At 43.7% G+C, this 71883-nt stretch overlaps 2 protein-coding genes across 2 annotated transcripts; both read left to right on the top strand.

The window, feature by feature from the left end:
- Positions 1 to 13252: 13252 nt before the first annotated feature.
- Positions 13253 to 24029, top strand: arglu1a (arginine and glutamate rich 1a). Its single transcript, XM_073473373.1, has 4 exons — positions 13253 to 13817; positions 16400 to 16625; positions 19349 to 19432; positions 22336 to 24029. The coding sequence occupies exons 1-4, from the start codon at positions 13486 to 13488 to the stop codon at positions 22498 to 22500; spliced, it is 807 nt and encodes a 268-aa protein (XP_073329474.1). The 5' UTR covers positions 13253 to 13485; the 3' UTR covers positions 22501 to 24029.
- Positions 24030 to 27921: 3892 nt separating this feature from the next.
- Positions 27922 to 57709, top strand: efnb2a (ephrin-B2a). The gene is made up of 6 exons (XM_073474361.1): positions 27922 to 28008; positions 28133 to 28782; positions 40069 to 40352; positions 49254 to 49346; positions 50978 to 51088; positions 53450 to 57709. The coding sequence occupies exons 2-6, from the start codon at positions 28670 to 28672 to the stop codon at positions 53854 to 53856; spliced, it is 1008 nt and encodes a 335-aa protein (XP_073330462.1). The 5' UTR covers positions 27922 to 28008; positions 28133 to 28669; the 3' UTR covers positions 53857 to 57709.
- Positions 57710 to 71883: the final 14174 nt, after the last annotated feature.

Genomic DNA, 71883 nt, shown 5'->3' with positions numbered 1-71883 from the left:
CTTTACAAGACCAGGAGGGGCCACATGCATGACCCGGGGTTTAGAAGGTTTTACTCTCCGAGTCAAAGGTCAGCTAAGTTTAGTTGCGCCCTGGAGAGGGAGCGAGTGTTTCACCAGAGAGTTTGAAAAAGAAGCCACCTCTTGCAGGAGCAGCTAGCTCCATATTGAATGTGAATCAGGGCGGGGGCCCATCCCCTCTATTGTGTGGATAAAAGAATAGGTTGTCTTTCATGTCCTGAATTTTGAAGCCCTGTGGGTCTCCTTGTATCAACCTGACTGATCTCTCTGCTGCTGCTGCAGGGAGGGACTTTGAAAATGAAAATGCTTCGGCTGCATGCTGCTGATATGATAATTAAGATCAAACTGAGATCTGTCCGAGCAAAAGCTCGACAAGCAAACTTTGAGCCACATCTTCATCGTGGACTTTGATTGATTAGCAGTTAAAAACAACACAGGTGAGTCTGAAGGTGAATCTGCCTTCACATGTTTTCAGCCTGCAGAGTGTCGACAGTTCTCAAAGCTTGCAAAAGCTTCCTTTTCCCCATTTGTCCCTGTGCTCCTGCTCCTCTCTCTGCACCCTGAGGGAACTCAATACCAAGCCTGTCTCTCCACCCATGTTTCCCAAACACAGCAGGGTCACATACCTTTATCAAATTATTCTTCAGTTTTGTAACCTGCTGTGGGACGAGGCAGGAATACTGCATGAGGACAGTGTGTGTGTGGTCACTGCTAAACTGTCCAAGTGATTTTCAATTGCTTTCCTGTTATTGTCTCAGTGCTTGGCACTTGCATTGTCCTCTTTCTATCAGAAACCCCACCCATCTGGCTCTCAGGCAGGTTAAAACAAACACTGATGCAAACATTTGACCAGAGTTTGCTCCCACTTCTTTTTATATGATTGTTCCTCCTCTGCTTGCGTCCTTCACTAAATCAATGTCCCACTAATGGATCTGACTTCGTCTTTAGATTCTGCTCAGATATAAAGAAGCTGTGAAGAAAAAATAACATCAGATCTGACTCACAGTTCACGTCATTTTCTCCAGGGGAATCCGAGTTTGTCTAACAGTGACAGTACAGATGTTGTAGTGTAGAAATACTTGTCTGATGATTGGCTCTGACATCCTCTTTAGAGAAAAAAATTATGTTGACGAAGCATTTTTGACCAAATATCTCAGGAACTGCAGGCTGGATTCTCATGAAATGTGATTCAGACCTTCATGTTCATCATCAGGTCAACATTTAGTTTATTTCTGATACTTTGGTTTCAGCCAAAACCCCTGCAAAGTTAATGACATCCCCATCAGTCTCAGCTGTGCTCTGTAGTCAGTGCTGATTAGCAAATGTTAGCATGCTAACACACCAAACAAACATGGAGAATTTACTGACTTGCCAGATTGTTTGTTGCACAGAACCACCTGGAACGGCGCTGTTACAAACAGTTTGGGAAAAGGGCAGGCACTTTAAAAAACCGGCTTCTGGAGACTTGGTTTACACCACATCAGCTGTTTGGAGCCATTTTATGTTTCTGTCAGATGATTTTTTCCGTTTTAAATCAAGTGTCCAGCTACTTCAGTTGTTTAGCAGAACGCTGCAACTCTGTTTTACTGTGAAGCTCCAGAAATGTCTTGTGGACTACGAAGAACGAACCAATGAAAAGTGACGGGGCACTTTTTATTTTCTCTTGGTTCCTCTAACAGCTCACAGGATGGATTTGTCAGATCATTTGTATTCGGATCATTTACAGCTCTGACGAAAGGTGAACGGTCAGGGATGGATGTCAGAATATCCAGTAGACAAATGAGTTTGGGACCCGGCAGCTCCATTCAGGTCCACGCAGAGGTCAACCCAGTGACGGTGGGGTGTCCTCAACAAGTTAACCCGACTGTGAACGGGCTTCCTCCGGCAGACAAGGCCTCCATACATAGCAGGCCGGGCCTCCTACTGTTAGCTGAGGGCCCGTCGGAGCGCTCGGGGAGGCTACTGTTTCTGCCACTGTCAGTGAGATGGATGAGGGGGGAAACACGCAGAGAGGGAGAGTCTATTTAGACCGGGTGACATCTTAGACTGTGTTTGACACGTGAAGAAGAAGAAGTCTCACAACCCCCCGACTTCACTCGCGCTCACACAATGAACATATGGTGTCTCCAAACACTTAAACACACATGTGAAAGAAATTAGATTACCGCTGACGACGACGACCAAATTAGATTTGTCACACTCTCACACGGGAGAGCAGAGTGGGGTTTTCGGGGGATACACATGTATGAACGCACACGTGTGCAGTACAAAGGTTGGAATCCTGCACAAAAGGGCGGAGGGATGACACCATACTGTGCCTCGGACAGCAGGGGTGATGGATATGATGGATCAATCACCCTCTCTGTTTAATCAGGACATCAGTCACCAAACTTGTGATGGGTGAGATGGGAGGGGGAAGTCGGGGTGAGAGGAGAGGGCGGGGGACAGCTCCAGGCTCTTTATGACCACATTTAACCCCTGATGGGAATCTTTATAGATGCTGTATATTTAAATTGGCATCAAGCACATGATGGTCCTGCAGAGAAGAGTCCTGTTAACAAAGGAAGAGGGGAAGAAAAGACTCAAACAGGGTGAGCTGTTTCACGTGATGCAGACATCAGTGGTTATGATGTGATATGTGACAACAGCTGGTAACTAACAGTAGTTTGAACCCCCCTGGTGTTAATCAGCGAGCATATAGATTAAATCATTCACCTTTCCTGCGGTTTAATTAATAAATCAGAGGCTTAATGAGTAATGAAACTGAAGCTCGGCATCAGGGAATTCAGTTTACAGACAAGCTAAAGCGAACCAGAAGAAGTCCTCGTGCAGACGTCAGCGGCGCTGTGAGGCTCCACCTGAACAGACAACAGACACTTTCTTTTGCTTTAAGTTTTAATTATGTAGTAAATGTTGATTACATGCTGTAAAGACACAATCAGTGTTTAGATTGGTTCCCTGTCTGCCACCGGGCGATCTCCAGGAGAATAAAGACTGACTGGTGATCCAGCCTGGCACATTTCTGTCTGCTCACCTCCGTTATAGACTAAATGAATGAATAAACTCAACTACCGTCCTGTGTTTGTAGAAGCTGCTACTCTGAGGAAAATACAATCGATTTGGTTTTACTTTGTGACAGCAGCAACAACAGAGTTTTCTGGTTCCACTTTACGCCGTGAATAATGATGGAAAAGCTTCAGAAACACCTTCCTTTAACTTTTCCACATTCAAATCTGGAGGCTGTGTTCGACAATTTCTGTAACTTTATAAAGCCGACGTCTACCCTGTGGATTTAGGTATTTATGGCCCGTGCTGTGAATGTCTCCAGGAGAGAAGATGTGAGCTGCTATCAACATATTTAATTCATGTGTGTCTACAACAGCTTCTCGCTCACATGTATTACGTTTACCATTTTCACCAACAGTTGCTAATTAGCACAAATCAGAAAGTGCAGCTGAAGCTGATGGGAATGTCACGAGTCTTGCAGATATTTGGTCTTAAACCTAAAATGTTGACTTGTTTGCTGCACTCAAAGACAAGTCAGGAGCTCACTGAAGATATTGGGATTATTTTTAGGTGCATGAAACTTCATGGCGGAGCCCTAACTCAATTTTAAAAAAGATGACCAGATATTTTTGAACGTGATAATGAAAGCTTTCAAGGATTTGTTAAATACTCTGCCGAACATTGCACCTGGATTATTTTGCAACAGTGGCAGTGAATGAAAAGATGAGTTTATTCTGACAACACATATGTTCATATTCGTGTACTTTTAATAGCACCAGCAGTCTGTGAGTGGCTGCTAATGCCCCGGGATAACGAGTGATAAAAAGTAGGCTTCATTATTAAAGATTACCTGCTGAATAGTCGGCGTGTTAATGTCGAAATGCTAAGAAAATAAAGTGAAACAAGGGAGCTGAGGGCAGGAAAGTATTAACTTCTGCGAGCACTATGTGAGGCAGCCTTGTAAGAGTCTCCGTCAGTCCCTGATCACCATCCTGGCTCCCTCTTCAACAACCCAGCCTGACAAACACGCTGTGAAATCAGCCTAACCCCCCCATCCTCCATGCCTTCCACAGGAGAGCACTAATGAAAGCTAACACGATCAGCCAAAAAACAGCCGTCACACCCTCGATCCTTTTCCTCCACACACACACACACACACACACACACACACACACACACACACACACACACACACACACACACACACACACCCTTTATATTGTGAGTCTGGGAGCTGCAGCAGTGAGTGAGACTGTGTCTAAACTAAGTTGGCCAAATCTGAAAATATTGTTTATGTGTGAAAACAATTCTGTAAAGGTTTTTATTCACATTGAAACACTCGAACAAAAGGCTTAAAAAAAGGACGGATGTGATGCAGAGTTTACACACTTTAAGGCACACAGTGTGTTTAGTCTGCTGAGTGGATAAAGCTCGGTTCTGTACATTAAGACCAACAGCAGCACTGCATTTTAATAAAACAGGGACTGTATTGATCAGGGTGTGATGTTTTTGGTGAAGCTGATCACACTGACACACTGAGGTTTATATTCTTTGGTTCCTCTGGTATCTGTCTGGTTTCTGGCTTCTTTTTCCAGCTGGTTCTCCTGATGGCTGCGACAGTAACAACAGTGACATCGGTGTGTTTATTTGCATTAAAAGTTATTTGTAACAAGCGGCAGCAGGGGAGAGGTCGCAGTTTTACATTCACCAAAATGTGATTCCCCTCGTATTAAGGCTGCAATCAAAAACACTTATGCATGTATATATTCTGCTGATGTCCCTTTTTATTCATTGTTGAGTTGACTCTTAACTGTTGTTGACTGCTATCTGCAGGCCAATTTGCACCTCATTACAGCTCAACTGCTCTTTGTTTTGGTTCAGAACGGGGGCTGGTATTCTGTGAGGATTCAGGAAATGACATTACAAGAAGCACTTCACCGTGGAAAAGATGGTCCTCGCATCAAACTGGGCTGTCTCTGCAGTAGAGACACAAATATTAACTGAAATTGGAGCTACGTGACCAGAGGAAACAGAGAAACAAGGGGCTGTGGGTTTCTCTTTTGCACAAAAGGTAGAAAACCTACAACAACCAGAATGCATTGCACCACACCTGCAAAATAAACACTCCTGCTGCAAGCAGAGCGGTGTTTTTTTAGTTTTGGCTTGGAGTCAGTCGTAAAGGAAACGGTAAGAAGTCCAGCTGGTAACAAGTTTAACATTGTTCATTTACATATGATAACACCACTGTAGTGACATTTGTAACTCATCAAAAAACTGACGCTTTGGGCTGTAGTACGGGTCGACCGCCATCTTAAAGTTGGAATGAGGCTCAAAAATAAACTTTTCTTACAAAAAGCACCTTTAAGTGTTTTTTGCATTGGGTTCTGCACATGGCGGCATGAGTAGCAACCTCCACCAACAGATAAGGACCACGGTACGACGGACTTTATGTAGTCCGAGCAGCAAAATTTAGTGCAAAACAACTCCAGAAACCACGAGCTGCACAACGACTCAGTAACTCAACAGTAACAGAATTTTATCAACTCTTTTCTCTTCTAGATTTCAGCAGCTGGACAGCAGGAGTCCACTGCTTTTGTTTTTAGGGAGGAAATCAAACAGGAACTTTAAAAGTTGAGGGGGACGATGACGAGCTTTTGCGAAGTGTAATGAGGGCTAGACCACATATGGCCTCATGCTGCATATTCATAGATAACACTTTTCTCCCGGTGCAGAGAGGTGACACACAAACACATCAGCTCCTGCAGGATCTCATCTAAAAGGCCCGGAGGGCTTGGATCAAGGAGAGGTGGCAAACTCATCTATTCATGCCAAACATCACGGCTGTCGGGGGCTTTGTGAGAATGACAGAGCGGCTTCCTTTCACTTAAAGCTGACGTGGACGAGAGGCACGAACCTGACAAAGCCTGAGGGGCACGACATCTCGTTCACTCTGATCTACTCGTTGTTGCTCTAAAAGATATCAAACTAATAGAGGCAGTCTGAAGCCTTCAGTGTTTGGTGCTTTCATCTCGGTATGAATAATTACCTCCTCCTCTAACCTGAATGTGAATGCACAAACCCCTACCAGTCAAGATGAAGTGATTCCTGAACAGCAGCCAGAAAGTCCATATCTGAGAGGGTGAAGCCGTTCCGGTCTGTGAATAGATAGAAATCAGTGCTGATTAAAAACTGAGTCATGCTGCATTCAGAGGCAGCAAACCGGTCAGCTGAACCCGCCCTTGTGAAATGTTTGCGTAGCGCGTAGAGATGATGAGGGCTCGCTGAGGAAACAAGTGGATGAATCAGAGAGCAGCTCTCTTTGACTGATGGGCTGGACGTTGAGTAAGACCTTGGCTGGAGCTTTCACACAGCGGCGGCTCGTCGCTCACGACGTCACCGTGACCCCAGTCGTCAGGAAGCATCCATTGTTAGAGCGGGCGAGCAAGGAGAGTGAATTGTGCTGTGTGTGTGTGTGTGTTGAGGAGGGGGGGGGGGGGTTGCGTGCTTGTGATGGATGTGTCCCTCTTCCTGTTTGTAGTTTCTCAGGAGTGCTCTTTTTCCCATGCTGTGAATTGTACACACTCTCATACACACACACACTCACACACTCTGGCCGCCGTGCTTTGCAGTGGGAGAAAAACTAGGCGAGAGAAGAAAGCGAGGAGGGGAGATGAAAGAGTCGCAGGAGTAAATCTCATTCCCCTCGGACCGAATGATATGCCAAAGACACACTCAGGAGGGCTGGAGAGTCTTTTAAGTCAAATTCTTTATTCCCTCCTGTTTTGACATAAAAACTACAGCCTCCACAAGCGAGCGTCGGTCACACAGTGCAGCTCATGTTCCCGTCAATCCTTCGCCCTTTCATACGGCTTTTCAGTTGAGCAAACAGCGACCTAACCCTTCTGAGTTCACTCACAGTTTTTAATTTCAGCTGATAATTGCTCTGATACCTAACCTTGGCCCGTTTGAGTTCTGAATGGCAGTGAAGGGAGGGACCTCCGGGGTGCTGCGCCAAGACGAGAAGAGAAGCTCAGTCTCAGATGAAGATAGAGACAAGAGCTTAAGCAGATCAGCTTCCCCGCCGGGCCGATACTTCAAACCCGACCCTTGACCTCTCCGGTTGGCCTGTCACAATCACCTGTCCTCCGCTCTCTCTTCTCGGCCTGCCCTCTCGAGAAAGATGATCCTCGGCGCTGACCACCGCTTGTCACATATGCGTGGTGGTGACAGCCAAGTTCCCTCTGAGTCTTTTGTGGCGGGGGTCATCTCTGAAGCTCCTCTAACACTTAATTACATCTCTTAAGAGGAAGGGGGACATGGCTGACACATGCGAGACGGACTGAGCTCTTCAGCGGCCTTGACACAAACAAATCGTCCGGAGGAAGACATTAGACATGTGGTGGGCGAAGTGAACGAGGAGCTCTTTTAAGGGTTAGTGAGTCTGAATTGAGTGAATCGTTGTGATTGCCGTTCTTGAGTAATGGTCAGTCAGAGGACCAGAGGACATCTGGTCAGTGGTCCGGTGGAGGTTGTCGAGGTCACGCGGTAGCAGATAGAGTGTGACGGATGATGGAGGAAAGTGGCAGAACAAATCAGACAGCAGAAGAAGAAGACAGCCGCCGTCACTTCACTCTCAAAGCAAACACACAAATCAATGAGGAGCTTTACAAAACAAACCATGCAAGTAACATTTTCTTCATGTGAAGATCGGATCAGCTGTTAAGATTCCCAAACAGCAGGATGGACGATATATATGAGTAAAGACAGCTCAGTGGGCAGCTAACAAAGGACGTAGTGACGTGGTTGTAACTTCTTGTGGTTGTAAGATGACTTGTTAAGTTTTAACCTCTTGTCGAACGGCTGTATCTGATGCCTTGTGGCTCAGTCTTTAATCTGCTGAGGTTTGTAGTCAGATGCCAGTTGTGCAACTTGATGCATCCCGACCAGGGCTGCAACAATCAGTCAATTAATCAATTAGTCAATCAATCTATGAACTGTTTAAGTCATTTCTCAATAAAAAAAATGTCAATGATTTTGCAGCTTTTCTCTCTCCTTTATGACAGTACATGAGGAGTCTTTAGCTACGTGTCCACAGGATCTGTAATTCTCACGCTTCCCGTTAATTACACACATTTCTTGGAGCTATTTTTGTGATATAAGACAAGGTTTCCAAACAAGTCGCCATGTTGGTCCGGTTTGAAATCCTGGAGCAGCGGCCCACGGATGGGGTTGGTCCAATCAGGTGAGGCCAGTGTGTTTTTGTGTGGTTGTTGGAGGGTGTAGCCTGTTTGGCTTAAGCGTCCAGTGCCCCTGTGGACATGCACCTTTTGGGTTTTGGACTGTTGGTTGGACAAAAGAAGCAACTTGGAGATGTTACTTTGGGCTCTGGGACATTATGATGAGCAATTTCAACAATTTCAGACATTTTAAGTGACCCGAGGACAGTCAAACCCGATCCAAAAAGACCCAAGAATAGAGGTTATGTATATTATATGTATATATATGCTGTCCAGAAAGTAGTCATGGCTGGAAAGACTTGCAACTGATTGTTCCTCAACTTCTAAATTCACCCTTTCTTCCTCTCCTCAAAAACAAGACCTTACCGAACCAGATCAGACCTGAATGTTCTGTCATTTGGACCCAGCCCGACATGGGTCCCGGGTCACATCTTGGTTTCTAAGGAACTGAGTGGATAAGTGAAGAAGTCAAACATTCAGCCTGAAAGAAATCCCTGTTCTTTCACCGTGTATGAAACCACTGTCAGCACTGATGGATAAACTCTGGTGCCCTGGAGACTTCTGCTGCATTTACATCACACGCTGCTGAAATAAAAACTTGTATCTTCAGTCCGCAGTATAAACGCAGAGCGACTCCAGGAAAGTGTTGAAAAGCTTTTATAAGTCAGCACTGATTGGTGCAGACAGGACATGCTGGATGTTTCCCAGCTATCAGCGGTCAGTGCTGCAGTCCAGCGACACTACACTCCCCCCTCCTCTCCCTCCACATCCTCAATCTCTTCCCTCTCCTAAAAATCTCCACCTCCACCGTCCTCCCCCCTTTGTCTCCTTCTCCTCCTCACCTCTCCCATACCCAGCCCGAGGTGAAAGAACTGTTCTCATTCAGGGCAGTGGAGGGGGAAAGCTTGCTTTCAGGTCCCCCCCTCCTCAATGGCTCTTTATGCCAGGACCCCTGGGCCATCAACATGACAATGTGACAATGTGGCGGGGCTTTTTAAAAGAGATCCTGTGTTTGTTAAGTGTTTTTCCCCCTGAAGAGCAACCACGGGGCAGGGTCAGGAGACCTGAAAAGTGCCCATGAAAGAAGAGGGCCAACTTTGATCACGCAATGTGAAAGGGATGGACTTTTTTGATTAACTTGAGCCCAGGAGATCTGGGATCTGTTTCTTTAGGATCCAGAAGTGTGGTAAATCTGAGTTCTGAGGATAATCTGTAATTCATCACAAAATGATTCAAGCACAAATTGGAAATCATAAGCAACGTTTTAATGTACAACTTAGACATCATTAGAGAGTCTTACAGAAGATGACTTACAGTGTGCTGAAAAATCCTTAAAGGGATTTGGTTTCGGGGGGAAACCGTAATATTTTCCAACCTCATGAATGCCTTTTGAGTCACTGTGTGTAGTTTGAAATTGTGTTGACTGCTGAGATTACTGAGGTTTATCTCATTCATGGACGTCAATGGGATCAGTAGAAGCTCTCGTCTGAAGAACCAGCATATACGACGTCTTTGTAGCCACTGTTCCCTCTGTTGTAGTGGAGGATGCATGTAAACAGGAAGTGGTGTAATCCTGTTTAATAGTTCACGATGAAATGAGTCACAATAAATAACAGAATTACACATTTTACATGAAACTGTTAAACTAAAACTATTTAATTAAAGCTCCTGGGACACTATGTGTGATGTTCATTATACTGCAAGTATTATATGATATACTATGCTATGCTACGCTATGCTATATCCTTTATTATGGTTATTCTATGCAGTATTATACTATGCCATACTATATACTACAATATGCTATGCTATGCTATGCTATGCTATACAATGCTATGCTATAATGAGCTATGCTATGTTCTAGGCTTCCATACTATCATCTGATAATACCTCAATGCTAAATAATTGTGAACTCAACACTGTAGGTGGAAAATTGTAAATGGCATAAAAGCAGTTTTCAGCCTTTTAATGAAGTCAGCTGTTAGCTGGTAATCTTTGAATGTAAGTGAATCAATATGAATAAATGAAGTGATGTAGTTCTCATTCATTCTGACTAGATTTAGTAAGGTGCGTCTTGTATTCAGTAACACTGAGAGCAGGTGAATTATTCTGGTATTCATGAACTATCTCTTGCTGCCTGTCAGTCAGACATGTGACCGAATCAATCATCCTTTTGGTTAAAACGCCTCCCACCAAACGAAGAGGTGGTGCTTCTGTGACATCTACACCTTTAAGCCTTGACTGACGTGTAATCATTACTGACATATCCAAATTGTTTCTCTTGAGATTTCCTCTGCATGGCATCCTTTCAAATGCGGATTAGAGAAATTCGAAACCTGCTCTTTGGACTCTTTGAAACCCTCTCTAACAACCTCATCTTCCCTGCTCGTGTTATTGCCTCTCCTTCAGCATTCACCCCAAACCACCCAGGAGCAAAGCAGACAAACTCTGCAAATTCTTTCATTTACACATCTACTGCTTCTCCAGCTCGACTCCTCTTTTCTCTCCCCCACCGGAGCTGCACTGGAACTCTTTTCCTCTCCACCTCCATGAAACATTTTCTATTATTCATCAAAGGGGGCTTTAAGCACCTCTCCTTTTCCCGAAAAACAAGACATCTCTGGCTCTTTAATGCCTATTCCTCTCATCTCCGGGAACAGAATTTGTGGATCATTAAAATAAAACACAACCACAAGTTACAGAAAATTGACTCTTTGGCTTCGAGCAGAGGAATAAGAAAGAAAGGAGGAAGGGAGGGCAGGCAGGCAGGGGAGGCTGTTCCTGGATGGATGAACTGAGACTTGCCCTCAATTTCTGGCACTAAAATCACATCATTTTTCTCTTTGCTTTAATTCTGAGGAAATCTGCATTTCTGTGGTGGTGCTCTCACTCAGCCTGACAATACAGGCTCATGGATGAATGCCCATGTTACTCGACACAAGGGCCTGTTTCATCTGCGCGAGTAAGAATGTGACTCATCTGACAACCGTTATCAGTTCGCAACAACCGAAATCATTCTTGATCTACAAACGAAGCAGCACGCAGCATGACTCCGTGTGAACAAATCCTTTCTTTCTACTAAAATTAGATTCAGAGTTGCAGAAAGCTGCAGGTAATTAGAAAAAAACTAAATGACATAAAAACCCTGTGAAGTCGGAGCACTTTCATTTTTAGCTTGAGTCGTGTGACCTTTTGAAGCTGAATCACTGGGCTTTTGAATTATGTGTTTTTAAATATAGTAATGCCGGTTTATTTCGAGCGCAGCACTCCAGGGAGAGTTATCACAATGGCCTCATTTTACCAGAGTGGGATGGCAGTCTTTTAGTGCAGGACTGTGTCATTGTCAAGTTGTGTTTTTTTTCTCCTTCTCCCTCGTTGTGTCTGTCGCTCGGTTATCTGATGTTCTTGTCGCTATATTTACAAGCTCTGATAAAAGCATCATTTTAGCCCCTGATAGTGCATGAAAACAACATTTAAAAATGGACACAGGCAAAGTTAAATATAGGTCAAACAGGGACGAGAATTGAAATCAGTATAACGTCGACTCTGCCAGCTGTCAGAAGGCACTTTACACTTCTAAGGTTCATTTTATTGAACAGCTTAGAGGGCGAGGTTAAACACTTCTGCAGGCTTTTTATTCTCTCTCAGGTGGTTTTCATTAAGACATTAGTGTTTCCTGTAAATGTTCATCTCTTCATGTAGGTGAATTCATACAATAAATACACAGATACAGTAAAAAAAATCTGGCTTTGAATGATTATTTTAAGATTTTGTGTCATTGTCACACGTTAAATTTAAGGTATTTTAGCACAGCACGTGGAAAAAACAATGACTTTTTACACACACTCACTCCAAATCTGATGTCATGTATCTCTGTCCAAAATAATAAATAAACTGCATTAAACCCAAGAGGCTCATTTAGATTATTATAAACATGATCTGATGGTGTTTACTTTGCACTGAAGAGGTTTATGTGTGATTAACAACAGCCAAAGTTGAGCAGAAGAGCTGAAACAATGTCAGACAGATCTTTTTACTTATGTAAAAGTATTGATACTACAGTGTGGAAATAATGTGTTATAAGTGAAAGTACTGCATTCAAAATTGACCAAGTATCAGCATCGAAATATACCTAAAGTACCAAAATTTAAAGTACTCATTATGCAGAATGACCCATTTCCGAAGTGTAACTTGCGAATATCAACAAGGGATCAATAAAGTTTTATATTCATCCATAAAAATACATCATAATTCATTCGTTGATCATATTAATTTGTACCTAGAGGTAGCAGATAAATGTGGAGAATTGAGGTTAAGTACAATATTTAGCTCTGAAATGAAGAGGATAATCAAGTAGCATGAAATGGAGATACTCAACTAAAGTACAAGTACCACAAAGTCAGTACTTAAAGTCAGTACTCGAGTAAATAAACTTATTTACTTGCCTCCACTGGTGTAGCATCACAACTAAAGAAAATGTGTTACTGGGAAAATGCTGTGATAATGTAAAATATTAATATAAATAATTGATAGGGTGCTCCTCCTTAACCGACCCCCACAGCAACCTGTAACTTCAGTTCCTACTGCTGCAGTTTGCCTGTATACGTGTAATCTTTGACATGACTTGAATGTGTATGTTGTTGATTTGTGTGCACACATTATCTGTTTGAGAGCTCATATTCTGTACTTCAATAGGATTTATTTATACTCTGCACAAGCTGTGCAGATTTTGGGGCCTATATTTAAAAAAACTGACTTCAGTTGACAACCATGAGTATAACCTTGATTATATATATTTTTTTTAACAAACACACGTTTAATCAGTGTGTGTCTGTGCTTCTACACAGGCACGGACACACACTGTCCATGCAAACATTAATTGATTATTGTTTCCCATCACTCAGCAGAGCAGTGGGTCTGTGTGTGTTTGGCTCTGAGGTGAAAAATCCCGAGGGCTGCCGGGAAATGCCGAGCGCCGCGGTGCCTGCTGGGAAACTACTAAGTCGCGGAGCCGCCATCTTTCTTTACAGCGAGCTAGTAGGGCAAAATAACAACCGGTTTTGGATGGTTATTCCTCCAAAACAGAACCGGTGAAGCAATTCCGCTTGGTCATTTACTGCAAATAACAACTTTAAAGAGGAGTGAGCGGAACCGGAATCCAGATACGGTGCACATAAGACGCAGTAGTTCGGTTTAACCCGCTCGACTAGTGGAGGTGGTCAACATGGGCCGCTCGCGGAGCCGCAGCTCGTCCCGGTCCAAACACTCCAAAAGCAGCAAGCACAGCAAGAAACGGAGCCGGTCTCGGTCGCGATCCAAAGACCGAGAGAGGTCCAAGAAGCGCTCCAAGTCCCGAGAAGCCAAACGGAGCCGCCGCAGAGAATCTCGTTCTCGTTCCCGGTCCACCACAGCCTCGTCCCGCAGAGAGAGAGCAGCCTCGCCGCCGGAGCGCATCGACATCTTCGGCAGGACGCTGAGCAAGAGAAACGCCCTGGACGAGAAGCAGCGGAAGGAGGAGGAGGAACGACGGATAGAAATGGAAAGACAGAGGAAGATGTGAGTATAGTTTATTTAAAGACTCCGCAGCTGTAACGTTACATAACGTTGTCTGTGTTGGAACTGTAGTATTGTGCTAAGCTAAATGCTAGGCTAGCCGCGTTCTGTTGTATGGATGGCGTTAGCTCGCTGTGCTAGCAAGCTAATGCTAACAGGCTAGCCGCCAAAGCATGCTAACGCCAGCTCGGCTCTGCAGGGCCCTGTCTGCACAGAGGAGGTAATTATCCCAGTCAGAGCAGACAGCTGCACCCCAGGGACCAGCTCACCTTCTCCATTAGGCCGAACCTCAAGTTTTCAGTTTGATTTTTAGACCTTAATGGATTTTAATAGAATTTTATATATTATAAATATTTAATGAAATATGTTTCTTTTTGATTTATAACTTGTAAAGACTTCACAGGTGGGGGGTGAGACTGTGATCCATTTGTTGTTTACAGACCTGTAAGCAATGAATGAGTCATCCCTGCAAATCTGTCCATCTGTTGTTTTCTTATCAGTTTTGTCTTGATTACATTTATGAGTGCAGCAGATTTTAAGAGGGGTCACGCAGGTCCTTAATTTAACAAATGAAGCGAGGAAGTGCTGATACCATAGGCCAGTTAGTCAGGCAATGTTTCAATGTTCAGAAAATAACCCATAACAGTCGTCATGTTAAAAAAAAAAATGTGTATGTAATTTATTGAACACCTATGCCAAACATTTGTACAGCTGCAGGTAGCAACAGGTTGGATGCTTGTCTGATTAAAAATGCAATTTTAAGCCCCTTACTCCCTGACCCTAACCCCTTCTTAAGACATTTAGTAGGAACTAAATAAGTAATGTCAGTGCAGTCTGCAAGTAATAGAAATCATGCTAACAGCATCTACGTTCAGCAATGCACTCCTAATGTTTAGATGTTCAAGTGTCTGACGAAGCAGCAGTGGTTGGATCAGCTGCTGCAGCAGAGGAGGTGCTGATAAAAGTGCAACACTGTCACTTCTCTGCATCTTAAAACACTTCAGTGGTTTCCACATGTAAAGACCGCAGCCCGTTTATTGTCTGCTGGCAGCTTCTGTCTGTCGGACAGGGAAGCTGCCATTGTGAAAGTGCGTGTGGTAGCCAGAGGCGCACAGACACCTGAGATGTGAGCTGCATCCAACACCTGGCCTCCTGAGTGGCTCTTTTTTTTTACAGCTTAAATGCCACAGGGCCACTTAACCAAGCATACAAATGTAAATATCACGACACTCGGTAGATAAGGATGGACTCAGGCCCGGGTTGGGTGAGGTCTCTGGTTTCCCAGAGGCTGACGGGATGAAATCAAATCCAGGGAGGGACGTTTGTGTGTTTCCAGTTGTGCCAGAAGCAACAACACACCCCCAACTCTTAATAGCTTCCTGTGAGTGCAGTTTGTGAAGAAAAGAGAACAGGTTAAAAGCATTTTTAAAAGGTAAACAGGATGACAGGTGACATCCACCTGCTGTGTTGGACAGACTCGGTCATCCCTACAGAGAAAGAAGGCTGATCTAGTGAGTCAGATATCCACACAGCTCTGCAGTATGCAGTCAGCCTGTGATTCAGCTGTAACGTCAGTGGTTTTACATACAACGTGCATGAATGAGTTTGTAAAACATTTTGGGAACTTGTGATGACGTGTTGAAGGTTGGATCTAAATTTGAAGCACCTGTCCCCTGCAGCTCTCCATGTGATCTCTTGTGATCTCCTAACTCTGACCCATTTAATGACTGCCTCGTCACCTGGTCTCCCTTTTCAACATTTGAGATTGACTCGCTCACATAGTACCTCTGATAAATGCCCAGCTCCATACTATACTCAGGGTATATATACTATAAGACAGAAAATCATGGTTTGTGTGAGTCCCCAGTGGATTTCAGCAAGTTTTATCATAAAGCTTTTTGAGTGTTTTGAATATTTACTATCTATTTACTATTTCTTTGACTTCTAATACCTGTTTACATACCAGCTGATAGACGATTAAAACCGTTCTGCCCACTCTTACAGTCTGCAGTAGCTGTATCATAACACAGGAACAGACCTACTACTGTATATCCTGGGTAGCACAGCAAATGACACCAGAAACACTTAGGCTCTTTACTGTTATACGAAAGAAAGAAGAATGTTAGTAACTAAGGGGCTGCTGACAGCTTAATATACTAAACTTTCCAAAAAATTGCACTTTTTCTGTTAAGTTTCCTTCATGACCACACATATTGAACCAATCAGTTTGTCTTGAGGTCATATTTGGCCCGGTCTCTTGTCCTCCAGGGCCCCACTATGTGCTCTATGCACTCTATGCACTCAATGGGGAGTGACCACAGTGACCCGCAATATTACGGGCCTGTGGTCGACCCTGCTGTGAGCCTGCGTATGAAGACAACACTGTTTTAACCAAACCAGTGGAAATCAAATATCTTAACTGCAGCGACACCACATGTAATTAGACTGGCTGTGACAGAAAACACTGACAGAGCTGCATATTATAAATGAAGCATTTTTTAGAGTTTTTGTTGGTCTGTAAGCTATGAGAGAGACCGGCTTTATGATATCCTTCCATCTCTTCGTGTCTTCTGTCTTTCCGCCAGCCGGCAGCAGGAGATCGAGGAGAAGCTCATCGAGGAGGAGACGGCACGGCGAGTAGAGGAGCTGGTGGCCAAGCGAGTGGAGGAGGAGCTGGAGAAGCGAAAGGACGAGATCGAGCGGGAGGTGCTGCGACGCGTCGAGGAGGCGAAGCGCATCATGGAGCGGCAGCTGCTTGAGGAGCTGGAGAGGCAGCGGCAGGCTGAGTTGGCAGCGCAAAAGGCCAGAGAGGTAACGCTCGGTCGTTTGGAACGCAGCCCCCTTCCCTACATACCTCCCCCGCCCCTTACCCCCCTGTCCCCACCTCCCTCCCAGTCACCTGCTCTTACGGGACATGGTGGAGGTGGGGTGACTCCCACCTCTCCTTATTTGTTTTTTAGAGTGTAATCTCGCCATCGTACAAGTTTCACTGCACCTGGAAGTCGCCATGCTGCAGTCGCATTGAATGCTAATGAGCATTACCTTTAATCTGTGTGCACGCAACACACACAATATAACATATAGAGCACCAGGCGCCATGAGAGTCTCTTGACTCGAGTGCTAAATATTGAGACAGTTTGTGCAGGAATCAATGTGCATATGAAGTTAATGAACCATAAACAACATGTGCACACGTGCACCTGAAAAATGTGGCTCCACAGTTTATTATCTTTAATTTTTCCAGCAGCCACTGAACAGGTTTTGCACTAAGAAACTAAAAGTGGCTTTAAGGTGGACGATTGTCTGTTTGATAGCGTCTCCGGGGGATTCCCCCACCTGTCAGTGAAACTTTTGCCATGGCCCGGTTACAGAAATTGACTGACTGCATTCTTTTTCATATTTCTTTTCCTGGATCGGCTTGATCTGTTGCTTTCATATATGTAAGCATCTCTGTTGATGTCTGTAATAAAGAGCTCTCTCTTTCTTTTTTTTCTTTAAGATGACACTTTTTTGTTTTTACATTCACCATCTCTGTACATCACCAGCCATTTTTAAATGTTTCAAACTCAAACAAAAAGTATTATAGTCGTGTCATGTAATCGGGTTAGCCAGGCTTTACTTTGAGTTCTGATGAGAAGCCCGACCCTTTCACCACCTTTACTGTGCTGTAAAGTTAGTGCAGGCCTCTTTTCCTCCTTTCTCTCCTTTTTTGCGTTTTTAGACAGTGAAGTTAGACAGCTGTCTGATACACCCTGAGCCCCCCCTCGTCATTAAGAAAAGTCGGCTTGTTTACACTACAGTAACAGAGTATTGTGAATGAGAGGGCCAGCTAAAGCCTAGTGACCCTGACTAGTACAGGCAGCAGCCAGTGGCTCGGTACTAATAGGGTGAGAAATGTAGTCGGAGCGCGCCTCCTTTACCTACTTGGACTTATTTGGTCGGCCCGATCTGTCTTTACTCTGCTCTCTCTAAATCTCCCTACTGTCAACCACAGACACTGTTTACCAACAGGACGGATAGGACTAACAGGCTCTTCTGTAGCTAAAGGTCAAGGTCAGCCTTCCAGTATTCAGCTGAGTAAGCTTCAGCTAGACGCCTACAGTGTCGTCGACAAGGCAGCCGTCCAGTCTTTGCTCTGTTACTCTGACATTTGAAATCACATCTGATGTGTAGAAATGTTAATCACACTGTTTAATCCACAGACAGTTTGTCCTGTACAGGTTTTCTTTACCCCCCCTCCCCTTACCTTCTCTTGTTTTGACAATCTTCTACTCTGGGATTCATAATGATGGATTTCCTGTTTCCTGTTTGACCCGGTCTAACCTCTATCTGTTACCATTTTTTTTTTCTAATATTCATTTTATGCAGAGCTTTTTCTCCCTAGAGAAACAAATGTACTGTGTTCTGTACTCATGACTTGCTTCTCCTATAGGGTTGCTGCTAAGTTTTGACATTGTTTTTTTTTGTAAATACATTTGTGTTGTTTTTATTTTGGAAACACAACTCACCACCTTCCTAACTAGCACTTGACCTGAGCTGGCCTGCAGCCTTTCAGCTCACCTGAGACTTGTGTCCTGTTCTGTAAGTGTACCGTGGTCCGGTCCTCCTCGATCACACGCAGACACCACTTTGTACTGTGCTCTCCTTCACTCTGCTACCGTCTCAATGGGGACTAAAGAGAAGGATAAACTTTAAAAAAACAAAACAAAATGTGAGCTGTGGCTGCAGGCGCAGGTTAAGCAATACAGAGATCAGAGTTATAAAGAGGAATGCCGCGGGCGCAGTATGGCAGAATCCCCCCATACCTACCTACCCACCCACCCACCCACCCCAGGAGCGCTTCTCTGTCTCTGCAGGGGCCACACAGTCCGGACGAGACAGTAAATATTCAACCGTTTAATGCCGAATGCTTTCACCAGTTGTGTAGGTACACAGGCAAGGAAAATGCGTAGGTATACGTGCATTGGTGAGCCAAAACTATTCCCTCCTTTATTTGTATCCTTTTTTCTCTTGCTTATAATGATGTTAAAAAAACAGCAATTGTATTTTCTTCTAGATTGTATTGTCTCTCATTTATATCTGTCTTCTATTGATGAGTGTGATGAGTGGGTTTCCCCCTTTTTTTAAATTCTTGTGTTTAAATTTGAATGTCTGTCACAATAATGCAGTGAGGTGTGGCTTTTAGTTTTTAATTTCTCTAGGAGGGTAATAACTGCAGTAGAGGGAGGGAACAAAAAGAAATAGCGGGTTCATTTTTCCCCCACAGTTTCTTTAAGGCTTTTTGCACCCCCCCCCCCTCCTTTGTACTTTTATAAAACAATTCAGGCTGACTGCAAAGAATGCCACAGTGTGGTCATGTGCGAGAGGCTAAACAAACTTCTCTGTGGTGTAATGAGTTAGTGGTGTGTGTATGTGTACTGGTGAGTGTATGCGTGTGACGATTAGAGTGCAAGCTTGTGTATGTATGAAACATAAAGTGCTTTTGTGGCTGCAGCCTGTTCGTGCGCTAACATGGAGCCGTGTCACCCGTCTAGGAGGAAGAAAAATCTAAGCGGGAGGAGCTGGAAAAAATCCTGGAGGAGAATAACCGCAAGATCGCCGAGGCTCAGGCCAAGCTGGTACGCCCTGCTCTGAACCAGCTAAGCTGCTGCTTTTTCTGCCTCTTTCTGGATACATTTCTCTCAATTCTGTCAAATTCATAACCCTCAATTTAATCGCTTTTCGCACGCAGCCCTGATCCCATATAAAAACCACTTACACTCTTCATCCTATTCTAACGCAACACCCTGAAAACCTGCCATGTTTGTGTAACATAACACGAAGGATCACGCTCTTTTCTTCCTTTTGCATCATATTTATATCTAACAAAATAAGTTTTGTCATTAATACCTTTTCTTTTATGAACGGAGTGCATAAAAGAAAACCAGTGGTGGCAAGTAATCAAGTACTGTACTTGAGTATTTCCATTTTCTGCTACTCTGTACTTCTACTCCACGACAATTCAGAGTGAAATGTACTTTTTACTTTAATATAAGTTATGAGCTATGAGTCACTTTGCAGATTCAGACTAAAAATGCAAAAAAAAATCAACAAGTATTGGGTTTTATTATGAGCTAAGCTGAGACTTTATACTCTGCTGGGCAGCTTGTGAACGTCCTCGCAGGATCAATAAATCAGTTAAATGAGCTCCACCTTCACCAGCTGCAACATTAAAGTGAGCCATTAATGCATCAACAATTATAAACCTATGATGAAATATATAAAAAATTAAAATGGATCAGAATTATGATTACTTCTGCTTTTGGTCGTTAAAGTACATTTTGCTGCTAACACTTTTCTACAGTTTTTGAATGCATGACTTCTTGCAGCAGAGTTTCTACAGCTAAACTTCCTTTCTGCTGTTTTTTGGACACGTTTCTCTCAATTCTGTCAAATTCATAAACTTTCAGTTTAATTGCTTTTAACATTCTGCTGTGATCTCATTTAAAATAACTACAAATACTCATCCTCTTTTAACACACCACCCTGAAAACCTGCCATTGTTCTTTAACATTATAACACAGGGATCAGCTTCTTTCCTTTTTTATTTTTGCATCATATTTTTTATCTCGCATGATGTTTTTTATTGGCAAAATCATATCCCACCATAAATAATGTCTCTAATATGAACTAAGTGCGAAGGAAACCAGTGGGGGCAAGTAACTAAGTACATTTACTTCAGCACTTTACTTACGTACAATTTTGAGGTACTTGTATTTGAGTATTTGCTTTTTCTGCTCTTTTATACCTCGACTGATTTCATAGAATAGAATATGCCTTTATTGTCACTACACACACGCACAATGAAAATGAGACTGGCTTTCTCTTCAGGTCAGTAGAAACAAATAGTGCAAAGTAAGAAAAGGAAAGTACACCAAATAAAATATATAGTGAAAATATACTATATACAGTAAAAAAAGAAACAGAATAAAAATATTTAAATATATACTGAATACAGTAAAATCAAAAGACATTAAATTGTGTATATATAGCTTAAGGTACGAGTCACTTAATTAATATTTAAATTAAATACATAATTTAATGTCTTTTTGATTTTAAGGTTCCAATTTGACTTAATTTTAAATTAAAAATGTTATTAAAATTTTTATATTATATATAAGTCTTGATTTGTAGAGACCAAGAGATTTTTTGTTCTTCCCCCTGTTATAAACTGTTATTTACATTTTCAGAATTTTCTCAGAAATTGTAGGCTGAAGAGTGAAATAACCAGTGGTGGATAGACATTACTGAAATATTACTGAATTACAAATAAAAGTACTGGTATTAAAATAATACTTAAGCAAAAGTATTCTTCCCAAATGCTGCTCAGCGTTTTAGTTACTTTTTAACTGTTGATGTTTAAACAGCGTTCAATCAAAAGACTTTGTGTCTTTTCTTATTTTTTTCAGCTGTATGTCAGGACTTTCATCGGCCTGTTTATGATCGAATAACGATCAAAAATGCAGATAAATGGTTTAGATATTAAATCATATTGTACTCTGATTAATTATGGTTTTTAAAGTAACTACGGATGTAATGCATACTTAATAAGAGTAAAATTACGGACTTGAAAAAAATATAAGTACCCACAAAAATGATTTAATCCCAATAACTTGAGTAGTTTTTTGTAGTTACTTCTGTTCCTGGATATAACTGCCATCATTTTTTAAGTACCACACTGAGGTTATATATCAGATTAAATACTCTGGACCGCCGGTCACACTTCTGAGGTCGCAGATCAAAATTAAGAGCTCATGTCGATCAATTTTTGATGTGAAAAACAAAATCGTGACACACGTAGTTAAGTGCAGATGTTCTCGAGCTACCCAGCACAGTGAATAAAGTAGCAAAAATGAGTGACACATGAATGCATCATTAATTAGGATCCTGTGATTTAAGAGGTGTATGATCCTCAATTGGGTCAGAATCATGACTACTTTGACTTTTAATATATTTTATTTCAAATAAAAACTGAAAGCTTCAGTAAAAGATCTGAGTACTGGGAAAAACCCGACGCACATCTTGTCTGTTTTATGTGCTTTTAATGACATTTATGTCTTTCATTACAAGTATCTGTCCCCCACTGATTGAGACCTCAAGGCCTTCACCACAACACGACTGAATAACATAATAGTCCTTTGGCAAGAGCCTCGTCTATTGAGTGGCTTTGAGTTGATGGTTATCAGCCGTGGTTAACAATCCAGTGGCTTTTTTTCCCCCCCTGTTGGCTAAATAACCTCAAGTTTGTCTAATTTGTAAAGCAGTGTTTATTTGATTTAGTCTTGATTTAGACAAGCTGAGGCTTTATCAAACAGCTGCACACCAAAAAGAAAAGCAGCCTCTGTAATGCCGGATCTTAAAGAGGGATAAAGAAAATACCAGCAGTTTGTGGGCAAGTTGGCTTGAAGGGTATTGTTTTCTGTCCTTGTCTGACCTCATTGTTTCTGCTGTGTGTGTGTCTGTGTGTGTCTGTGTGTTGCAGGCTGAGGAACAGTTGCGTATTGTGGAGGAGCAGAGAAAGATTCACGAGGAGCGCATGAAGCTGGAGCAGGACCGTCAGAAACAGCAGAAGGAGGAGCAGAAAATCATCCTCGGCAAGGGCAAGTCCAGGCCCAAGCTCTCCTTCTCCCTCAAGGCCACCGAATGAGACTGCTCCCCCTTCGTCCAACATGTCGCGCCCTGCCTTCATCCCCCCCCCATCCAGCTCTCCCTCCTCATCATTCGACTCCACTCCTCTTCCTCCTCCTCTGTGGAACGCTCGCTTCGTTTTGGAAGTGCTGAAGGAAGGCCGAGGAGAGGGCCGCAGCCCGGTGTGTTGACTCGTCCCCGTGAAGGCCCGTGTTGCTCCTCCCCGGCCTTGAAGAGGAGGCAGCTCTTCGCCCATGAAGGACCTGACTGCTCCCTCCATCCTTCCTCACCCCTCCCCCCCACACACACACACCGCACAGATGACTCTTGTTTGTGCTGTTTTTTTTTTTCTCTCTCGGTTTTTATTTACATTTTTAGGGAACTTGAACTTTTGATGTAGATTGCTATAACATGTCCCTCGCCCTGCAAGTCTTAACTCTGGTGTAACAGCGAGCAAACTGTGCGCCTGTGCTCTTCTTCTCACATGTCTTCACAGCCAGCAAACAATAGAGCTCCAGTCCCCGATATAGAAGAAGTATGTGTGACTTTGTCTAGTTCAGCTTTACTGTAAAAAAGCTCATGCGCAGCCTGGGAGTCGGCCTGTGGTTTTTTCCCGTTCTCATTTTTCGTTGAACATGAGGTTCCTAAAATGGCTGCCGCTCGTGGTAACAAATCACAGCGCTGCCTTTTTTAAAAAGCACAGTTAAACTTCCCGTCCAGCTGACAGGTTTGTGTCTTCCACCTCCCCTCGCTTCCTTTTCACCATATAAATCCACGGCGTCTTTTTCTTTCTGCTCCAGCTGTCTGCCATGTATATAATTTTTTTTTTCTAAAAGGACACAGCAGCATGTTGAGAGGAAAACGTAAAGCTCGTGTTAGATTTCTGAAGTCGCAGGTGAACTCGGCCTCGACTCCCAAGCTGCTCATGACTTGAACCACAAACCCTACGACAGGATATGTGTCTCGTCCACGATAAGGAGCCCTGTGGGTAACGAGGAGAGAGACAGAGAGAGAGAGGACATTTCCTGTGTGATGTAATGTTATTAGCCTTGCTGTGATGTCCCGACTCCCCCCCTCTCCCCTCCTCCTCCCCCAAAAGTTAGGATTGTGTCATGAAATTGAACCACGGTTAGGAAACAAAGATCCACAGTCATGGTAAATCCTGGAGTTTTGTGTAATCAGACTCTGACCTGTACGAAAACGCCCGACCACAGTGCGTGCTCTGTCCCTCAGTTTTGTTGTAGTAAATTAACTTGCAAGGCGCCTCACTTGGTAAGTCTTGAGTCGTAGAGGATGGACAAGTTCAGGTAAGATAAGGTTTGAGGTCGGCGGCCATGTGTGTGTGTGCGTGTGTGTGTGCGAGCGAGTCGGTGTGTGTGAGAGAGCGACTGAGTGAGCGAGTGTGTGTGTGTGTGTGTCGGTGAGTGACAGGCTGACCTCAGGTGGGTATAATGACTTTCTGTTTTGTCGTGGGATTTTGAATTTGTCATGTAATTTCCCCCCCCAATTGTCAAGGGACTGAACAGTTCAATAAATCCATTGAATGCCTCCTGATGTGTGTGACGCTGTTGATCCGCTCTTTATTTTACAGCGAGAGGTGAGAAATTAAAAACCAATAAAACAATTAACTAAACTTTGAGGAAATAACAGTTTTAATGTTACGGTGTCGCTCCCTGACAGCGTTCATCCGCCGCTCCTGCCCTGAAAACAGCCTCCTGGGGCCAAAACTTTCTGTTACAACCGCGGATGGAATGTAACTTAGTACATTTACTCAAGTACTCTACTTAAGTACACTTTTGAGGTACTTGTACAGGTTCTTCTTTTTGCTTTTACGTCACATTTATGTCTTTTAAATTATTTATTTTTTATAAATAATGTCTCTTATATGAACTCAGTGCAAAAAGAAAACCAGTGGTCACAAGTAACTTAAGTACATTTACTAGTAACTAGTAGTAGTGATCATTTAAATTTATTTTATTGGCAATTTAATATAAAAAATCAAAAACACTTCAGATAATCAGACAAATGCTGAATATTGGATCAAGTAATCAACAGTAAAAAGTTAATTTATTACCAGAAAATAACTTGATACTAAAATTCATAATTTACTTTATTACTTTTACTCGAGTACTATTCGTATGGGTGACTTTCACTTTTGCCAAAATAATCTTTTAGCACGTATTTGTACTTTTACTCAAGTATGATTTTTGGATACTTTATACAACCCTGGCTCGAGCTCCCAGTGGACTGCTAGCTGCGCTGCTAACTGAGCTAACAGGCTAACCACAGCTATTATTGTGTAGGTATGCTTCTCCTCTTAGAGGTCAGAGTATGAGCTCGAACAGTGGATTGCATATTGAAGATCTGAGTGTGTGAGGGGAGGTTTGCGCTGACCCACAGCTGCGAGCTGATAACTCAGTGATCAAACTGAAGTCATCTGAAGCAGCAGCCGTCTGACCCGCTCAATGACAGAGTTTAATGGCACTACTGGCACAGTCTCGTGTTTTTGCGCACCACGATCCATTCTTTACCCTTGAGCCGTGCCGGGACCCCATACATCAACGTCAAGTTAACCAAATCCCTGTAATAACAGCGCCTAATTAGTTGGCAGCTCCGGTTTGAGAGAGTTTCGTGCAGCCGTGTTGGTTTTTGTTTCCAGCCTGTGACAGAGACTGAGATCACCGCAGACCGAGCGTGAGAGCGCAGCGGGGCCCGGCCGCGCCTCCGGATCCAGGGCGATGACAAACAGCCTCAGCAGGTACAGAAGTGCACTTGGAAACGGGCTGATTTAACCGGCTGCAGAACACGTGAATCCAGCTGCGGATGACTACTTTTAAAAGGTGCAGGTGAAGCAGAGATGGATGAAGATGATGTGTGATGATGTATTAAACTCATGTCACCAGTTTAGAGGATCATATCTGTGAGGTCACTGTTGAGCTTCCCGGTGATGAGGAGCTGGAAGTCCCCCTCCTCTCCACGGTTACGCACAGACCCCGACGCGCTCCGGTGCGCTCCTGAACAAACAAAAAATCCCCAGCAGCACCGGCGGCCTGTGAGCTGCTGCCTGCCAGCCCCGCACAGCTGAGCCGAGCCGAGCCGAGCCGAGTCATTAAAACAAGAAGGAGTTTCTGCAGAGTTCAGCTGCCTCTGGAAACTTGTTTTTATTTTTAGTTCCCTCAGAGAGAAAACGCACCGAGAAGTGTCAGAGAATTCTTCTGCTGATGGCTTAAACTACTTTTTAAATTTAATTTAATTCATTTTAAATGCAAAGTGAGCTTCTCAGACACGTGAAGAGTTTATTTGAATTAAATAATCTGTCTGTCATCAGGAGGATATTCAATTAATCCACTTTATCTTTCAACGGAGGAACAACAATAGTTACAGTCCTGTCCTCCAAACTGCTTTCCTGTTTGCAAGTGTCAACAGCACAGATTCACAGTTAAGTGTGTGTGTGTGTGTGAGAGAGAGAGAGAGTGTGTGTGTGTGTGTGTGTCCCAGCTCTTGTGAGTCGGCCTGATCTTCAGGAAAGACGCTCCGCAGCTGCTTCTTCTGGCCGACGGGGTTAAAACAGGAGCTCGTTTTTAGCCGCGCGGAGGAAGGAAGAGATTTAAAAATAAAGAAAGTCAAAACTTCCTGTGTGGCTGTCAAACACGAGCTTCATCACACAAAATACACGTGAAAAATGTCAAATAAAACAAAACAATAAAGGTCATAATAAATCTGGAGCTAAAACTTTAATTAAAGGAATTTATTTGCGTCATTTTTAATCCAGAAACAACTTTTATAAATGTCAGAATGGCACAAAAAAGGAGAGATAATTAAAAAATACATTGTGAGCTTGTTTAAGATACTTTTAGATTATTTTTACAGATAAGCCAACAAAGCAGAGATAATTTAAACTCTCTCTGGAACAGTTAATAAACACATTGTGCAGAAATATATAGAAACATTTGAGGGATTTCTTCTGTTAAATATTTAGAGAAAGCTCCGCCGGGCCCCGCGCTCATCACGTCAGCCTCGTTAATCTAATACATCAAATTAAATCTAAAGTTCACGCACAGCTGCCGCAATAAACATCCAGAGTGCGGTGCGGCTGAGAGCCCCGCGCGTACCACCATCCTCTCTGTGTGTTTATTCCCGGGGCCAGGAGAGGACAGGAGAGGGATCGGACTCCTCAATTATCCGCCCGGTGTTAACATCAGCCAGACGATCAGCAGAGAGCAAACAGCCCCGCAAACAGCCCCGCAAACAGCCCCGCAATCCACAGCGAGAAGAAACGAGCTGATCGAATTAAGTCGTTGAAAAGTGCCAAAAGTTCACACGTTACTTTAGTCTGAGCTGTAATCTATCGGAGGTGTGTGTGTGTGTGTGCGTGTGTGTGTGCTCGTTAAATTAGAGGCTGTTCACTAAAAGTTTAAGTGTTTTGCAGAAAGTGTGAATGTGTCGATTCAATTAAAGCTCTGAAGGAACTTTAATGTTTGTTACAATAATGTTGTAACAGTTCCGGATGCGATGAAAAGGCGCAACACACACACGTAATACTGCGGATAATAGTCATGAAGTCACTTTATTTGTAAAAGGAATAATTCAGTAATAAAAAAAAACTCCTTTAACTCCTTAAAAGTTCAAAACATTTTCTTTTTAATCGTCCTCTTTATTTCGGAAACACTTTCTGTTTTAAACGCTTTAATCTTCTGTTTCATTTGTCCTAAATTAAAACAGTTTATTTCATTATTTTAAGTTTTATTAAAATGTGAAATAAAACATTATTCGATTGTTTCTTTCCTTCCTCACGTCTCCAGAGCGTTTTTTCCGCTAGTGGGCGCTCGTGCCTTTCGAAAAAACTCGAGCTGCAACACAGTGCACTCAATGGAGACACATACGCACGTACATGTGTGTGTGTGTGTGTGTGTGCGTGTGTATGTGTGTGTGTGTGAGCCTTATGGGAGCTCGTTGTTTTCATTATGGAGCCATAAACACGCGAGAAGTGCGCGTTATTTGTTGTTTTACGCATCAGAGTAAAAACAGTAGATATTTACATGGAGTCTGGTGCGTGCCGTTAACCTGCTGACATCTTTTTTATTGATTACAGGGGGAGTGTTGCACCTTTTATTATTTGTGTGTTATATGTGTGTGATGTGATCTTATTACGTCATAATTAGACATTAATGACAAATCCTCGGGTTCGGCTTTTATTCCTCCACCTGCCTTGTTTGTCAGAAGTACATTCGGCTGTGATTCCTCCCCGTTTCTGCTCTCCACTAGTCACCGAACTGAACCAGTTGCCTTTCCCCTTGACTGACAGCACAGCTCCTATTGACTTCCCCGCCGTGGGGACCAATCAGCGGCAGCGGGGGGCGGGGCCTCGCTAAAACCAGCTCCACCAAATATTCCCAGTCGCGCTCCCTTGCAGTTACTCTCCATCCAGGTTTCGGAGCAGCGCTGAGGCATCACCCCTGCGTACTCTGCGGGCGTTTGGGACGGATCTTTGCAGGAGCCGCAGCGCGTTGTTTTCTGGGGACCTCTAGTATGAGAACTTCCATTCCAGCTCCTTTGATTTCTTTCATTCTCATATTTGATCATTTTCTTAATTTTGACCATCCGACCTCATTGCTTCGCCCTTCTCATTTTTCTGCTGCTGTCACCCACAGTTTGTTGCTCACCACCACCACCACCACCACCTCCACCAGCACCTCCACCACCAGCAGCAGCAGCAGCAGCTCCAGCTGAAAAGGGGAATAATCTCAACCATTCCACCAGCCAGCCATCTCTGTCCGCCTCTGTGCTGCTGCTGCTCTTCTGGATCTTGGCTGCACTGCTGGACTATAACGCAGAGGATTTATATTTGTATTGATTTCCATCTGCCGCCCGGTCCACAGCGGACAACACCACTTTCTTTTTTTCTCTCTGAGGGATGTATTACAGCGCTCTGAAGGGGAGAATATAAACGCACTGCCCGCTGAATGAACTGCTGCCGTGCGCCTTTGGTTTTTGGAGCAGGAGATGCTCCTCTACGTCTGATCTTGGGTTTGTTGTCCGTGCGCATCCCCTCTGGATCGGGATATAAGCTGAAGAGATTGCCGCCGTCAGCCCTTCCTGGAGCGCTTGTCGTCTGATTTGTTTTTTGTGGACACATTTGGCGATTTTGAGAAGGATTGTGCACCCACCCGGAGGCGCGCAGGCTCACCATGGGGGACTCGATGTGGAGATATTATTTCGGAGTTTTGTTTATTGCCTTCAAAGTGGACTTGTGCCGGGCGCTCATCCTGGAGTCCATCTACTGGAACACAACAAATACCAAGTAAGTGGAACACAAGCCGCGCTGATTATCGGCCCCCGTAGCGCCCTATACGCTCTCCCGTGCGGGGAGACGATTTCATGCCAGACTCCGTTGAAAAATCAGGCAATTTAAGGTTGACTCGCTCGCCGCTCGTGGCTTAAACGCGTAAAATAAAACCAGTCATCATTGTGTAGTTTTCCTGAAACACCTCTTCATTTCAGCACACATTTACAGGAACAAAGAGCTCTCAGAGTCGCGTGATTTAAAAATTTGAATTTTATCCTCGCTTTTTATTCCCGCAGACATCACACAGCGTGCTGATCTGCAGGACCCGCGTCTCTAAAGTCAGATATTGTGAAAATAAACGCAGATTAGCGGGTCATGTGTGCGCCGAGTTTCCCCGTAACGATTAATACAAAAAAAAAAAAACCCTAATGGATCTCCACCCGCTCTGCGCCTTAACTCGCACAATTTTTGAACAGAGTTTGGTGTTTTATTGGTGTTAAAAGATAAAGACATCATCCAAAATGTCAGGATGTAAAGGAGCTGTGTGTCGCTCTGCTCGTGTCTTCACTGCCCAGCTGATTAATTTGCTGTTTGTCTTCTTGTCGCCGTTGGGGAATATTTACGCGCAGTGGATAGCGAGGCCCCGCTCGGCCGCCCGTGCGTTATGGTGCCACTCAACACACACACACACACACACACATACACACACACAGCTCAACACTTCATATGTTGCATCTGTTATTTGTTGTTGACGCGCACATTAATGTGGAGTCAGTCAGACATGTGGCTCATTCTGGGTGTCATTTTGTAGGTAACTTTACGCTTCGCCTCCTCGCTCAGTAATAACTTGGACTGTTGTGATTCATTTCAGACTGTAACAGGTCCGATCCGGTAAAAATAGCAGAGCTTTGAAGCTGCATCGAGCTCATTACGCGGGGCCTTGCAGATGTGTTTTTCCACGGGATCAAATATTGGATGATATTTTTACCCTCCGTGATGAAAATAATGAAGCCTCGTTGTTCTCAACACGACGAGGCGGAGGGCTGCGTGGAGCTGCCGGGACGCTCCGCCGGGGCCCTCTGCTGCTCTGACGCGGCTCCCAACACTTTGTGTGCAGAGAATTAAATAATGAAGTGAACAATGAGAGGAATTTTTTAGGGCGGATTATGCTGGAAAACGTGTTGGAGGAGATGAAAACTTAGAATAAAACCGTCGTGCGCCTCCACCCCGCTGCTCTGCGCCCGTGCACTGCATCTGACAGAAGCCTGGATGTCACATTGAATTCTGATTTCTGAATTTCATGATGTCTCATACAGTTGTGTGTATGTTTATAGAAGATAGTGAGTTATCTTTGACCACAGTTGGGTGATTATGAGGAAACAGGCCTGTTTGCGTCTCATCCACCCAGCTGAGATCACCCCCACCCTCCATGTGCCTCCTAAATATTCCAACAGGCCAAGAAAGGCGGTTAAACTCCTTTTTCTGCAAATAAAAAGGTGTCTTTCTCCTCCTCTACACCCCTGGTCTCAGCCCGGCGGGGGGCGCCCCTCTTTGTGGCGCTTTCGTCACGGCCAAACTCCAACTCGCTCAATAATTCAGCTTTTGGCTCCAGCTCAGCCAGAAAGCCCCTCCGTCCCTCTCTTGTCTCCTGTTTTTCCACAGTCAAACACACACAATGGAGACGCTCTGACGGTCTAACAGGTGCCTGTTGTTGCGTGGTGGAGAGCTGAGGCTTGTGTTGTGCGTAACCGTGCGCGCTCTCGGGCCTTGTTCGTCTGTTTCAGACAGGATTTTGCTGCGTTGTCTGCGGGACAGAGAGCTGTGATGGTCTGTACGCAGCAGCCTCGGCCTTCCAGCCTCCTGACTGCCTCGGCCATCTGTGTCCCGCCGCGTCTCGATGCTCCTAATGACGCATTAATGTATGTTTGTACCCATTTTGACGATGGATCGGCAGCGAAACAGCGTTTTTAAAGCTTAAAATCGGTCGAGGTTGCACTTTGTATGCATGCATTGCAGCCCAAATGGTTCTGTGCTGCGATGCAGTGAGTCGTTATGTTTAGGTCAGTGCGTATATGGTGCCATTTGACGACAGAAACACCCCAGAATGGTTTCAGCAGCGATGATTTGCCTGAATGTGATGCTGCAGAGGAGGTTTTATTTTGAAGGACAAAGCAAATATAAGCCCTGTCACTGAGCATACTGCAGCCTGTGTTCTGGGAAAAGCCTCCTCTTCTATAAAGGGCTCACCCAACAAGTTATTTTGTGCTGTCCTGTCCTCACAGAGTCAGAACCTCCATTTTGGAGCTGCAGCCCTCTTAAATTAGTGTGTCATTTCACTTGGCGCGTCACTTTTGATTTTGAAAAAAGGAGGAAAAAAAACAAACAAAGGATAAAGTGCGTCCAGCCTCGGAGCAAGTACAGGCCGCAGGCTGCCACGGATGCGGCGGGCATTCCGCAGAATTAGCGGGTGCATGTGCGCATTCTTTACCTCCTGTCTGGGTTGAAGAGTTCAGAGGTAAAAGGCCACAGAGTGATATCATTGTGTGAGTGGAGCCTCTTTTCTCTTTAGGTAAATACCCTCACTGTGAGCAGGACAATCACTGTGGGTCTGTAGTTCAAGTTCTGTGGCTGGAAACAACTAAAATATTTTCTTTAATCGATTAATCGGTTGAAATTTCCAAACTTTAGGAACTTCAGGGTGGAAAATGTGCCACTGAGTTTTTTTCCACACGGCTCCCGTCCTGATAAATAACTTCCCCGTGAGCGTCGGCTGAATAAACTTTTTATTATCCGCCTTTTCACAGCTTGTTGAAAGTCCTCATGCCAGTGTGTCAGTTATTCCTCCTCGGTTACAGAGGAGCCCAAAGCGTGAATATCTTTATTCAGCAGGTCAGCAATATGCTCGACAGCCCGAGTTGTCCCTGCCTCTGCGTCTCGCTTTGAGTTTGTGTTAGTCCTCCTCTTTGACTATTCAAGGGAAGATGAATGTTAGAAATGTGAAGGCTGCGGGCCAGTCTAATGCCTTTGTGTGTGTGTAGGCCGGGGGAGAGCATAAAGAAACAGCTAGCCTCTCTCTCTCTCTCTCTCGCTCGCTCGCTCTGTGCTGAGTGTGTGTGTGCACCTATCAGAAGAAATCCCTCCACAAAGATCACGGCTGTGTCGATTAAACCTCATTGTTGTTTGCGCTCTACTACTTTACTGCCCTTATGCACAAAACCACCGAAGAAGAAAAAAAACAAGAGTGTGACCCCACCACCACACACACACACACACACACACACACACACACACACACACACACACACACACACACACACACACACACATCACACACACCTCCTTCTTCTGGTAATCCATTTTGTAGTTGGGAGGGAGAAACAAAAGCGAGGCCTGCTTTACATGGTTTATGTAAAAGGAGCGCTCCCTCTCCTCCAATGCAGTTCATTAAGAGATTACATAGAAGCCCAAAGACCCTTTGTGACCGGGCAGTGACGGGGGCACCTCTGTGGGTCCTTTTGTGAATGCAGGGGGGGTTAGAGAGAGAGAGAGGAGGAGGAGGAGGAGGAGGAGGAGGGCTTAGAGATGCAGGTCCATCATGAATGACTGACGAGGCCTTGTGCTGAATGTCGTAACGATGCCCTCCCTCTTCCTCCGACCCGTCCCTCCTTCCAAAAACCCCCGCGGAGCCTCTAATTTTGCCCTTTTTTCCTTCTCCTCTGGAGCTCAGAGAGAAAAAGATCAGTTGTTTTAATTTAGCTACATCGACTGGCGGCGAGGGCGAGAGAGTAGAGGGGGAAAAATGGAAGGAGAGAAAGTGAAACGCTGCCGTGTTCGACGGCGAGTTCACACCGGCGGGGTGATGGAGGGTTGACGTGGCCTTTTTTCTTTAATGATTAGAAAAGTTGATGATTTAAGATTGTGGAATAAAAAAGGAACAAGGAGGGAAAAGAATGGGAGGAAAAAAGTGAGACAGAGAGGGAGAGAAGAAGAAAGAGTCGGGGCCCCAAGGGGCAACGAGGGTAATTATGTCTAGGCCCGCTCAGATCCCATAGGCCTGGATTACTGGATGAAAGGTAGGGCCGAAGGCTCGCAGAGCAGACTCAAGCAGAGCGAGGCTGAGGGGGGATTGGGTGACAGCGGACGTGGAGACCTCTGTCCCCTCGGCCGACAGAGGGCGAAAGCCGGGGTCGCTGCGAAGAATCGCGGCCGGCTTAACCCTCACCGTGCCTCGGCTTGGCCTCTTTGTCTGCCGCCTTTAATGAATCCTCACATTGCAGCTGGGATTCAGAGTCAAACAGTTGCTCTCGGTCTGCAGTAAATATTCAGCCTCCCCTCGCTCCACTTTGTTTTCTCATAACTTCAGGGCCACAGGAAAGAGAGCGCAGGGGAGGATTAGGGCCGAGGCCGGGGCGGCCACCGCGGCTCGTGTTTTGTCACTCACAAATCCAACAATCCAGCGGTTTTAAATAGAGAGAGAGGAATGAAGGGGTGAGAGGGAGATGTGCACTGAGAGGAGGATGCAGGGACGACACAGAGAGAGAAGGCAGGAGGCTTCAGAGACACGTGAGCTGTTGTTTTACTGGCGACAGATGCGGCGGTCATAACCTCTCAGGAAGTAGGTCTGCACCTCCTCCTCCCTTTTTCCTTTTGCTCCTTTTGCCCCAAACATTTCCTTTCTCCTCCCCACACACACACACACACTAAAAGAGACACCAAACCTAAAGGTGAAGACAGTGGTGAGAAGACAAAGTAGAAAAGCAGATGTCTCGCCCACCTGTCCGCCTGAATCGGCAGAGTTCGTCACATACGTGGAAGAAACACTTCATTTCACTTTCTCTCTTCTTAGAAAAACTTCTCACAGCTTCATATTTCACTAAAAACAGATAAAAACTTATATTTTTCGTCATCAAACAGCAGAGACGAGCGCTGAAGAGCAATCACAGGCAGACGTCGCTCTAGAATCATTTTTCCAAGAAAAGCAGCGAGGGCTTTCGAAAATTGCGGCCTTCTGATTTCAACATACAATTATGAAAAACTTCTCCGTCTTATAAAAGCTTTTTTTCTGTAATCTAACTTCAGACAGAGACGAGGAGCTCGTGAGGAGAGTTCAGACACCTGCGTCTGTCCTCACCTTCACAACAAATGTCAGAGACGAGAGGTCCGAGGCTCGGCCCGGGTTTTGGGTCTAGTTTGTTTGTGGAGGGGTTGTAGAGGGACGAACAGCGACGAGAGGAGGGAGAAGAGGAGTGCTGCCGTCCGTCCGCCTGTCTCTCATCACCTCCTCCTCTCGTGGACGAGTGTCGGTCTCATTGTGAGGAAGGACAAATGTTGCGTGACATGACAGAAAACTGTCGACAGCAGAAGAGTCGAGCTGCAACTGACGCTGAGTCTCATTATTTCCTCAAGCAGCTGATTCATTGTTGAGTCTGGATCAAAGTTAAAGGAGCGTTATGTAGTTCTGTAAAAGAAACTCAACCTCAGAAAGTTAATGTTAATGTTAAAGGAAAAAATATGTATTTATTTCCTTAACTGAATAAAACAGTCATGAATACAATCATGTCCAAAATCTTTATCCCAAAACTACAAAGTGCACCTTTAAATGTCCAAAAACCAAAAAATACTCAATTTAAAATCATACAAACGAGAGCAAAACAACAAATCCTCACATTCGAGAAGCTAAAACCAGCAAATGTTTTCCATAAATCCTTTATTAAACTTCGATTAATCGTTTATTTAACTTCAATTAATCGATTAATCGTTTATTTAACTTCAATTAATCGATGCAACAATGAAACTAACATGAAGTCTTGAAGCGTTCCTGCTCGGCTCCTTCACACTGCTGGAGTTTCCTCAGAGTCTTAAAGTCACATGATTGTTTTTATCTTTAAATTCTCGTGTTTTTGGCACATCCTCTGTTTTCTTTACGTGGATGTGAAGAGAAAAAACTCACCGTGCTTCAGATAATCACTCACAGCTGCAGCTGCTGATTCACGTCAGGTCGAGTACGTACAGCAGATATTTCACTTTAAGTGGTTTCTCAAACAAAATCATTATTTTTTTAATGTTAATGTTAGTTTTTAAAAACCTGGACCGCTTCAGAAGAAGTGAGACACTGTGTTCTTTATGATTTCTCACATTTGTGTCGTCAGCTGTGAGTTATCTTTACGACCTTTGTCAGTTTATATATTTTATATTCCTGTAACTTCAGGAGCAGTTAGAGTTCTCCATGAAGGATTATCTTCAGGGTATTTTCTCATTTAATCGATTAGTTGTTTGGTCTTAAAACAGAACATATTCACATTTAACCAGCTGGAATCACAGAAGTTTGACTTGTTTCTGACAGAAACCGATTAATCGATGATCAGACAGTCGATGATTCACAGATCGTCTTCCTGGTCATTCCTCCACAGTCGGTCACGTCTTGGTTTAACGGCCTTCATCGCTCCACACGTGAGAAAACGCTCTCGGGAATATTTATAGTGGGTCTGAAGAGGAGGGTTTTCAGTTTGCTGTGAAGCAGGAGGGGGGGTGAAGGGCCAAGTGTGCCTTAAAGCAGGGTGGGGGGCCCCTGTGGAGGGTTGGGGGTCAAATTCATTTACAATCATGAGATGGCGGGGGCGAGCTCGTATTTGTTTTCCGCCCCTCCCCTCCTTCATTCATCCTTCTATCTGTGCAGCAGCTGAGTCGGGGGCTCCTCGGGCTCTTCGGGCCGGGCCTGGTGACCTCCTGTACTTGGTGTTCTGTTGTAATGGCCGCCGCCAAGGCCGGGTGTCTGCTGCCTGTCGCTCTGGAGGGATGAATGGATGAATGAATGAGCGTCCAGCTTGTCTTCTCCGTCTTCATCTCCTTCTATTGTGTTTCACCCACAGCAGCTCATATTCGGCCTCTAATCAGCCTCGTCGGCAGCCGATCTGTAAAAACCCACGTTTAAAACACGTTTCTTCTTCTTTGTCAGCAGTTATTGAACACTTTCATGATGTCGCACTTTGCTGTAAATCAGCTGGTTAAAACACCGCAGTGTCTCAGAGAGGACGGTGTGTGTTAGTCCTGTTTGTTTGCCCCCGGCTGAGGCAGATCTGTGTGGAAGAACAGGAAGCAGCATTATGACAGTCATCAGTGTGTGTGTGTGTGTGTGTGTGTGTGTGTGTGTGTGTGTGATGTTATCTCTTCATATCTCCTGCTAGTTGCCCACTCCCTGCACAGATAGCATTCATGCTAGCAGGGCTGGAGCTGTGACGCCCTGTTTGATAGCTTTGTCAGGATAAAGTGTTGATTGAGTTTGTCATCGATGTTCAAACATGTGTGCAGCAGGATTTCTTTGTCCGTCACATGTGAGGATGTGACAGGAGCTATTCAGACACGTGGAAATGTTTTATGAGCTTTCTTTTCAAAGGGCGAGAAGAGAATAGTTGATATCCGTCTCATGTGTGTGAGTCAAATATGCAGCTAGATTCAGGGTGTGTTCGGTCTAACAGACAGGTAGCAGTGAAGTGCTGCAGGCCGACACTTAAACTGTTAATCCGCGTTGTTTCTTATTTGTTTAACCTGAACACAAGTAGAAATGTAGAAACAGCTGTTGGAGCTGCATCAGTCAAAAAGAGTCAACTTCTCTGATGTCAGTTTGTTGAATGTGGATATTTTCTCTCCTCTGTGACACTAAACTGAATAATCTTTGTGTCGTGGACAAAACGAGACATTTGAGGACGTCATGTCGGAGCTTTGGGAAACACTGACCGACATTTTTCAACATTTTCTGACATTTTATAGACAATCGACTGAAAATAATCAGAAGCTGCAGCTGCAGAGTCCAATCAGCTGCTTCAGCTTCAAAGTGCTCGTTCAAAAAGACGTTTCTGCTCGATAAATAACTTAAATTATTAATAAATGATCGATTCATTTCTGATAATCGGAATTGGCATTAGTTGGTTCCTTTTTCTCCTTTTGTGCTCTTTTCCCTCAGAAACCTGCAGCCAACCAGACGCGAAGAGTTTCAACTGTAAACACAAATGTCTTTAAGGCCACACTGAGCTTGTTTCTTACAAACGACTAATCGATTAATCGAGAAAATATTCCTTGACATTGGAAGTAATCATCAGCTTTAGCGTGTGAAGTTCAGCTCGATTCATTAATACGTCTGTGATTGTTAACGAGTAAACAAACAAGATGCAGCACGACGTTTTTTCAGGTTCAGGCAGATTTTTTAAACTCCTGACTGGCTGTTTCCTCATGACTCATGTCTTTTATGCTAACCAGGCTAAACCTGTCCTGACGTTAGCTTCACACCTGGAGAATCATAGTTACAGTCGTCGACTCTGATTCAGACCCGACGAGTCGAGTCTGCAGCACCGATCAGCTGCTGTGATGTCAGAATTACTTCTAGATGAAGCTCTTTAGATAAATAATGACCACCACGAGCTGCACACACACACACACACACACACACACACACACACACACACACACACACACACACACACACACAGACACACAATGATGTGTACGCACACATACGCAGATTTAAAATAAGCACGTGCATGCATGCTTTCACTCCTGTATAAACACACATGCCTATTTGCACGCATGAATGGATGCTTCCAACCATGCTCACACACACACACACACACACACACACATGCACACACACACACACTGAAGGTTAATGCATACACATACAACTCCACAGTGTTTGTGTCGAGGAGAGGCCCCCCCTCGGCCTTTTCTATGGACCCTTCCTCTCTCTCTCTCTCTCTCTCTCTCTCTCTCTCTCTCTCTCTCTCTCGCTCGATCTCCCTGCTCTACTTCCCCCCTCTCTTCCCCCCTCCTCCACGCACACACACACACACACACGTGCACACACACTCATGCACGATAAGATGAGGCCAGATGGCGCTGCGATGCATAGACATACATCCGCCTTTCCTGTCCCCGTCTCCGTGTGTCCGTCACTGGACACACTGTACCACCGCTGAGTGTGTCTCCAGGGGGCAGAAGGAAATACTCGCTCGGCCTAGTTAGCCGCCACCGCGTGTGCATGTGTGTGTGTTTGTGTGTGTGTGTGTGTGTGCATCAGTATGCTCGCTTGTGCACGTGCTCGGTGCCGGAAGCAAAGGAGATGATGCACGCTGCTTGAGAGGGAAGGAGAAATAATGTATGTGTCTGTACGTTTGAGAGACGAAGTGTGTGTGACAGAGATAGAAGAAGAAGCAGAAGCAGAAGAAGAAGAAGAAGCAGAAGAAGACGAGGGAGGGTTTCTCTTTCTGTGAGAGCTGCCAGCCTCCATGTTTATATATATAAAACTGATTATGCGTTGAATTTCTTTCCCCACCGCTATTTCATTTAGAGCTCTTTGTTAATTATGAATCGACTGTGCCTTGCCACCGGTCCCCTGTGTGAAGGCTCCCCTGCCGCCCTGCGGTGGCTGTCTTTGTAGTCAGGAAAAAAAAAAACCCACAGTCAAAGCTCGACGCTGGAGTTGAGTTCAGCAGAGTGTGTGTGGTGTTTCAGTCTCATTGCTCTGGTAATGAGACGATCACAGGCTCGTCTGTACTGTCCTCCAGGAGGAGAGGTCAGAGGTCACGTGGAGACACTGAGCCTGAAGACATTTGTGTTTATGATACAGACGAGTGATGCAGGTTCAGAGGAGGCGACTAGTGATCAGTCGACTAACTGAAGTTCATTGACAGTTTTGATCATTTAGGCTGTTAATCAAGAAAAATTGTAAATCAATATGCTGCTTTTCTGCGATTATTAATCGATTAATCGCCGACTATCTTTGATAATCAGTTCGTTATTTCAAGAAGTCAGAAGTCTCTGATGTCAGTGTGTTACATCACATACAGGAAACTAAAGGAGACATTCGAGGACATTTTATTGATTAATCAACTTCGAGAAAATGATCAACAGATTAATGTGCAATGAAAGTAATCATTAGTTAGCTCTAGCATGGGAACTTAACTCATAACGGCACTTCATTTTTACATTTGTGTACAGGTAAACAAACAAGACACAACGTGTTGTTTACTCCGCTGTAGAGATGTTGACAGGTGCTTTCAGGATTCAGAACAACCATTTTAATTAACGAAGAAAATAATCAAGAGATGAACTGTCAGTGAAAGTAATCGTTAGTTGCTGCCCTGGATTGTAAAATGAGGTGAAAACAGTGGTGAAAAATACTGAAAGTCCAAGATGATGTCATCAAATGTCCTTTTCGTTTTGTTTGACCAGCTGTCCAAAAAAATATTTAGTTAAAAGAAAAGCAGCAGATCCTCACAGCTGACAGGTGGAACCAGGTGATATTTGGTATTTTTACTTAAAAGTGACTTAAATCTAAATTAGTTTCCGACTTATTGTCCGTTAGTCGACTAATCGCTCGATCGGCTTCTTGTTTCCGCTCCAGTTCACGTCAGTAGAGACATATTTCTTTCATCCTTCACACACGATCAACATGTTGAAGCTAATCGGTCCCACTAGATCTTCATTAGTCTGTGTCGATGCGTTCCCGTCTTATTTACTCGCACCAGCGTTTCACAGCGTGCCATAAAAAAGCCTCCCGGGCCTCGACGGTTAACATTTCAAATTGTATTCAGGCGTGGGGCAAATTGGTTTAGCAGATAAATACAAGGTTTCACCTCCAACTGCAGCTCCTACTGTGTGTGTGTGTGTGTGTGTGTGTGTGTGTGTGTGTGTGTGCAGTCACAGTACTGCTGCAGGGCCTCTCAGTACTTGGAGACTAAATGGCAACATTATTTTACTTTTGGGAGGATTTTAGGGGGATTCAGCTTCACTCCCAGTCAAACTGCTGCAGGCTCCTCTGTGGATGTGTGAGTGTCTCTAATGTTTCTCCTGTTGTTGTGATTTTGCTCCACCAAGCGAGGTTTTCATTGTTTTTTAAACATTTTTTTAATTTTCTGTTATGTATGCCATCGCCGTGCTGTCGCTTCCCCCTCGCATCCGGGGAAAAGTGCTCCGGTTAATTATTCTTTCCTTCCCGTCGCTGCGACGATGCTGAAGAAAAAAGCTCTGTGATTTCATCTTCAGATATGGGGGTCACTTTGTACCCAACACACACACACACACACACACAATCCGCCATTATCCTCCGTCATCTAAAATTAATGGACACAATCAGTAATTACCACATCAATTATTAACTGACTTCTCCTTTTTTTTTGGGGGAGATACGAAGAGGCTCGATGGCAAACACTCCAGTCTGAAATGCATAATGAATGACTCCTCATCAGTTTTTCTGCAGCTGACTAATATCCATCTCTTCTTCCTCTCTCCTGCGTCTCCTTCCTCCAGATTCGTGCCCGGCCAAGGCGTGGTATTGTACCCCCAGATCGGGGATAAGTTGGACATTGTGTGCCCCCGCGTGGACGGCGGGGTGTCCGATGGCGTGGAGTATTACAAGGTGTACATGGTGCCCAGGGAGCAGCTGGAGAGCTGCACCATCACCAAGGCCGACACGCCGCTCCTCAACTGTGTCAAGCCCGACCAGGACGTCAAGTTCACCCTCAAGTTTCAGGAGTTCAGCCCGAATCTGTGGGGCCTGGAGTTCTTCAGGGGGAGAGACTACTACATCATCTGTAAGTACACGGCGCTCCCCGATGGGGTCGTAAATTAAGCATTGAACGGTTTTAAACAGCTGTAAACAGTTCGGCGAGGTTTGAGAAAGCAGCTGGTGGTGACATACCTCAGATTTCTGAGTGAGGTTTATTGTGTGGTCGTGAATTTTTCTTATTCAGAAACTGCCTGAACGGAGATGATGGATTGCTCTTCTGAGATTAGACTCCATTTTGTACAGTTCATACACCTTCACTAGATGTTACAGATGGATGTTCTGCAACCCGAGCACCAGTTAGATTTAGGTATGAAACACGACCAGTTGGTCAGGGTTTGGAAAATATCAGGTTATGGATTAAAAAAATAGTTTTGGTCGCCACAAACACGGCTGGAAATTGTCCTGAGGTCTTGTTAAAAGCACGGCTGCAGATGGCTCAGCTTCCCACCAAAACTATCTGTTTTATTTTGCCACAGACACAGAAAAAGTCGAGTTTCTATCCAGTAGTTTCTTGCCTACAGTTGTTGAAACACAGTCCTGATCTGCAGCCACTGGCTTGGCATCCTTTTTCACCTGTAACTCCACCATCACCTCCACCTCCAGACATCAAAGTTAGCTGTGACAAACACATATGAACGTCTCAGTCGAGGGGAAAGTCGACGTTGCTTCGTCGTCAGATAACTCTGAGCGTTCCTTGAACATCACAGATCGAGGCACACATCTAAATATGGACTTCTCCCCGGGGATCCTACAGAAAGACGCACATGAGTAAACATTTTAGGTCCGTTTGAAGTTGTGCTAAAAGTCCATTCAAAGGAGTCTGGAGTTTTTCCCCTGTGGGATTTGCTTCTTGTATAAATGAAGCCTGCAGCCAGAAATGAGATGATGAGGAGCTTGAAGTCGAACCGTTCGAAGTTGCAGGAAAAAGTTTGCTCGGAGTGGTTCTGATGTTTAAAGACCTCTGAAACCCGTTCATCCGACACCAGGACAAGCTACTTTTATTAAAGCATATAAAACCGTCCTGGTCTGAGACCGTGTACTGTTCACAGTCAGAAATGACTCAGCACCCAGCCTCGCGGTGCAGGTGTGGCCACTCCGCTTTGCTGATTGCCTGTGATGTACCAACGCCATCCTGGGAGGAAGTTCTGATGGGGTTTAGTGACGGCCCCCTGGTTTGAAACATGGGAGGTGGACTGAACCATCTGTGTGGCGCTGATGGGGGGTGCGCTGCAGATAGGACCATCTGTGAGGCTCTGCCACCGCCATCTGTGAGCTGTCACAGCAGTGGAGGGCCATATTTCTGACTGAGTCGAAAAGAAGGGGAAGAAAGGAGACGGGCTGGAAACACAGCTTCTCATCCAAACGCTCAAAGATGGTAGAGGAAGTCGAATGTTTGCAAAAAGCAAATATTCGAGGTAACGACGGCGCTGTTCTGTGTTTAAATCCCACATTAAACCGCCTGCAGTCGACGACGACTCCAGCGAATTAAAATTTACCTCTGAGCTCTGCAGCACTCGACGTCCTGCAGAGAGATCTGTCAAGCAGCTGTTTCAGGAAAAAAAAAAACAGGTTCACCGGCACAATATGTTCATTCAGTCCTGCTTAAGTTGGTTTAAACCTCCGAACAGGCACCAGTGGCTGCTCTGTCACTAATGTGTCATAGCTGCAGGATATTTGCATGGCGGGGCACGTCGTGCTGAGTTACAGTCGAACAGGTACTCTGTGGACTCGCAGGTTGAAATATGTTGCAGGTTAAAACAATGACTCACACGAGGACACTACAGTTTGTAGGCAAATAACGTGTAGACTTACCCACAATACACCTGAACCAACACACCATCAGATGTGGTTTGTGTGAGCGACTACAAAGGCTTCTGGCTGAAGAGACGCAGACACCATCAGCCTCCCCTCGCCTCCTCCACCCAAACGCTGCAGTTAATTATTGATGAGCCGATGCTGGTGTTTACTTTCCCCCCCCCGCTTCTCCCGGTGCTCCTGCAGATGAATGTGGTGGAGCAGAATCAGAGGAGAAGACCGCGTTAAGTTCAGGTTAATGAAGGGATAAGAAAAGAGTCAGGAAGATGCATGTGTGTGAAGGAAAACACGCTGATCATGCAAACGTGCACACAGCTGCACACATACAACATCTGATATATACCGTCCTCACGCTCTTCATCAGCCTGCAGAGTCGACAAGAGTGGTGGGAAAGTTCAGTCCCTAACTTTAAAAAAGAGAGGTTGGAAAATCCAATTTTGCAGTTCTTGCAAATTCCTTTTTCCACCAACATCACCCTCCTCCTCCTCCTCGTCCTCCTCCTCGTCCTCCTCTCGGCTGCCGCCACCCCGCCTCCCTTTCCCAGCTACAAAAAATGCTAATGTGTAGCCTAAAGAGGGGAGAGAGGGAGCTGTTTCTCCATCGGAGTGTGTCTCGTTTTGCTGTTAATTGCCTCTTCTTGGCTAGCTCCGGCCCCCGAGTTCTGCAGCTTTAACAGCCCACTGCAGTTGCATTGTGGCGCCGTGTTGTGTACTTAGTGTCGTTCTCTTCTTTTTTTATTTCCAATCGGCCGCTTGGAGAAGCTCCAGACCTTGCATGGGTAAACACCGAGAGCGGAGCACAAACAAACACCAAAACAAGAGAGACACACTGAGAGGAATGTGCAGAGGTGTGCGTGGGTGGAGACGTGGATGTTTTATACCTTGCAGTGTTGCAGCGAGCCGACGTGAGAAGCCTCGCTCGTAGGCGTAACTGTATGGGAATTAATGGATAGGTTGCATTTACACCCGGGGCTCGCCGTGCCCTTAAACCTGAAAGCATCTCCATCTTGTTCGAGTGTGTGTGTGTGTGTGTGTGTGTGCGAGTGTGTGTGTGTGAGTGTGTCCGCCCCCCGCCTCTCCTCTCCTTCCCCTCCAGCAGCGCTGTCCAAGATCCGTCGGAGTGTGACACCGCCTCAGAAAGTTCACCGTGAGGATTTCATTAGTCTTTTGGAGTGAGCACTCGATACGTAATTAATTAACCAGCGTTTAATCCTCCATTTCTTCTCACAATTGCCAAGGCCCCCACATCAATGCTACGGATCTCAACCAATTGGATTAGCACTGCCTTGTGTTGAGTATTGTGCCAAGGCTAGACCTAGATTAGATGGGTTTCTGCTCGACGCCCCCTCCCGACTCTGAAACCACCTCTATAGATTGAAACCACTGTGACATCGGGCCTCGTCCTGTACGGGCCGGTCAGATCTGTTCCCTCTGCACCAATGGAAAAAAAAAGGATATGTGTGTAAAGCTTTGCATGTGTAGAAGAGGCTGCTTTATATATCTGCAGATTTTTTCCCCGTATCCGTGCACGTGTGTGTGTGTGTGTGTGTGTGTGTGTCAAAGTGGCCGCGCACAATGCTGCTCCAGTTGCGAGCAGATGAGTCTGATGTGATTGTTTGCGGCAGCATGGCCTGCAGCCGAGAAACCAAGTGAGCTAGATGATTACATGAGCTAAAGAGGGAGAGAGAGACGAATAAGGAGGGAAAGGGGGCAGAGCGAGTGACGAAAGCGAAAGAGAGCTAACGAGGGGAGGGCGAGGTAAAAGGAAAGAGGAGCTAAAGAGAGGAGGAGGAGGAGGAGGAGGGTGGAGAGAGGCTAAAGAGGAATGAGGGCACAGAGAGAGAGAGAGATGAGCTAAAGAGGGCAGAAGAAGGACACGACTGAATTTACAGTCGCAGCAGACGAGCACGAGGAAATTTCATCAAGACTTTAATCACCTTTCTGCTTCAGTCACAACAGAAAACAGTCCCGTTATCTTCTGCTCCTGTGATTGTCGTGTGGCGCTAACGTGGAAAACTCCTCGTTTAATGTGATATGAATTTAAAATGTGCTTTCAGGTGTTTGATTGAACCATCAGCTCCTTATAAAGCCCCACAGATCAGGGATTTCTGGAGGCTAAAACCAATTTTAGGGCATAAAAACAACCTGGTAATGATTTTGCAGAATATGCAGCATTTGTATTTTTTTGCAATAATCCTACATAAACTCGATAAAGTCATAGAGTTTATTGTCCAAAATGATAGAAACAGAAAACACCACTGGGAATACAACAACTATAAATCAGCCCAAACACTGATTTCTGCATTATGTTCTGTAAAAACTAAAGAAAAACAAGGTTTCTGCAAAATATTGTTGAAATCTCGTCGTGCTCTCGCTCTTTACTCACTCTTACATGTCCAGGTTCATATTGATGGATTGTCGGTGGCCTCATTATTATCACATTAAAATGAAAACGCCTGTCAGGATTAGTAATAATAGTGAATGCAGCTGTGTGTCTGCGTGGGAAATTGTAAAAGCAGTGGATTTTCTGCACCTCCTCTCAGTCAAACTGAGCGTTTTTGCACCAAAAATGATAATTAAAGCACTTATCACTGCGGCTATAATTAAGTGTTAATCATGAAACTTTAATTTAAGTGGATTTAATTAATGGGTTTTTTGATGAGGAGTGGGTACGTGGTGGTGACCCGGCCTTGATTCTGAGGGGTCACCCGAAAACGCAAAGGCGCCACCTGTCACGGGCGATTAGGGCGGCCGGTGCTGACGGGTATTAACCAGCCTGTAACCTCTCCGCTGCGCTGATGGCTTCACGCTCCACAGCAACCAGACGGACGGCAATTACGCTCAGCGTTTCGCTCATAGCTGCTTTTGTCTTCTTCTTCTACTGTCTTTTCTGGGACACATCCATCCGTTCAGTCCCTCATTTCTCTCTGTATAGTTTCTGTCCCGTCCTATGTGTCTTCCTGAGATGCCTCTTCGGTCGCTGCCATGCTCTGTTCCACTATTTATGAGCGGCCCTTCATTGTGTTTCATTGTGTATTAATTATACCCGCAGATTTTTTTTGGCAAACGTAACGAAGCAGCTTTCAAAGAGGAGTTTTTAGAGCTTAACAAGACTTTTCATGCTCGACCACAGACACTTCACTTCTGTGACCCTGACAAGTCATTTGTACAAATGATCAAATCTTAAATGTGGGATTAATCAGAAGTGAAACATCTCACAGCTCACGAGAAGCTTCATCGAAACTACAAGAACACATGCTAATCTAAACCTAGCGCTGCGTGTTAGCACAGGCATCTGAACTCTTGCAGGTTTTTCTTGCTGGTTGCAGGAGAAAACAGCAAATGAAGTTATAAGAGCTCATCAGAAGTTTTAACAAATCGCAAGATGCTATTAACACTGCTTGAAATTCTTGAATTAGCTCTACGTGCTAGCACAGGTATCTCGGCTGATATTGGACTTTTTCTTGCTATTTGTTGGATAAATTAGGAGAAAGCAGGAAATTAAAAAATACAAATTACAAGAATGCTACCGTTAACACTGCCTGAATGATACCTTAGCTCAATGACCACATGCTAATCTAAAACTAGCTCTACATGCTAGCACAGATATTTGTACTTCTTGATCTTTTCTTGCTATTTGCTGGTTGCAGGAAGAAAACAGGATAAGAGATACGAGTTCATCAGAAGTTTAAACAAATTGCAAGATGCTATTATCAGCTAACACCACACGAATGTTACGTTATCTACACTAGGACATCTTAAACCAGCTCTGCGTGTTAGCACAGGCATCCTGAGTATTGCAGGTTTTTTACATTAGGAGAAGAAGCAGGAAGCGGAGATAAGAGCTCAGTGTTTATCTGGATTGCAGCTCACAATTGACTGTCTCGTTAAACACAGGGTGATTTTCCACTCGCCTGATTTGATAAACAGGAGAAAATTAAGTTAAGGAGGTTAAATTGAGTTAAGGAGGGTAAATTAAGTTAGAGGGTGGGGGGCTGGGGGTGACTTGTGGTGTGTTTACGAGGCGGGGTGGGGGGGTGTAGCGGGTTGGAGCGGCGCATGCTCGTTGCGTGCTAGTGCTAATTTTTACAGGTGGCTGTGAAACACACACAGACACTCAGAGTGAGGACACGTCTTTGATACGCCATTTGTTCGAGCGTACATGTGACGTGTGCGTAGTGGAAGGTGTGTGTGTGTGTGTGTGTGTGTGTGTGTGTGTGTGCTGGGACATTTTTAACGGGCCCACTCAAGCTGTCACTTTGGTCTCGAGCGGTACTTTGTCACAGCCGGTGAGTGATTTTTCCTGATGGCCTTTTTTCCCCTGTTGCTGAGCCTGTTTTTGCATTACGAGGCCCGGCCCGTTTGTGTCCCAGCCCTCCATCCTCAAACCACCAGCGAGAAAATAAGACTGTAATTCACCGTCGAGATAGAGCGAATGAATGTTGAAGGAAAAATCAGACGTAGCTTTTCTTTTTTTCGTGTCCTTTTCCCTTCTTGTCTCTCTCTGCAGAAGGTCACACACAAACTGAAGCAGCGGGTTAATCTTCCTCTCTAGTTTTTTCTCCTTTTCCTTCTCCATCCTCTCCTTCCTGTCTTATCTGTGTGCTGTAATGCCAAGCAGTAGTTGGTGACTAAATCCATTTGTGAGGGTCTTGTAGGAACCAGGTCTATCCCACCCCCCCCCCCCTCAGCATTAAGGATTAGCTGGTTAACTTTAGCCAGCTAGTCTGTCAGCCCGTCCGGCCTGGGCCTCGTCTGGCCGGGGCCGAGCGGGGCCAAGTCATTCAGCCAGCCTCAGCCGATTCAACAATCACATTCTGTTTAAATCCAAGTCAGGCTTGCCTGGACTGCAGCCTTGGCATAGTGAGCGTGTGTGTTTTACTCCCGCATTTAAAGGGGAAGAAGAAGAATTTAAAGTTTAAAATACCTCCAGATTAAAAAGGATCTTTTTATATTTTCCGATTTCTTTTTAAATGTCGAGGAAATGTTGCAGCCAAGTTTTTTTTTTGATAAAGGAGCTGTTTGTTGGAGGCTTGACAACGAGGATGCTTCTGTTTTTTTTTTGGATGGGTGTCGATGTGTTAAATGATTTAATAGGGCGACGGGAAGAAGGAGGGGAAGAGGGAGGAAGGAGGGCGAAGTATGTGGCAGATGAGACCTAAATAAACCTTCGGTACGGATCAGCGCCCTTCACACCCGGTGAACTCTGACCCCGCGGGGCCACGAGCGTTTCCAACACGAACGCACCTCGACGTGCACAAACTCACCATCATGGTGCCAATTACTCGCCGAAGTAAACATTGTTAAGACCGTTAATGAAATCCTGCACGATCGTACGATTCATGTGTGTTAACAGGTTTATGAACACACACACACACACACACACACACACACACTTGGGTGCAGGAGCACAAGCCTTTAAGGAGCTTTGTCTGTAATGTGCTTTTCGGTCCTCGCTGGAAAGCCATAGGTCAGCTCGAGGAGGAGACAGGGGGCGAGAGAGAGGGAGAGAGAGAGAGGGAGAGGAGGCGAAATGGAGGGAGGGAGTCCTTGTTAACATGCTCTTTGTGTCCGCTCCCATCACCGTCTTATTGAAGCAAGGGGATTCGGATCAAAATGATTGGTAGCTGGGAGGGCGGAAAAGGAAGAGGGGGGAGAAAAAAAAAAGGAAAAAGGGGACTGTGAGGAGGAGGAGGAGGAGGAGGAGGAGGAGAAAGTGGCAGACTATGCAGGGCTTAATTTTTCAAAGCTATTTCAATCTGAATCTGGCTGAAGCACCTGCCTTTCAATTCCCTCGCAGTTGATGGAAAAAGCTTGTGCTGCAGCGGGGAGGAGGTGGCGAGGTGGCGGGGAGGGGCGGCGAGCGAGCGAGCGAGCGAGGGGGTGAAGGGGTTTAAGGAAGAAGAGAGGAGGAAACTGAGGATGATGAGGGGGGGAGAGAGGAGGAGAGGAAGCAGAGGGGAGGAGGAGGGGGGAGGCAGTCGTAGTGAATGCGGGCCACTGCGCGCTGGCGGGAAGCCAAGCCGCTAAGCCCTGGCAGCTCGTTAGCCTCTGTGTTACTGACCTGATAGACCACAAGCCCGACTACCCCCACACACCTCCTCCTCCTCCCCCCTCCTGCCCCGTCCCACTCATGATCCACGCTAGCTGCAGTTCTGGCCCGCGGCCTCCAGGGGCAGCGGAGGAGAGAGGCGGAGCAGCGGCTAATGGGCTTGAAAGCATCCAGCTGATTGAGCTGTGTGTGTGTGTGTGTGTGTGTGTGTGTGGGCCACATCTGTACACATTTCTTCCTGTCACAGTGCAGTTTCTGCTCACAGGGCCCGTTTTGTTCACATGTGGGACGCCGCCCCTCCAGAACATCTGCTGCTGTCCCTTGAACACGGCGTTCGGCGGCTTCACTCCTGTTGTCTCCTGTGTTCAGATGTTGTTTTCAGATCCTTTAAGCTCTTTTCATCTTCGGGGGCCGTTGAGGTTTTTTATCACCTCCCACCGTTAATTTCACTGCCTCTCCTGGAGAAGTGCCCTGTTTTCATCCCCTCCTGTTGACACCCCTGATTCCTCCTTTTCTTTTTCATGTTGTCAGCAAGTTTGGCTTTTAGATCTGAAGCCTTTTTTTTTTTTAAGGCTTTTAAAAATCCAAAAGTGTGTTTCTTTAATAACTGGCTACCACTCTCTGGAGTGTCGTTAGCGCTTAATGCACGATAAGCCAGCCATTTTTTTTCCCCCCGCGGCGTTGCCAAGATGGCCGCTGTCATCGCAGCCATCGTTGCTTCGCTCTCTCTGTCTGTCCTCGCCTCCCTTAACTGCCTCCTTCATGAGGCCCATCAGCACAGTTAGAGATATTACAGTCACAATTACTCAAGCTAATTGACTTTGGGGATGTGAAATATTCCGGAGCGACGGAGGTGATGAACGGGTGAATTGTGATTTTATTAAAGGGGGGGATGACTCACATCCTTCCCTCAGCAGAAAAAGGCTTTCAGCGCCGCTGTTGTCTTTGGGAACTGGCTGTTATTCGGATCTGCTCGAGGCGAATATGACAACGCAATTTCCAGCTGATCCTAACCTTGTTCCTCTCTCTCTCTCTCTCTCTCTGTCTCTCTCTCTTGTAGCTACATCTAATGGCACCATGGAGGGCATCGACAACCAGGAGGGGGGAGTGTGCAAGACCAAGTCCATGAAGATAATCATGAAAGTGGGACAAAGTGAGTATTGTATTATTGAATTACGGCCGCGAGCGCCTGCAGGCACGAGCGGGCGGCCACGATGCAGCGCCGCTACATTCTGTAAAACTGTTGTGAGAGTCTGAAAATGTCCTAATAAGGTCATAGGAGGCTGCGCGGCACACAGCTCCATCGTCTCCATGACACCTGGGGCTGCGAGGGGGCAGGAGATGTAATCTAGCGGAAGCCCTAATGCGCAGCAACACACACAGACACACACACAGACACACACACGAACACACGATTGTGTATGCTTGCACGCACACAAGCATTGGAAGCATCTGCTGCTACACACTCTCTCATTTAGAGGCTTTCTACACATGCGAGGTGGAGAAGGTGCACACGAACACACAATGCTCAGGAGTCATAACACTCTGACACACACACACACACACAGCAGACAGACCTGCTCTTAATTACAGCAATAATTATTCATAAATCAGTTGCCCGGCTGCCACCCAGAGTGGTAATTTCCCGGGGTTGACCCTCTCGTCAGCGGCGGCTTCAGAGCTATAGAGAATCGCTGAAGGTCGGGGGAATTTAATCGAAGCCGCTGCACTCTGAAGAAGAAAAAGGAAACAGGTGCTGGAGATTGTTTCCGCCGCTTAATAGTTACTGAAAATCAGCTCGAGTTGCTTACAAATCAGTGGATTTATTCAGTAAAGTGGAGTTTAGGTGCGGCTGAGGGTGACGGTGCACGTTTCAACCTGAGCGAGCGATTATAACAACAGATGCTCAGTGAATTACTTCAGCGTTTAGTGTGACGGCTGTGAAACAACAGAGACCGACAGACAGTTTAGCTGCATTTAGACCCAAATGGACTCATAACAGAAGCAGAAACTGTCTTCAGCTGCTTCTCACAGTGAAATCAGGAACATGAGACACATTTTGATTTAGTGTGGATCTAGTTGCAGAAGTGAAGGACAGTTTGGATGCATGAATCTGCTGAGTGCTGAAGGATTTCCTCTAAGACACTTGTTTTTGTGGTGTTTGAGGAAACATGCAGGAAATGTTGTTTTTTTTTTAAAGATTGTTTGAAAGAATCGATGACATCAGAAGGAGACACTACATTTTTCATGCACTGAGAGATTTTTGGGCTGTTTTGCTTCCTTAACACGTCCAAAAGTCCAAAATACATATTGAGATGTTTTAGTTTAGGTCAGATTTACGTTCTGGACATTTAATCATTAAGTTGTCTCCACTTCAGCAGCACTAACATCTTTATTCTGGAGGTTTTTGTAGAGAGTTTTGTTCATTTGTCATTCACAGCCTGATTTAGAGACATTTATTACTAAAAACATGGCGAAAATATATATTTTGATAGCTGTTGACAGTATTTTTAAATTATGGAGTGATAAAAAGAGATAATCGAAAATATTCCTTCTGTTAAAAACCTTTTAATGTTGAATTTTGAACGTGGCCTCATCCGATGTTTAGACTCCTGTTGTGCATTTTTAACTGGATGATGCTTCTTTTGCATGCAACAAAATACATCTATTAGTTAAAAGTTGTGTTTACCTCGAGTGTAGAAGAAGTTCTGGAGATAAACACCTGACTGGCTTGAATAAAAATCTCAACTTAACTTAATTCCTCTGCATCTGCTTTCCTTCCAGATCCCTCTGACCCTATTTCACCCAAAGACAACCCCACCAGAGTTCCCTACTCCCCCAAGCACTCAGACGGTAAGGACGCCTTCAACCACAACGATGTCCTGGAGAAACCAGGTGAGTTCACCTGTGTGCAGCTTTAAATCCTGAGAAAGTGGTAATAGAGGGGAGGATTTATGGAAACAATTTGGTGTTTTTGGGCCCCGTGATTGTTCAAGCAGCTAAGAGTAGATAGCGCTAAGTGTGTGTGTGTGTGTGGTTACAAGGTGTGTGTGTTTGAAAGTGAAGGAAAGAAAAGGTCAGCGATTCATCAGCCAGTAATTGAATGTTGCCCATAAAACTGATAGGCATCTCCGGCCTCTCAAGGACTTATAAGGTATCTCCACGCTGGCCGCGGTCCAGCCCGAACCCGCCGCTTAAGTGACATTTTCAGGAAAATGATCTGATCGCTGTCTGCCTCTCAGTACAGACACACACTTGTTTCTGCGCCGAATCACAACTCAGACAGCCGAGCGGCGGCTACGTGCAGACCGCTCTTATCTCTCTGCTATTATATTGCAGTTAAAAATCTCCCAAGAAGAAAAAATCAGTCCGGCAATTTCCGCAGCGAGCTTGTGCTCAGATAAAAGAAACAGGAAGGGCCCCGAGAACAAAAAAAAAACAAGCTGACCTATATTAACAGTCCACCGGTCCCTCGCTCTGTGGCCCGGTTCAGCGAGGGCGTGGCCTCACCTGACACTTTCTGTTTTCACTCCTAAATCCTCCCATCCCGCCCCGTTAAATCCACGCTGGCACCGCTCTCTGCCGACATCAGCATCTTGCTCTCTCTCCACTTTTTTTTTTTATGTTTCATCCCTCCATCCCGGCCCGCTAGCAGGAGCATATGGGCGTCAGAGTGCTATGGGCAGAGCGTCTGAGGCAGCATAATCCCCTTGTAAAACAACAGAAGGGTCCTTGCTTTGGGCTGCCTGCCATCCCATATCCACTCCCCCCTACCACCGCAAAAAGCACTTTTAGGCCCTCAGGGGAGCAGCAGCAGCAGCAGCAGACAGGGAGACACAGTAATCCCGCCTGCTCAGGGACCCGATCCGGTACCGCCGAGAAACAACAGCAACGCACCGGCCCCTCGTGTGTGTTGGACCTGAACCAGGATGTCCATCGCTGGGAGACAGAGCACAGCTTGGCTTTCATAATTGATGTCTCATGATGACATCAAATATTTCTTTTATAATATCTTCCCTCCGGGGCTGTTAGTGAGAAAATGAAGTTACTTTTTATGTCTTTCTAAATGCAATTTATCTAAGTGCCGTCCGCCTGTATCTTCCCCGAGCCATTGTATCTCCTATCGGGCTGCGCCGTGCCCTAGTTTCAAGGTTGCAGTCTTCACCGGCTGAATTTGAATAGCCACCGATCGAATGTGACCTTTATACAAAAGGCTTCTATAGGCAGCTGCTGCTGCTGCTGGTCCGTCGGCTGCACCTTCACTGTGACACGATGAAAAGACTGTGAGGAACCAAAGACTGAGGCAGAGAAAGACACACAGCTCATAACGTTGCCGTCTTTCCTTTATCATGTTTCAGCTGAGGTGATTTTTTTGGATCTGAGACCCCCGACAGCGTCCTGAAGCTCTCACAATTACATTTCTGTAACTTTCCAAACCCGCCCACTTCCCACAGCGACTGGTCCAGATGTGATCCTCTCCCTCAAGCTTAATTTTATTCTTACGATATAATGAACTGCAACACCACGAACGCCTTCGAGGAAAGAGGGTCTGAGCGTTTTTTAGAAGAGGCGGTTGCATGGCTGAAGATACAAACTGGTCTGTTTTGAGCATCAGAGCTGCAGCAAAGAATTGATTCATTGATCAGTTTTGGGCTTTTAAATAGATCACCAACTATTTTGAGTATTTTTTTAGGAAAAGAAAGTCAAAATCATCTGATTCCAGCTTCTTAAATGTAATTTCGATGACAGTAAACTGAATATTACATTTGAAGACGTCGTCTTTGGCTTTGAGACCAAACAATTATTCAGTTAATGGAGGAAACAGATGAACTGACGATGAAAATCTTTAGTTGCAGCCCGACTGAGCAAAACCTCCACTTTGAAACTCAGACTGTATTTATTTTAAGATGATAGAAGAGACAAGTTTTCACATGTATCACTAGAATGGCGCTCAGTAGAGCGCATACCTCCGTCAACGCCCAACAGTCCTGTTTTTTTGTTTTCTGTTAACATCCATTTTTCCCTGAGTCATTTACAAAAGTGGCAAAAAACAGAAATGTTGCAATGTTGAAGAAAGTGAGGATCCTGGATCCGTCTGTCCGCTGAAATCTGTTCAGTGTTTTGTGTATTTCTGCTGACGAACCAACAAACAAACAAACAAACAAACAATAACCTTCACCAAGGATGTTTTAGATGCAAACAAAAAAAATCTTGTTTTTGTCTTCTGCTCACGTCTGCTCTCCGTCTGTCTTTCAGGTTTATCACCCAGAGAAAGCAACGAGAACGACAACGGCGGCAAGTCCTCCAGCGTCATCGGCTCCGAGGTGGCCATCTTCGTGGGCATCGCTTCGGGCAGCGTCATCTTCATCATCATCATCATCATGCTGGTCCTGCTGCTGCTCAAGTACAGGCGGCGGCACCGCAAGCACTCGCCGCAGCACGCCGCCACGCTGTCTCTAAGCACCTTGGCCACGCCCAAACGGAGCGGAGGCGGCGGGAACAATAACGGCTCAGAGCCCAGCGACATCATCATCCCGCTCAGGACTGCTGACAGCGTCTTCTGCCCGCACTACGAGAAGGTCAGCGGCGACTACGGCCACCCGGTCTACATAGTTCAGGAGATGCCGCCTCAGAGCCCGGCCAACATCTATTACAAAGTCTGAGGGGGAACTTTTACACGCAGGAGACGAACTGGACCACTCCCCGGGCAGAGCGGGTTTTTTGGCTTCGCCTGGCGCCGCTGGCATGCCCGCGAACACTCTCGCTCTTTCTCTCTCTGTCTCTCACTCTGTTGACTCCTCCTCCTCCTCCTCCTCTCCTCTGATGTTTTGTCACTATTTTTTTCTTTATTGAAGTTTTGCTGATACCTTGTCGCTCTGGTTTGGTCCCGGGTCGGCTGCGGACGGGTTTGGGTGGAGGGGCCGGAGAGAAAGGCTGCTGCTGCCACTGCTGCTGCTGCTCTCTGGGGCTCCGGGGGGGGAAACAGAGAGGACGATCTCTTCTTTCCCCCACGACGTCGCTCCCTGTTTTGTTTCGTGCACTGCAGCCCAACATTTTAACAGGAACTGAGTGTTTTGCGGGATCAGAAAGTTTAGACGGGTGCACAGTGTGTTTTTTTTCTTTTGTCACGGATCGGACGGACAGACGGATGTGAAGGTTTTCCTGGCACGACAGGAAGGGGAAGGAATCTTTTTGGCCTCACCTTAAGAGAGACTACTGCTCGAGAAATGAGAGGGAAAGAGACACAAAAAAAAAAAAGCGAGTGAGGAGGAGAGGTAAAGGGAGAATATGGGGCTGACCATGAACTCACAAAATGGCTGCCCTCTCCCTCGATGCTCACAGGCCGGAGAGACTCTGTGGATTTACCAGCCGGACGAGGAAACAGGAGAGCGATCTCTCACAGCGATCCTCTCCGGGACTTTCCTGACTGACTCACGGAGATCACCTCATTCACCCTGCCACCCACATCCTCACCATCACATGTACACACATTCACCCACGCGCACAGACACACTGTCTCCTCACCGGTCAATGTGAACTGTTTGGGTTCCAGCGTGGACCGCACCATTTTCTCTCCTCATTCTCAGATCTGTTTTTTTCAAATCTCTCAGATGTTACTTGAAGTTTTTTTGTCAACATTAACTGATCTTTGTTTTCATATCTGATGTAGTTCAAATGCAGACAGAGTTTTTTATTTCTTTTTTTTCCTTTTTAGTGACATGTCATATCCTGATGTGACGTTTAAAACACAAGTGACCCTACGGTGGCTCGGAGTGGCGAGAGCGTGAAAAGAAGGAGTGAGGATTGTTTCGTCTTTTTTGTTAAGTTTTCTTGCCCTCACTCTGGGGCCGGTGTCAGGTCTGCCCAGGTGGCTCCTGGGAAGAGTGGAGGACTTTCATATTCATAGAGCAGCACTTTTAACCCCAGTCTTTGGTACCTCCACTCTTCACAGCGGTCAGAGAGAGACACAGTGATAGCTAGAGATGGGAGAGCGGCTGTATCCCGTCAGAATTTAGTAACGAGGGCTCGCCTCAACTTCTCTAGAACCTGGGCTTTTCAAACAGGCAGGTGTCGGGGGGGCAATAAGAAATCCAGTTCGCCTTACTGCCGCTTTTTGCATCATGTGAAGAAGAGGCCCGAGATGTAGTTGAGGTTAGCATAGCTGGCTGCAGCTCTAGGTACTGTAATGTTTACCCCTAGGGGTCCAATGATGATTAAGGGTGCCCAGAGGGCCCAAAATCACCGCGACCGGTGCTCTCCTATTCTTGTTTTTTTTTTAAAAGAAGCACAGGGACATCTTACTTACATTGTCACTGTTTCTCAAATCTCCATTAGCATTTCCATATTGTGAGTTCTTCATTTACTTCTTTGGTTTTTGTTTTTTTTTGTTGGTTTTTTTTACGAAATAGATGTACATTTTAAAAAAAAAGGACATTACAAAGATGAAAAATAAAAAAAATAACATAAAAAGCAGAATTTATTTATGATAGACACATAGAGCACAGGTGTTGTCAGGCGGTATGGAGGAGGAGAAGACGAAGAAGAAGAAGTAACGTTAATATATTATGGTATAAGTGCACATTATGCAATCTAGGTTTTTGATTATTTGATATCTCTCGACCCGCTGAGTCCCGTACTTTCATGAGCTCTCGGTCCTGGGAAGGAGGACCCGGGGAGGGCAGCCTGGGCCCCCCTGGCCCCCCGATGGGGAAGGAGACTTATCTGACCCAAAATAGCTCACATTGGTGTACACAAGGGCAGAGTAGCTGTGTCTCCCACACTCACTCAGTGTAGCATCTCCCAAAGGATAATTCTCATGAACACCCAGTGCCCCTGATTGTCCTCATACACACCCTCCATGTTCCCTGTGCATGTGTGTACGTGTGTGTGTGTGTGTGTGCGTGCGCGTGTTGAGCAAGTCTATATTTCAGTGACTTTCACATTCATTAATATCTTTGGCTTGAGATCATAATCGTGACTTAAGCCGGCCGCCCCCCCCTCCCCCTCGAGCATGTGTCAGCCCATCACTAACATCAACGTCATTCGATCATAAAGAAACATCAAAATTTCACCGAAAAGCCAAGCCTTGTCTGATCTGAGGTTTGTGCCTCTAAGAGGCTACAAAATCTGCAAATATGCAATTCTTATTTATTTTTTTAATCAATTCTGAGAAAAAAAAAAACACCACCTATGGAAAGTGTTCTTAACCACTGAAAGATGTAACGACAAACAAATGACACAAAAACTAGCAAAAGTACGTCACACAAGCCTGCTGTTAGTTTTTTATTTCCTGCATTAGTTTTATTTGAACCTTTTTCTGTTCTAACTATGTGCCGTAGTACAAAAAGGTAAACTGTGAAAAACAAGAAACCATTAGAAAAGCATATATATCACACCTGAACAGGTATTTAAGAAAAAGAAATGAAAATAGACACACACACACACACACACACACACAACAAAGAAATGGCTGTTTAGTTTGCTGTCTGTCTGCGGCAGAATCTGACAATCTTATTTAGTTTCTTTGAATCTGACGTCCTTTTCTTAGCGGCCACTCGACTAACTCTCTCCCAACATTGACCCGGTTCGGCTCAGACCTGTGGTGAAAACGTCGTAGCGATGCTGTGAGAGTCTTAGCACACGGGCTAGGAGAAGCACCTCAGGCTACTGTAAAATGCCTTGCTCGTATGGTCAGCCCTTGGTCACTTGACTCAGTAATTTTGCACCGTACTTCTGTAGGTAAGAAACTGTAAATACATTAATGTTTGTATTGTATATGGATCCTGGGTTGTTACAATAGCCTTATTCACCTTTTTAGGAAAGTAAATGGAAAAAAAAAGTACAGAAAAAATGGAAATACACTTCAGTCAAACAGAGCATACTACTTTTTTGGTAAATAGCTTATGTAAATATTGACCAGAACCCAATAAAAACATTTTTTTATAAACTCTTAAAAAGTAAGATGTTTTGTATAAAATTTGAATTTTTTGCTATGTATTTTAGCTAGCGCTCGATGGAAAGCCCGTGTCCTCCCCACTCCCTCCCCTTTTGCACTGTTTCCATGGTAATTTGGTTTAAAAAAAAAAAAAAACATGAGAGAAGAGTTGCCAAACCGACTGCTGCATATTTGTGCCATAAGTGTGTACCATAAATATTTATTGAATTAGTTTCTTTTTTCTTTTTTTTTTGTTTTTGTTTTTTGTTTCTGTTTATGATTTTAATATCAGTCCAGTTTGTAAGTAACACAGTATTATATATTTGCATTGTTTGTTCGTCTACCCCTGGTTTTTTCTTTAGTCATGTCGTCATGGTTACCGGGTGGCTGTAGCCCTGTCCCCCCCCCCCCCCGTCCCCGTCCCGCCCTTCCTTGCAGTATGAGATGGCCAGGCTGTGAAAAAAATGGTTTTAACATTCAAAAATTTAAAACAAAAAGTTCAAAGTGAGGATAAATGACACACATTCCACCAGTCTGTTACAAACTGAAAATGTTTTTCAATAAAATGTTTTTCCTATGGACGCGCTGTCTGTCTGTGTTGCTTTGTCGCTCGGCTTTCAAGCCGCCTGAATAAATAATGTCTGTTTTTTTTATTTTTTATTGTTTCACACAAGTCGGCAGTGAACGAGAGACGATGTGACAGTTTCATTTACTCGCTTTAGATCTGATTTATCTCAGCGTGGAGATAAATTCCCGCTGACAGACTTCATACAATCCTCCGCTTTTCAGTCCCAATGTGGCCATTCATGATATTTTATATCATTTCAGAAAAAATAAATAATATTTGAAATCACATTTTATTCTCGTCAGAACTGAAATTAGAAACCGACAATCCAGATCTTTCATTTTCCCTGTTAAAGGAAATGTAACACATGGTTTTCAGATGCCGTACTGTTTATAATAATTGAACATCTCGTTCCAAAATGAAAAAGCATTGATGTTCTGCTGAAAAACAGCCTTCTGGTTTCAGTCTCTCCACCAGACTTTTGGAAGCAGCTGTAGGGATTTTGCTCCCATTCAGCCACAAGAGTCATCAGCGAGGTCCAACACGGATTTGGCTTCAGTTCATCCCAAAGGGCCCCTGAGACACCAGAGCGAAGGCGTGACTGCTGCATCGCTCGATGATAAACTTTTATTTTATAGCACTTTTCTCAACACGGTTACAAAAGAAAGAATCAACAGCAGATAGAAACAACACAAATGAAACTAAAACATCTGGATAAAACAAGGTTTAGTTAGAGTGAAACAATAAAACCCAAAAGTTATTGAAGAATTCATAAATGCTTCTTATAAAAGATGGGAGATTTAAAAGATGCTGATGATGTAGCCTGTCTGATTTAGCTCTGACTGCAAAGACCCGGTCTCTTTCAGTTAAAAGACTCTGGAACAACCAGGTGAGCACAATTTGTTTCTCGGCCAAAAAGCTGCACTTGAACACACCGTAAAGACAATAACCGCAACCGGCAAGCCTGTACGTTCTGCACCAGTGTGACAGGAAATGACTCTCAGTCAACGCTCAGGACTGCAGGTAGACAACCATGGTTATTCTGACAAAGAAGCCTCACACCACTCTTGCTGATATGGTGACTTCTAGTTGAGGAAATCAAAGAGGCGGAGGTGAACAAGAAGGAGAAGCTACACTAAATGGTTGAAATCATGGACACTACAGCGACAGGCTGAGGCACTCAGCATGTTCCACTTATTCAGTCGGCAGAAAAGCCGCCGACAAGGGCCGACTAGTGCCAACGTGCAGGAGACAATGCAACAACAACAACTACTACTGAGGCCACAGACGCTCACCAACAGCCGCAGCGTAGGGCTGGGCGATACAGCTTTAAAATATCCTGATTTTTTTTGGTGAAACATGATATATATCTCATGTATCATGATATTTATGACCAAATACCTCGATATTGATGTGACAATATTATTTGGATGAGTATTGAAAGTATAAGACAAAAAGATTGAAAAAAAAAATGAAATAATCATCAGTAATGTTTCAGAAAATGGTATCACTTGTAATGTAGCCCTAAAATCCAAGAAAGGACAACACTTATAGACGATATACTGTCTCATATCTTGATAAAGTCCGACCCCGATGGTGTGATGGGGTCTTAAAGATGCAGGTAAAGGACGTCCTGATAGCCTGAGACTTTAAAATGTTGCACGTTATTCTCCATTTCCTGTAAAGTCTATGATAGAAAAGACACAACAATGCCAAGACTGTAGAGTTAGGATCAGTTTCACGTCTGTACACGCATAAATGCATCATGTTCTCCAGGCTGAGTAAAACTCCCCATGAAGAATGTGGTGCTGAACCAGTTAACCAGCCTCAGACCAAAGGAAGTGGACAGCCATGTCCACATACTTTTGACCACGTATTGTTCAACACTGGGGATTAATGCAGTGTTGCACCACAGCGAGTGGTGAGGTGTGTCTGCTGTGTCTGCTGTGGCCCACTCTCTGTTGATGTAATATGGAGCCAGTGATTAAGGGATCCTGTTTCCTATCTGTGGGACGATGGCTGCTCTCTGAAACAGAACCAGCACAGGGCCAAATTGTCACTAAGCCGGTGAGTCAGTCTCATTGTTTTGTCGGCCAATATATCCAGGCAACTAGCCTGTATAACCAGCCATTCTGCCAGTGAGTCAGGAGGAGAAGCTGCCAGAACACAGCCATGCAGAGACGCAGTCGTCGCAGGCCAGACATCTCCTCCACTATAGCTCGCGAGTAGTGCCAGTCAGCCAGCCACCAAATCAGCTCTCACAGCCCATCAGCTCGCCACCGTAACTTTCTGTTCAGCCAAAGAGTGTGTAAGCCAGGATATCGAGCAACAGGCAAGATTATAGCTGTGACAGCCAAGCGTCCAGCTAGCCAGCATTCTTGGCCAAGAGTAGATTAGGGCGGTCAGAGTCTTGGCTTTATTTTAGCATCAACACTAGGTCACTGGGTCTGTATTTGCTCGCTAGAAAAAAAGACAGAACCACTGAATTTGATATTGAAAGCGTGTGAGGAGGTTGGAGGTATCAGGCTGTCAGAGAATGTGTTTTCATAATCAGTATCTCTTGGTTTTTAACTTGGCTTTCAGGCCACATACTCTTCTGTTTGCTGCTAATGTGGCTGTAATCAGCGTTGGATGATTAAGGACGGGAGAGATTTCCATGGATTTTTTTTGGATGAAGAAATTGAACCCTGTGCCGTCCAAGAACCGGCAGAAGGAGCCAACGAAATACAGACTCACATGACGGTACAATGCAGTCCCACACAACGGTCCTCAGAGATGTAACGACATAACGACGTTACATCTCGTTTTTTTTTTTTTGTGGCCAACTGAGTAACTTTCTGTTCCAGCCTTTTTGAGTTGTTGTGCTATGCTAAGCTAACACTCTCACTCTACAACCATGAGAGCAATATCGACCTCTTCAACTGATTCTCAGCGAGAAAGCAAACACATGAAATGTTGAGCTCGTCCTGTCACAATCACCAAAAGACATGTTGCCAGTGGACGTCTCTGCTAACCACGGATATGTTAAAACTTTATACTTTTTTATTTCTTTAAGTTAAATGTTCAGTTTTATGTTGAGACGGTGCAAGAAATCACGTTTTTGGCAACATATCGTCCTGGTGTCTCGTCAAATATATCTGGTTTTGTTGCCACTTACACGGCTGGAAAATGTTACGACGTCGCAGTAAAAACTATCCTATAATCTCGCCTTTATAAAAGTTGAAACGCTGTCTTGAACAGTGGTCTGTGGCTTGGCGGCTGTCATGCCACAACTATCCACTCCTCGTCCAGACATGAAAATCAGCTCATATACATGTAACCTAAACCTGACATGACACGTAGTGTAGAAATGTTGATATGGTACAAAGAGGAAATGTACAATGCCAACATTTCACTCTGGCCTGCTGATGTTTTCCTCTAACATCTGCATTGCATGGGTGGATTTCTGCATCGCAGGTCTTCCTGTTGGTTTGGCTTCCTCAGTATTTGACATTCAGCACCTCAAAGCTTCGAGGCCATAACTGAAAGAAGCTGCCTTGTTAGTCCTCTGAGATGAATTATGGCTAAAACCTGCAGTTAAAAATTCCTAATGGAGCGAAAAACCTCAGAGTTGAAAAGTGCTCACCGTCTTTTTTCTTCTATTTTCTCTTTATCTAATACCGTTCTATTATTTGCCACATCCGTGGCGAGCATTAAAGATATTAAAGCCACTGGCTATATATTCATCATTTCTAACCACATTGTCTTCACAGCCTCTCTGTTTATGAGGCTGCAGCTGAAAATGAAAATATCTTCATGGCGCTGGAGCTCAGCTCTCGACTGTTTATCAGGAAAGAGAAAAAAATAAAAAATGCCTGAGACGCCGAGATGAAAAAGAAAAGCAGGAAACAAAAAGAGAAAACAAATTGTGAGCCTCCCATCGCTCGCTCGCTCTCTCACGGTGGTCCGTCATCTCCTCGCATCTCGCTCACGCACTTTGATGAGGAAGACGAGCGAGAGGGAGAAAACTTTCTCATGTTTTTTCCTATTTAGCGTTTCCGTTTTATCTCCCTCGCTTTCATGCCTTGGACCGCGGAGTGCTGTTGAGAGGCGACGAGGCGTTGCGGGCGTTTAATGGGTTTTTCGTTTTTGAGGAGGCTGAGGAGTTTATCACTGAAGAGTAGTCAGGTTTTTAAGGCCCTTAACCTCTCCACATATGTCTGTAATTACACACTGTTCAGAATAAGAGGGGCTGGTGTCTTAAATACCCAGGAGGCTCCTGTGTCAATGTTGATTATGTCTTTGGTAGGAAGGAAGACAACTGCTGAGACTTTGGTTTGAGTTGTTGAAGTAGCAGAAATCTCTGGAGGAAGCGCTGGGTGCAGACCTGTGTGTGCTGACGTACAGATCTTGTTTTCAGGGATTAAAAAAGAAGAAATGGGAGAATGCTGCACTCTTTGCATACTAACATGGACTCCAGGATGAACACTGTTTGATGCTCCTCTGCAGCAGTCTGAGAGAAACACTGGACTCCTGAGCTCTGCTGAGTAAGTTAATTACTGATATGTGGAGGTAGTAAACAGATAAGTGATACGATGCATCAACATCTTACATAAGGAGGATAATCCACACAGAAACTGTGGACTCCTGCTGCGTGACTCATCCTGGAATATGGATTCCTCTCATGGGCGTGTTCACACGGGAGACATTCGTCACATCCAGGAGGAATTATCAGCAGAAGTGACGGTGTTTCATGTGTCAGTCAGTTTAAACAGGTAGTACTAGAGAAACTAAATCAAACTGAGGCTAAAAAGAGCGGAAACAAGAAGAAGAGAAGCTTTTAAAGTGACTGAAGGAAACATTTTGCATGCATTTATTGATTTTCAGTAAGCTGAGGTCAGCAGGCCGAGCGGCTGGAAACACAACACTGACATATTATCACCACAACAAGTCGTGTGATGTGATGAATTCACACTTCAGCAGACGCAGAGCAACATTAGCATTGGTTTAGAGCAGTGTGTGGCTGCTGCTGAACGTTAGTCCAATATTCACTTTGCTTTTAACTCTTTGTTTCCACCGACTCCTGAAGGAAGTATCTCTCTTCAGATGCTCAGTGCTCCGCCATGTTCACGTCAACTTTATCTGCTGTTCGCTGGTGTTGTTCAGTGTTCATCAGAGCATTTTCCCAGAAAGCTTCAGCGTTAACAAGGTTGATGAGAGCAGTGACACAGAACCAAAACAACAGTAACGATGCCCTGAAACTAAAACAATTAGCTAAAAGACACTAAAACGCTACACATTCTCTGTGGGTTCATCACTGCAAGTGCTGCCCTTCAAAAAACATATAGGTTATCGATTTATCGTAACAGTAATATGAAAACATTTATCGATAACTGTCTCCACCACAACAACCTGGATTAAGCTGTTGCACTCAGCTGTGTGAGCGAACAGAGAGCAGGACGATGAGAGGACTCTGTGTTTACAGCATTGATGCTCAAACTATGAAAGTCCTGAGGGTCAAGTGAGGAAATTTCCACTCTGATCTAAACTGTCTTCTCTCCTGTGTTTATCGCTTGAGAACTGGTGAAAAGTTCCTGTGAAAACATGTAAAAAAAAAAAAAAACAATGTTGAAACCAACATTTTTTTTCCAGCAAAAAATCTTTTTTTATTTCCTGTGTGAAACTGAATGAAAAAAAAAATTCAGGAGAAAACTTTTTTTTTTTTATCTCTCAGGAGAAAAATGTTTTATTTCATTCTCTTCACATGAAAAAGAAAAATTCTGATTTTTTATATTTTTTTTTTACTGGGAGATTTTTTTTCTCTTGTGTGAAATTAAGTAAAAAAAAAGAAATCCGTTATTTCTTAATGTGTGAAACCAAGTGAGAAAGAAAAAGGTCAGGAGAAAACTTTTTGTCCAGGAGATTTTTTGTGAAACCAAAGTGTGGAAAAAAACAAAAATCAGGAGAAAATTTGTTTTACAGAACCAAATTTTTTCTTTCACCAATGAAAAAATAGCTCAATGAAAAAGAAAACATTTTTCAGGAGAAAACTTTTTTTTCCCAGCAAATTTTTTTTTCATGTTTGAAACCAAATGAAAACAAATTTTCAGGAGAAAACTTTTTCCATCTCTCAGGAGAAAAATGTTTTATTTCATTGTGACACCGGGTTAAAAACAAGAAATATATCAGAATTTTTTTTTTTTAAGTGTAAGTGAATTTCTTTTTCCCTCAGGAGAATTTTTTTTTCCTGTGTGAAACTGAATGAAAAAAACATTTTCAGGAGAACATTTATTTTCCAGGAGAATTTTTTTTTCGTGTGAAACCAAGTGAAAGAAAAATTTCAGTGTGAAAAAAAAATCTTCACAATGTTTTAAAAATTGTTTTTAAAACATTCAGTTTTAAATTTTCTTCATTCAGTTTCACACAGGAAAAAAGTTTTCTCCTGAGGGGAAAATTTTTTTTATTTACACATGAAAAACAAAAATTCTGATATATTTCTTGTTTTTAACCTGGTGTCACGATGAAATAAAAATTGAGCAAAAAAAAAAAAATCTGATTTTTTTGAAAAAAAAAAGTTTCAGGAGAAAACTTTTTTTTTTGTCCAGGAGATTTTTTGTGAAAACAAAGTTAAAAAAAAAAAAAATCAGGAGAAAATTTGTTTTACAGTTTGATCTGTGAAACCAAGTAAAAAAAGATCTTTTGGTTTTCCCTGTGAAACTGGATAAAAAAAAAAACATTTTCAGGAGAATTTTTTTTCAAAAATTCTTCACAATGTTTTAAAAAAAAAATTCCCATGGAAAATACATATTCTCGTGAAAATGTTTTGTCATTCAGTTTCACACAGGGAAAACTCAGGAGATTTTTTTAATTTATTAATTTCCTGTTTGAAACCAAGTGAAAACAAATTTTCAGGAGAAAACTTTTTTCCATCTCTCAGGAAAAAAATGTTTTATTTCATCGTGACACCGGGTTAAAAACAAGAAATATATCAGAATTTTTTTTTTAATATGTAAGTGAATTTCTTTTTCCCTCAGGAGAATTTTTTTTCCTGTGTGAAACTGAATGAAAAAAACATTTTCAGGAGAACATTTATTTTCCAGGAGAATTTTTTTTTTCGTGTGAAACCAAGTGAAAGAAAAATTTCAGTGTGAAAAAAAATTCTTCACAATGTTTTTAAATTTTTTTTTTAAAACATTCAGTTTTAAATTTTCTTCATTCAGTTTCACACAGGAAAAAAGTTTTCTCCTGAGTGGAAAAAAAATTAATTTACACATGAAAAACAAAAATTTTGATATACTTCTTGTTTTTAACCCGGTGTCACGATGAAATAAAACATTTTTCTCCTGAGAGATGGATTCTTTTTTTTTTACACAGATGTTTTTTTCTCCCGTGAAATTGAGCAAAAAAACAAAAAACAAATCTGATTTTTTTGAAAAAAAAAAAGTTTCAGGAGAAAACTTTTTTTTTGTCCAGGAGATTTTTTGTGAAAACAAAGTTAAAAAAAAAAAATCAGGAGAAAATGTGTTTTACAGTTTGATCTGTGAAACTGGATGAAAAAAAAAAAAACATTTTCAGGAGAATTTTTTTTCAAAAATACATATTCTTGTGAAAATGTTTTGTCATTCAGTTTCTCACAGGGAAAACTCAGGAGATTTTTTTAATTTATTAATTTCCTGTTTGAAACCAAGTGAAAAAAACTTTCATGGGAAAACTTTTTTTCTCTGAGGAGAAAAATGTTTTATTCCACGTGTGAAACCAAGTAAAGAAAAAAAAAAATTCTTAAAAAATTTTTTTCAGGAGATTTTTTTTAATGTGTGAAACCAAGAGAATTTTTTTTTCTCTCAGGAGAAAAATGTTTTATTTCATCTGTGAAACTGAATGAAAAAAAAATTATTTCATGTGTGCAATAAAAATGTGCGTCTTTCTTGTCTTATTAATCTTTTACTTAGTTGATAACACGTGTGCTGTTTTTCTATATTTGTGTTACTACAGGGCCGTGTTCATGTTCATGTTCATGTTCATGTTCGTGATGACACATGTGTTTCTCTCACAGCAGGGGAGCTCTTTGGTTCATCAGTGTGAGCAGATACATCCTGTGCTGGTTTCAGTCTTTCTCCTGGATTTGCTGACAATAAGAAGAATCTAGAATATCACCAGTGATACTACATACTGATACACACTGTACCACACACAGAGTTTCAGTTTCTGTACTCGGGGCCGGACCAAAACAAACCCACACCTGTTGCTCCTGAACTTTTTGGGTGGTGACCTCGGTGACATGCCACAGGTGTATGTAAACACAGCCAACACCTTCAGCTAATCAGAGAGCGGTCCAACCACACACGCACACACACACACACACTGCTCAGACATGAGCCGTGAGCCTCCCTCACCTGTGGCTCTGCTGTGGTATTGAGCACACAGCCGGCTCCACCCCTCGTCTTTGTGTGGATGAATGGAAGGTGTTAGCGTCTGTGGCTCACAATGTTACCCGGAGAAAAAGAGGAACAAAAGAAAAAAGCTCTGAAATCGCTTAATCCCTTCAGCATGCCTCCTTAACTGGCTTTACCTCTTCCCAGCCCGAGTTTTAATTTTCTCCTCCAGTCTCCCACGTTTCCCGTCTCTCGCACGGCGCGGCCCAAAACATCATCATCCATCATCATTTCTCAGATTGAGTCATGCAGCCTGAATGTCACATGAGTGTGACGGGGTGAAACTCAGGAGCACTCCCAGATCTCCTCACTGATTTCATTGTGATGTTAGTAAATAAAGAAACCTCTGTTTGCTCCAACAGGAAGCTGTGTGATAACCGACCAGTGACCAGCAGTGGAGAAATATGTACCGCACACTGACTCATGCTGGTTTCACATCTGGCAACAGCGACCATTAACACACACACACACACACACACACACACACACACACACACACACACACGCACGACATCTCTGTATTAAAATCCAGACGTTTGATTTGTGTGTATTTTTTCAGACTTCATGTACATTTTAACTTCTCCTTTAATCGTTTGTTTTTGTGAATTAATTACAGAAATGCCATTTCATTGTGAGAGATCTTAATGAGATGAGTCACCACCACTATTGATGAAGGAATTTCAGTTATGTTGACATGTAAACACACCTTTTGAATAATGTGTGTGTGTTCACGGGGCAGGTCAGGTCTGAAACCAAAATGTTTGTTCTCAGTAACTTCTGGGTACGAACACAGAAGCTTACATACAGTTTAATTGTCTTTTTTCATGACGTGTGTTCGTCTAATTCATCTAAAATACATGTTTGATGCTCTCACATCTCAATAATAACATTTTCACTTAAATAAAATGACAGCCTGAGCTGACCCAAAACTAGTAGTTAGTGGAAGATGTAGAAATCAAAGTTCAGGCTGAAGATGACAACAGAAATAAACAAGTTTGCTGATTTCACACATTTCCATAATTCCAATCAGCTGCCAGTTTTCTACCTGCAAGCTTCAACACGGTGCACACGACCTAAGAGGAGGAACTGTCAACTGACGACGTAACCGGCCACAAAGGATCTTTGTCTGGTAAATGTGAACAAAGGCTGCTCCAGGCGTTCTTAACAAATGAGCAGTGCTGCCAGTTATACAGTCAGAACAGCCTCAGACTGAACAACTCCTTAACAAGAAACTAGCGCCAATTAAAAACAGCAAAGTCTGGAGGCTCCGTGGGCCCAGTCTGCTGAGGAAGTCTTCAATTCTCATGGTACCACATACAGAAATATATCTGAAACTGAAGTATCCTTTCTCCTAATTTGAGCGAAGTGAACCTTTATTAAATAATATCCACCTCTGATCTCTGCTGTCGTGGACCTGGCAGCTGACTGTGGGATGTTGAGCCGAGCCGAGGCCGTGTCACCATCACATGTCAATCAAGCTCACTGACAACAAATCAAGGGGTGCGTCGGTGCAGGGATCCCTCCCTCCCGCTGCCCACGGCGACCCGGGCGCTGTCAGTCATCCCGTTGTCATGGGACGCTCCTGCCTTGAACCGCTCAGCTACCTTTGTTACCAGAGTCACATCAGCATCATTAGGATGTATCAGTCCCACCTTAATAGACCCCCGAGGAGCCTCTGCACTGTTTGAAGTTCACTGAGCTCTGCTGCCATCCCAGCGGTGACACACACACATACACACACACACACACACACACACACACACACACACACACTGCTGCTGCTGTTTTAGAGATTTTGATGTTTGTGTTGCAGAGAGACACTTTTGCTTCTTTGAGAAAACTCTTGAATATTTGAGGAACTTGAAACTCGTTTGAATCTCATGAGCTCAGAATCCTGTGACTGTTCTCTGACTTCCTGGAAAGTTGACATTTTAGCAATTTAAGATTTTTTTTTCTGATGATGTCTGATCTATATTATTTACTCTCCTGTGTTTATGACTTCAGAACTGCTGGAAAACAAAAAGGTTTGCCAGGATAATCTTAAAAAAAAAAACATTTTTCCTGTGAAAAATTCCCTTTTTTTCCCCAAACACCTGTTTCCATCGGCTGAGCTGTGAGACAAAAAACAAAAAAAATTTCAACGGAAAAAACATTTTTTTCCACTGAAAAAAACAAAAACATTTTCCACAGAAAAAAAACAAAAAAGTTTCCACAGAAAAAAAACAAAAATTTTCCACTGAAAAAACATCTTTCCTCTTAATAAAACTTTTTTTCCCTTGAATTTTTTTTTCTTGAAAATTTTTTTTCCTCTGAAAAAAATCATTTTTTTTCCTCTGAAAAAAATCATTTTTTTTTCCTCTGAAAAAAATCATTTTTTTTTCCTCTGAAAAAAATCATTTTTTTTTCCTCTGAAAAAAATCATTTTTTTTTCCTCTGAAAAAAATCATTTTTTTTTCCTCTGAAAAAATCTTTTTTTCCTGTTCCTGTTTTTTTCCAAACACCTATTTCCATCGGCTGAGCTGTGAGACAAAAAACAAAAAAATTTCCACTGAAAAAACAAAAAAATGTCCACAGAAAAAAATAAAAAAATTTCCTCTGAAAAACATCTTTCCTCTTAATAAAACTTTTTTCCCTTGAATTTTTTTTCTTGATTTTTTTTTTCCCTTGGAAAAAAGTTTTTTTTCCTCTGAAAAAATATTTTTTTTCCTCTGAAAAAAACAAAAAAAAATTTCCACTGAAGAAACATTTTTTTCCCTTGAAGAAACCTCTTTTCCTCTTAAAAAAAATAAATATTTTTTTCCACTGAAAAAACAAAAAAAATTTCCATTGAAAAAAATAAAAAAATTTCCACTGAAAAAAACATCTTTTAATAAAACTTTTTTTCCCTTGAATTTTTTTTCTTGATTTTTTTTTCCCTTGGAAAAAAGTTTTTTTTCGTCTGAAAAAAACTAAAAAAAATTTCCACTGAAGAAACCTCTTTTGCTCTTAAAAAAAAAAAAAAATTTTTAAGAAATGTGTTTCCATCGACTGAGCTGTGAGCCTCCCTCACCTGTGGCTCCGCTCTGGTATTGTGCACACAGCCGGCTCCAATAAACATTTTTTCCCCTTGAAAAAATCTTTTTGTTTCCTCTTGAAAAGACATTTTTTTCTGCTTGAAAGAATTTCCTTGAAAAAAACATTTCTCTCTTGAAATTTTTTTTTCGGCATGAAAAAAATATTTTTTTGGTCATTATGACCACAGATGGCGACCAAAACCAGTTATTTGTCACGGGAAGTTGAACCGTCGCATCAAACAGGTATTTTGATCCAAACCATGATGTTTCCAAACCCTAACCAGGTAGTTACAGAGAAATGTTCAGTTTTAACTTACTGTATCTGTGGTTTTGCAGAAACACACTCTTCATACCATCTGAAAGTCTGGACCAATTCAGCGAGATGAAGCAGATGATCCTTATCTCAGTGGGAATTAACTGCAGCCCAAAACCCAACGACCAGTGGATCCTCCTGATGGCTGTCTTTATGTGGCCGTCTTCAAACTGTTTCCTTTTGTGAATCTACGGTTTTACTGATCGATCTAAATCGTCATCGGAAACATGTGATGGGAACTTTTACCTTTCAGACATCAGAGTGGCATCATAGGAAGTTTGAATGAACTCAGGCTTAATAATAATAAACTGTCACCGTCAACAGATGATTTCTGAGATATGTGATAAGAAAAGCATCAGAAGAATCAGTGGCTAGAAGGAAAGAAGAAGCGAGGAGGTGGGAGGGATTTGTCTTGATCGTATTAGCAGCAGTAGAGGAGGTGAAGGGATACGATTATGTGAGGAAAGCATGAGGTACTTCTTGAAGAGATGAGTTTTCAGCCTCGGATGAAAGAATGTGGAGTGACTCTGCGGCGTCGACTGGAGTAAGAAGGTCAATCCACTTTGGGAAGCGAGGGGGGAGAGGAGGACCGGGAGAAGCAGGGAGGTGAAAGCTAAATAGCATTCCTTCTTCCTCCACGCTGTGAGACGATTCTCTCCGAGGTGACGGGGATTAGTTTGTGAATGGTGATGGGCTGAGGAGGTATTTCAAACACTTTACGCTGCAATCCAATTTTTTCCCCCTTCCAAAACTGCAGTGCAGTGGTCACATTCAATTTCAAAATCACCAGTGCCCAAGCAGCAGCTTACAGGAAGTCTTAAAATAATGCCATCACACACACACACACACACACACACACACACACACACACACACACACACACTGCTGTTACCTTTCACATTTTCCTCCTCTTCCTCTAATATGAAATGGCCACATGCACGGTACAATGGATCCATTAAAGCCATTACCCTTAAATCTCGCCATTACTCTCCGTTAAATTCCTGATGTTTGAGCCCATTAACTGAAAATCATGCATGTGAAATGACTGCTACCTCTCAGGCAGCGATTCATGGAAAGAATAATATGAAAATCAACTTGCAGAAACTCGACAGTTCCTTGAAATATTCAAAGTACCAACATACATCTCATGTCAAAAGTACATTACTGTCGCTGAGGCGAGCAGCTGCCTCGGGGCTCCAGAAACCTCCAGGGGGCCCGAAGCTGATGTTCATCATACGCTCATTTGCTTTCTTGTCAAAAATTAGATGAAAGGATCGACAGCCCGTCTGGTTCTGTCAGAAGTTTAAAGGTCTCGTATTGTAGAGAGTAACAGTATTCAGAAACTGTGCTTTTAAACGAGCTGTCAGGACTTCCTGGAGGTTGTGATGTCACAATGAAATAGTCACCGCCCTCAGCCACGCCCACAGCTCAATAATAAAGACTTGTTTGTTTAATCTGTACAATCTTAAATGTAGAAACGACAAGCTGTGGGATAATTGGGAGTGACGTCCTGAAACTATTTCAGTTTGGGTTCATTGACTCCTCAGAGCGCTGTCATGAACGTGACAAGCACAAAGAAACAGCTTTAAAACAACAGATGGTGAGATTAAAAAACAGACAAACTGTGTGGAAATGTTCTGGTTCCTCTCGTTCATATTTATACGGAACGCGAATTTTCAAGATGGAAAAAACTTTTTTTTTTCATCTTGAAAAAACATTTTTCGAGGAAAAAAAAACTTTTTTCAAGGGGAATTTTTTTTCACAGAAAAAAATTCTTTTCAAGAGGAAAAAACTTTTTTTTTCCATCTTGAAAAAATGTTTTTTCAAGATGGAAAAAAAAAATTTTCGAGAGGAAAAAAACGTTTTTTTGAGGGTTTTATTAATGTTTTTTCAAGGGAAAAAAATGTTTTTTTCGGAGGAAATTTTAATTTTTTTTCACAGGAAAAATGTTTCTTCAAGAGGGAAGAAACAATTTTCGAGAGGCAAAGAAAATATTCAAGAGGAAAAAAAAGTTTTTTTCAGAGGAACTTTTTTTTCACAGAAAAAAAATGTCTCTTAAAGAGGAGAAAAAACATTTCAGAGGAAAAAAATTTTTTTTAAAGAGTGCAGAAAAAAATTTCAAGAGGGAAAAAAATGTTTTACCAAGAATTTTTTCGAGAGGAAAATGAAACGTCCCCCTCCACCTCCTGATGTGAAAGTCAGCTAATAATCATATAATGTAAATGTGATATTTCACGTTTGGTACAAACCTCTGTTGTTTTCAGAAACATGAACTGCTAACATTATATCCTGGTGGTCCAGGCCGGACGGCTGAATGTTGGTCCACTGAAAAGAGGTGTTCTGGGTTCAGATGAAATTGAATGATGGTTTGGTTCTTTTCTGGTGTGAAAACATTTTCTTGGACGGTTCAGAG

The sequence above is a fragment of the Pagrus major genome, chromosome 9, assembly GCF_040436345.1.
Source record: "Pagrus major chromosome 9, Pma_NU_1.0".
NCBI lineage: Eukaryota > Metazoa > Chordata > Actinopteri > Spariformes > Sparidae > Pagrus > Pagrus major.
Note: the sequence above shows the minus strand (reverse complement) of the source record. Positions and strands in the feature narration are given on the sequence as shown.

Coding starts and splice junctions, on each gene's coding strand:
- arglu1a (XM_073473373.1), top strand. CDS start 13,486: ATGGGCCGCTCGCGGAGCCGCAGCTCGTCCCGGTCCAAACACTCCAAA. Junction 16,626..19,348: donor CAGCGCAAAAGGCCAGAGAG/GTAACGCTCGGT, acceptor TCACCCGTCTAG/GAGGAAGAAAAATCTAAGCG. Junction 19,433..22,335: donor CCGAGGCTCAGGCCAAGCTG/GTACGCCCTGCT, acceptor TGTGTGTTGCAG/GCTGAGGAACAGTTGCGTAT.
- efnb2a (XM_073474361.1), top strand. CDS start 28,670: ATGGGGGACTCGATGTGGAGATATTATTTCGGAGTTTTGTTTATTGCC. Junction 28,783..40,068: donor TGGAACACAACAAATACCAA/GTAAGTGGAACA, acceptor TCCTTCCTCCAG/ATTCGTGCCCGGCCAAGGCG. Junction 40,353..49,253: donor GAGAGACTACTACATCATCT/GTAAGTACACGG, acceptor TCTCTCTTGTAG/CTACATCTAATGGCACCATG.